At 44.4% G+C, this 72,089-nt stretch overlaps 1 protein-coding gene and 1 long non-coding RNA gene across 2 annotated transcripts; one reads left to right on the top strand and one right to left on the bottom strand.

Moving 5' to 3' along the window:
* Positions 1-24,234: 24,234 nt before the first annotated feature.
* On the bottom strand, positions 24,235-42,641 carry ATP6V0E1 (ATPase H+ transporting V0 subunit e1). The gene is made up of 4 exons (XM_083181991.1): positions 42,404-42,641; positions 37,042-37,089; positions 26,583-26,703; positions 24,235-24,781 (listed from the first exon to the last, which is right to left on the bottom strand). Exons 1-3 carry the CDS (start codon positions 42,595-42,597, stop codon positions 26,610-26,612), a joined length of 336 nt encoding a protein of 111 aa, XP_083038117.1. The 5' UTR covers positions 42,598-42,641; the 3' UTR covers positions 24,235-24,781; positions 26,583-26,609.
* LOC146074171 (uncharacterized) lies at positions 42,410-65,024 on the top strand. Its single transcript, XR_014473374.1, has 4 exons — positions 42,410-42,790; positions 58,128-58,267; positions 59,444-59,695; positions 64,784-65,024. It is a non-coding gene; the product is annotated as an uncharacterized LOC146074171 (long non-coding RNA).
* Positions 65,025-72,089: the final 7,065 nt, after the last annotated feature.

The following is a 72,089-nucleotide window of genomic DNA, read 5'->3' as shown; positions in this document are numbered from 1 at the left end:
CACAGGCTACGCGGTAGTAGATGGAGAAGGTATTGTGGAAGCTGAACCCTTGGGACCACCTCACTCAGCACAAGTAGCGGAACTGGTGGCATTGACCAGAGCATGTGAACTGGCCAAAGGAAAATCAGTTAACATATATACCGACTCCAGATATGCTTTCGGAGTAGTACATGATTTTGGAGCCCTATGGCGCCTCCAAAATTTCATGACGGCGGCTGGCACACCAGTTGCGCATGCGACATACATTAGAAGACTTCTGGGAGCTATCCAGCTTCCAGACAGAGTGGCTGTTATCAAGTGCAAAGCTCACACATCAGAGAAGGACCCGGTGTCCCTTGGTAACAGCCGCGCTGATGAGGCAGCGAAAAGGGCCGCATGCCCTGTAAATATTTCCACTCATCCTACAAACCTCTGTACACTGAACATGGTATCCACATCCAAACTGATAGACATGCAGAATTTGTGTTCCCCACAGGAAAGAGCAGTATGGAAGTCGAAGGGATGTGGCCAAGAGTCCACCGGACTTTGGAGAGATGGACACGGGAAACCAGTGTCCCCCAGGGCATACCTTCCTAGTCTAGCCGAGGCGGCCCATGGGCTGACACATCTTGGGAAGGAAGGTATGTGCAAGCTGGTAAAGGCCTACTGGTGTGCACCAGGGTTCGCTTCTCAAGCAGGTAGAGTGGCAATGTCATGCCTCACCTGTTTGAGGAAGAACATTGGAAAAGCCATCCCAACAGAGCCATCCCACATCCCTCCTACAGAAGGCCCTTTCCAGGTAATACAAATCGACTTCATACAGTTACCACCCTGTAGAAATTTGAAATATGTATTAGTATGTGTTGACATGTTTTCCAGCTGGGTGGAGGCTTTCCCCGCTGCCTCCAACACTGCTACCTTTACAGCAAAGAAAATATGTCAAGAGTTTGTCTGTAGATATGGTATCCCAAAGGTCATTGAGAGTGACAGAGGCACTCATTTCACAGGAGAGGTCTTCCAAATCATGTGTAAACTCCTGGGGATTAATAGTAAACTTCATACTCCATATCGTCCCCAGGCGAGCGCCAAAGTTGAGAGAATGAATGGTACTATTAAGAACAAATTGGGTAAAGTTATGGCTGAAACAGGGTTGTTATGGCCAGAGGCATTGCCTATTGTGCTGTATAGCATTAGGACCACTCCCAGGGCTCCGCTCAACTTGTCCCCCTTCGAGATATTGTTTGGTCGGCAGCCACACGTCATGATAGACCCACAGGATGATCTCAAATGTAACAATGAGCTAACTGTACAGTATATCCTAAAGCTAAACAAACAGCTAAGGAAACAACAAAAGGAGCTGAATTTATTGACACCTGACATGCCTATTGAGAACTGTCATAATCTGAAACCAGGAGACTTTGTTATGATCCGAAATTTTTTACGCTCAGGTTGTTTGATAGACCGTTGGGAAGGACCGTACCAAGTTTTGTTGACCAGCACTACATCAATTAAAGTCGCAGAGAGAGAGACTTGGATACATTCGTCCCACTGCAAGAAAGCCAGTAACCCAGAGTTCCAGTGTGCAGAGAGCGAAAGAGAAGAAGTGTCGCTAGAAGCATTGTTCCGGGAAGACTGAAAGGCAGCCAAGGTCAAGCAACCTGAGCGAACAAAGGTCCAAGAGCAGAGCAAATAAAAGTCCCCTGGTAGAGATGATGGAAGGACTCCAAGCAACAGGTTCACAGTTATATATCTATTTCCTTGTTTTCTTCCCGTTTCCTCTTCCTTATCCAAGGATACTCGGTGGCTGCCACATTCTAGAGCGATCGGAGCGGAGTTCTGACAGTGTAATAATGGACCCAGATATGGGTGAAGTAGAATCCCTAAACCAGCTTGATACTTTACCCATAACAGGAGAAGGTAAAAGGTATGAGGAAAACGTAGTTCAAGGACTATGTAATGAGTTATTGTCTGGTGAGTACTGTGTCTGTAGATATTGTCAACCGAAAATGGAAGAAGAATGCATCCAGCGATGTCAGTCAACAAGTAAGGCAACTACAGGCCGACATCCCTTGAGTGATTACCACTCACTAGTGGGTAAGGTCTTAAACCAAACAGAATGCTGGGTGTGTTCACAAGTGCTACATAAAAGGAGTAGTGTAGGCCTAGTCCCATACCCGCTTAATATTTCAGAGATAAGCGTATTAAATAAAGGGAGGCCACTGGATAAGAGATACCTGTATACCAGGTCCCCTAGTCTTAGATTACACCCATACCAAGTGGATAAGTCCCTGGTATGTATGAACTTCTCGAGTTCCAGAACGATTGGTACTTGGGAAGTGACATGGCACAACCAGACAATAACTTACTCCCAGCGTCCAGATGGAGAGCCTATTGATAAGGAATTATTGTTAAAGATCCGCACCAGTGGGAGACATTATAAATATGTCTACACGGTCAAATGTTTAAAGGTGGTGACCCGGGGAAAGACAAAACGTACTGAAATCATGAGTGTAAGAACGAGAGATGCAGAGGAAGACCAGGGTTTGGTATATGACCCTAGAATCGAAACCACCACCCTTTAAAGAAACCATATTTGTGAAAGTGTATATGTTGTAACCTCCCTTGTTTTTATTTTTATCCCAAAAATTGTACATTATCCTTCGTCACCCTGAGTAGATTGTTCGGTAAATGCGGCCCATCGTTTATCCATGATCCTGGATCGGCCAAAGAGCAGATGGTTTACTCCCCTTATATGTTTAATTCACGGATCCCAATTTCTCTGTTAGGATTATGAATTTCTGTATTGTTATGTAAAATGTTTGTGCTGTAACAGTTTTATATTTACTGTTAAAGGGTGGACTGTTAAAGTCTAGGTGCATACACGCCATTTTAGGATAGTATGGCCGCCATTTTGGTTCGCAGAGTTGCGCAAATAAAGTTTCCATACCCGAGTCTGCGTGACAAAGTGGACCAGAAGCGTAGCCATACTATTACACATAAATTCATAAGAACATACTGACACTAAATAAAATATAGTTAAAGGTTTAGAACGCCACACATAGCTTAGTTAGCATTGCATACATCCGTCTGTATCATGTTTAGTATCGTTACGTTCCGTTTCTTATGCGCAGTATTCCGGTCATTGCGAATATTTCGCAATACATACGGTCCGATAGTTATGGACAAAATCCATAACCCCAAGACAGTTTCTGTTTAAAAGTATATAACAAAAGAATCTAGTTGTAACCGGTTTCTACTGCTATTTACAACCCCTGACGACGATACCAACAAACAAAGGACTCCAAAGTTCACTCCCCTGCACCTATTCAAACCAGGTGCATCATTTTACCCCCAATCACAGAGAACCTGACATACGACCTCCGACCAATAGGAATGGCCTTTGACCTCCCCCTTCTGACCCTATAAGATAGGTGACCCAGGGCGGCCTTAGTCACTTCGGCACATCTTCCTTTCCCTGACCTTCGACCGGGCTATAGTTCAACCCTGAACGATAGCGAGCTCCGACCGGACTGCGCTGCGCATATTTGATGAGACGGTAAACGGTTGCATTCACTGTACTTTCTTTTATTATATTGTGGGCTGATTGTATCCTGTATCTGTTTTTCTTCCCCTAGCAGAGCCTGATTATTATACTCATTGTTAGACTACTGTATTACTTGTTATACCTGTATTTTCTATTCCTGTAAACCCCTTTTGTCCATTAGGGACTTAAATACATCTTTTTACGGAGTTTCTACCTCCTTACTTCTATACTGTGGTTGTGTCTGTTATTCGCATAGCGATAAGGTATATTACGGACACTGTCCTAAAAGGTATATTCGCAGATTAGAGTCAAAGTACTGCGAAAGGATCTCTTATTAAGGTATTGGTTCTTTGGTGTGTAATACACAATAAAGGTACGCTACGCTGCGCTACGTTTTGTTCGCACGTAGCTAGGTATAAAGGGTACGCAGGTTACGGACCTAATACGTAACCTGTGCTTTTCACTTATTGTTTCTTTGGTCATATTTAATCGCCATTAACAGGATATATTACAAGTAATATGGAAAATGATAGATTGGAATGGGTGAGTGCACAGGAAAAATGGGTGGAACACCTGCAAAATATGGTCAAACTCAGACTACTTAAAAACTCCCATCAAATGTACGTAAATATGGACAAAGCAGGGAAATACATGGCTCTATTGTCCAAAATAGATAGACCAACTAACATAATTAGTAAGATAAACACAGATACCAGAGAAACCCATACTAATACTGCAAAAATCACTGAGGTATTCGTAAAGCATTTTAAGGAGGTATATCAATTTAGATTAGAAGATAGAGGAGAGGGGGTTATACAAAGTTATGTGGGCAGGATTGGGTTATCTAAATTGACTTCTGAAGCGGCTAATATATTGGAAACCCCTTTTAACGTAGAAGAGATAGAGGTAGCAGTAGCTGCACTGTCAAATGGAAAGGCGCCAGGTATTGATGGGTTGCCGAGGGAGATGTATAAGAAATTTGCCCCTACCTTAATACCCAGATTATTATATTTGTTTCAAGAAATGGAAAAGGAAGGGGGAATAGCAGAGTCAATGACAGAGGCTGTGATTACAGTTATCCCTAAGAGCGACAAGGATCCGTTGAGTGTGGACTCATATCGGCCAATATCCTTGATTACAGCCGATGCTAAGATCTTTGCCAAAGTGCCGGCCAATAGGCTCAGTCGGGTAGTCAAGGATATTGTGCACCCAGATCAAACAGGGTTTATGAGTGGGAAATCTACCTCGGAAAATCTTAGACGGGTATATACGTACCTCCAGACATTGGAATATACAGGGACAGAAGCAGCGGTAGCCTCTTTTGATGCCAACAAGGCATTTGACTCGGTTGAATGGCCATATTTGCGTGAAGTCTTAAATGCCTTTGGCTTCGGACCACACTTTATCGGTAGGATATTCTTGTTATATGGGAAACCGATAGCTAGAGTAGCCATCAATGGATATGTGTCAGAGCCATTCTCCCTGTCAAGAGGCACACGACAGGGATGCCCCTTGTCGCCACTGCTGTTTGCAGTGGCAATCGAGCCAATAGCGTGTAAGATAAGGGCGTCACTAGGGATAGAGAGGAGCTTAAGGACAAAAAATTACAACATCGTTTCCTTATATGCAGATGATCTGCTGGTCGGGATATCAAATTTTCACAGGGATCTGCCAAAAGTGATCGCCCTACTCAGAGAGTTTGTGTCTTTTTCTGGGCTCACAGTCAACTGGAACAAATCCCATCTACTGATAGTGGAGGGGGAAGGTAGGGGAGAAACTAGGTTAGATACCCTTCTCCCAGTCTCAAGTAAATTTAAATATCTTGGGATTCTTATTTCCAGGGACCCCAAAATTTTTTATATAGATAACGTAATCCCTCTAATCGAAGAAATTAAAATGAAGTGTAAATTCTGGATGAAATTGCCGTTAACATTGATGGGGTGAATAAATCTTATAAAAATGGTAATTTTACCCAAGTTCCTTTACATTTTTCAACAATCCCCGATATATATAGGTGAAGATACATTTAGAAAGATCAATAGTATAACTACATCTTTCATTTGGAGAAACAAACGTCCGAGAATCAAAAATGAAACCCTGATTAGAGAGCGAGAACTTGGGGGGCTGGCAATGCCAAGCTTTAGGCTTTATTATCTGGCATCCCAGTTAGCCCATATTAGTAATTGGATCAGGATGGGGGAAGCTCCACCTGGACTGATGGAACTAGTTGGTATGGTCGCCCCCGGGTGCACCCCAACACAAGTAGTCTTGGCGGCGGAGTGTAGGCGGGGGACACCACCAATCCTTGTGCAGGCAATTAAGGTATGGAAACAAGTGGGTAGAGTGACTAAATATGAAGGACTCGATCCAGATACGCACCTGTTCTCTTTCAAACATTTGGAAAAATTGAAAATAGAACAAGGGAGTAGAATATGGAATACATATGGGATCAACTCGGTAGGACAGATGTATGAAAATAATGTATTAAAATCTTTTCTGCAGCTCCAGGGAGAATATGCGATACCTAAAATGATGTTTTACAGATATTTACAATTGAGAAGTGCCCTTTCCCAATATATCGGGGTTAAAAACTCACAAATTATAATGGAAACACCAGTTAAAAGTTTTATCAACAAGATCAGCGGGGGGAAGATGGTGTCTAAAATGTATAAATATCTCCTAAATTACAATCAAGAGAACGATCTCCCATAATTAAGAACTAAATGGAGGACAGACATCTCAGGAATTAGTGATGAGGATTGGAAGGTGGCCATGGAATCAATAAGGGGTGCTACTAATTCTCTTAGAGTTCAGCAGGTCCAAATAAATATACTACATAGGACCTATATAACTCCCATGAAGTTGAGTAAATTTTCAGGTAATAAAGTGGACAGTTGTCCAAAATGCAGGGAATTGGGATGCTCTTTTTTCCACCTGCTATGGCAGTGTAAAAAGGTGCAAACCTACTGGCAAAAAGTCAGGAACATATTGCTGGAATTGGGAATCCCATATCAAAGTGTGCAGCCAAGTAGTTGTATCCTGGGTATATGGCCAAAAGAGAATACCACATCCGAAATGAGACAATTTGCTCTAAACCTCTGCTCGATCGCGAAAGTCATTATAGCACGATCTTGGATGGCTAAGGAAGGACCGGATATTAGTAAATGGGTGGAATTAGTTAATAGTATAAGTCAAGAAAGACAGTAACAAAATTTTATAAGGTCTGGGGGGGTTGGTATCATAAGGGGTATGCTTAGGGGGGAGGTAAAAAGACAAAAATATATAATGGGGTATAGAGAATAAAATAAGGGATTGTTTTTTTTCCTTTTTTTTTTTCTTCTTTTTCGATTGATATGTCCCTCTGAGATTGCGTATAGTAGGAATATAGGGATAGTAATAGCATTAACAAACACAACTATTAGAAACAGCACGAACGAACACAGATGAAAGTTAATGTAAGCTTTGATATTATATATATATATGATAGGAAGATAAAGAAAAATAATCACATTTATTAATACACGTAAGAACTCACTCATTATTAAAATAGGCCAAAATAACAATATGGATGGTTCGCGAATATATAGAGTGATAATAAAACAATAGAGGACGGGAGAATGTGAGAATTAAAAAGAAAGGGAAAGGGAAGGAGTGGGAAAAAAAGAAAGGGAAGGGAAAAAAAGAGAGAAAAAGGGACATCTTAAGTAGGAGAAACTATTATGTAAGAAATGTATATTAACTTGATATGTTGTATTGGTTGCAAGCAGTGTAATGTTTGTTGTTGTAATGTTTGGATACTATTGGATGTTAAGGGGGAAATTTACTAAAGGAAATTTGTAAAAATATAGGTGTATTTGTATTTAGAAATACACTTATTTTTGACATTTACAATCCCGAAAATACGTCAATTCGTATTCGTATTGATAGCACATCAATACGAATACGAATTGCCGTATTTTCGGGATAGTAAATGTAAAAAATAAGTGTATTTCTAAATACAAATACACCTATATTTTTACAAATTTCCTTTAGTAAATTTCCCCCTAAATGTCTATGTCTTGTTTATTGTTCTTAAAAAAAAAAGTTTGAAATAAAAAGGAAGAAAAAAAAATAATTACTGTAGACAGAGGGACTGGAGGAATAGCCTGCAGCTCACAGGGCACTGGGCATTCCCACAAAGTCACGTCCCCTTTGTCAAGTCCCCACCCACTTATCAGGAGCATGAGAGTCCTGCATCCCATTTTGTAGCAGTTGGGAGGTATGGTCATTCTTGGATGAACCGCACCTAGGATAAAGCTGGTGCAAGTTTCAATGATGCGATCGGTGGTGGGACAAATCATGATTGCAGCGCCTGTACACACTGGAAGTGGTCATCTCAGCATCCTTGTAGATTTGGACATACATAGACAATAGACATCAGGAAGACAATGACCATGTAGAAACTCAGAAGCAGGCCCTAAGAGCAAAGATCCTGCTCTCCTCCTTAGACCCTGCCTACATTAGGGCTGCTTTCAGTATTTTTATGGGCTGGTTTTTCACCCCGGTTGAAGGTGATCCGGCGTTGCACCCTAAGACATACCACTGGATGTTAAGCATTATTAACACCCCCCCCCCCCCAAACATGTGATTTCATGATGCCCTGTTCCCTAAACCTGTGACATCCTTCAGCTTTAGAAACTGGAGTACTGGATGCTCCGAGCAGCTCCACAGGCTGCAGGATGCCTGCATGTTATATCTGTTGAACACTGTGTCCAGATTTACAGCAGTGCTACTGGCTGCTCCAGGTGCCCTGCAAGCCCAGAGTCCTGGTCGATGGCACCACTCATGCACCTTTAGCTACACTCCTACATATTATTACCTGAGCAATGCTCCAGCTGAACAAGACTCCAAGTGGTTCTGAAAGGGCTGATATCCATTTTTTTATTTACTAGCACTGAACTGCAGTGTCATCTCGCCATCTAGTGGTTTTGTATCTCATCACATTACTAGGGAATGTCTGACATCTACACTTGGTATGTTTTAAGCATTTTTTCCTGCTTACACCTAAAGCGACTGATATTCACTCATTTTATCAGATATCTACAGTTCTACTATGCTCTCTTGTGCGGCTATTGGTTCTTTTACATGCTTTCCCACTGTCATGATTTTTGCAGGACAGTCCCATTTTTGTGTTACTGTACCACTGGGTAGCAGTGTCCCACAGTTTAGTGTGTGTGTGTGTGTGTGTGATAGCAGTTGGGAGGTGCCAGATGCCCAGCTGCAAAAATCACTGGGAAAATGACCTACAAGCCAGATTCTTCTGCATCACGGCTACTCGGTCAGATCACTCCATTGGAACTTACAGGTACATGACACCCATAACCCTGAAGACACCATTGGAGACTAGTCACAGTAGCTGTCAGAATGTGAGACACTGCTGGGCCACCAGAGACGGTTAGTGGAGATTTTAACAGGTCAACTTTTCATTAGTGTCTACATGATGAATGTCGACATATACCTCACTCTTCTGCAGGTAGAATAATTTTACGGTCTGACTAATTACATAGATGTGTGACCCAGTGAACCTATCCAACTTTGCCTTTGTGTATTTTCCAATACACCATATCGTTTGTGTTGCCCATAGTCTTGGTATACAGTATGGTAGCATTTGCCTAATGTTTTTATGGGCCATGTGTTCCAGAGCTACATAAAATATAATTCTGTTAAGGGATACATGAAACAGGGCAATGTTATTCATATCTGTATAGGAGTGAGTTATGAATAATAAGATCTACGAATATTTGGTAGACATGTTCAGTTTATAATAAAATAAATATTGTAATGTTTGGTAGCTGTGGTGTAACTTATGTTCTACTTTTGTTTTGGTTGTTTTTTTTTGTCACTTTAAAACTTCTTGCTGTACAGCAGTGGTTCCCAACCTGGGGTACTAGTACCCCTGGGGGTACTCTGCATACCAGTTGGGGGTACTTGAAAATAATATTGGTAATGGCGGAAGATGAAAAAGTCTTTTGATGGCAGAAGAAAACTCATTGCCATGAAGAAGAACCATGTTGTGTCACTTACGGTTCTGTCTTCAGCATCATCAGTGTCTCCTTGTGCTTTTGCCCGACCAGCAATCCACTGGGAGCTTCCCATGCTGCCCTCAGACATCTGCGATCATCTGCCCAGCGCTGACATGGATGGAGGAAGCAACGGCATTAATCCTACAAGTGTTAGTGGGAACCCTGGAGACAATACACAACCAGCAGCCAGACACGGAAGTGAACGATTCCTGACCACACACTACTCCTCCTTAATATAAAGGACATGGATAAGTATACGCATACCGCTCACTTCCACTCCACTCGTAAGTATTGTCTATATTTTAAATTGAGAGGAGGGGTACTCATCGATGAAATGCCTAATCAAGGGGTACGTGAAAGAAAAAAGGTTGGGAACCACTGCTGTACAGGTAACAGGACAAGGCACCACATTTTATAAGGAGATGGCAACATCTGGAGAAAGAGGTGGAATGCCATAGAAAAGATGTTGTCCAGAATTTGTTTCTTTTTGTAACCTTTAGATGCCTAAGTAATCTGATTTATAGACACAATTGTAGCCATTGCACTAACCAGAGCTTTATTGGTTGTAGCACACAATGGCAAAAAAATCTGCTTGGGCTACATGGTGCCACAAGGGTTCCACAGCACCTGACAATACATAGATGAGCAAAAACCAAGAAAATAACGAATTACAGTACAAGGCAAATTAGGACAAGTACATGGTAAATAAATATTGCATCAGGGGACAGGACACTGATGGCCCCGTTCATGAGAGTTTACGGTATACTGTACATTTGAATACTGGAACCTGATTCAGGTGTCCTCTATGATATACAATACATGATTAAAAGTAGAAATAAACATGTCTGTTTCACTTCACTTGGCCTGCACAGGGTCTCAATATAGAGGTGTGGAACAAAAGATCAATAGTATACAGACAGTCAATAAGTAAATGCCAGATGGTCAAGTTGATCGGCAAGGTCAAAAGGTCATCATGCATAATTTAAACCTCCACCTGTGCCTACTGTAACACTTACCATACCCTACTGTATCCCAACCCTTTACCAAGTGCCTGAGTTGATATTTTATATGCTGACCATTTGCATGTAAACTTTTTGAACATGTCAACATTTTGACACTGTCGGCTTATTGACGGTCAACCTTCTGGTGTCAACCTATTAACTATCTATTTCCAGTCTATCTTCAATCCAGATACCATAATATAAGAAAACAGACTTGTTTAACTGCTTTAGTTTTTTGTTTTTCTAATACCCCTTTTACACCAAAATCCCTGGTCGGACCCTGGTCTTTGAACATGGGAGTTTCCAGGGTTGGACCCAGCTTCATAGCCCATTTACACAGCACTGTGACCCAGGTCTGTGCCGTTTACACTGAACCTGGGTCAGCACTGCTTTTCCCTATGGATGACATTAAAAATGTCCATTTAGGATAAACTGCCATCCAACTTTCCCTCAATGATTTAAAATAAAAATTAAAAGACATGACAAGTTAGCTTTGAAAAATGTTGGTTTGTTTATTTAGTAAAATATTTTTCAAAAAGTTGTATTCATTGCTCAAGCATACATAGCGGTATAAAAGTGCAGCATCACCCATGTGCTTCCCCAGCCCCTTCCCCCCTGCAGCCGCAGACCGAATCTCCCATGTGCTCCCCCCCCCCGAAATATAATAATATAAATGATACTATATCCAATTATCCAATTATGATTTCTGTGTGCACTGCCCGTATCCTTCCTGGCTGCTGTCTTTTGCCACTGTGGCAAGGCGTCCAGCACTTCTGGTATCCTTTCAGTACTACCCAGATGTCCCAACCTGGGTTGGGACCATTTACACCGCACACGACCCAGGTCCAACCAGTGTTTAACCCTGGTCAGGACCTGGGTTGGCCCCTTTTACACCAACGCTGACCTGGGTCCGACCTGGGTTCAACCTGGGTTATTCCTTGGTGTAAATGGGGTATAAGACTGCCAAGAAATTGTTGTTTTTGTATGAAGTAATTAGGTGAAGACCATGTATATAAACAAATCTAATATTTAAACATTTTTATTGAAAAAAAAAGAAAAGAAAAAGGAAGAATTGACGTTTCCTGGGTGACTGCTCCTCTCTGCCACCATTGTGTGCAGGATCCTGCTGAATGATCGATCAGTAGTGATTACTAGCATGGCAGACACTGGGGGAGGGTGCAGGGATGAAGAAGGGCCGAGAAGTCCACCTGAGAGAAGCTGCTGCAGAAATGTTATCTTCTGTCAGCTGGCCACTCTGCATATCTGATCACATAATGGTCACTAACGATGCATAATTGGGGAGGTACTGCCAGAACATCAGTTCTAGACCTGGGCAGATAGGGGGCCTGAATGGCAGTGTGAGCTAGTGCCATGTCTCAATCAGTGGACTGTCTCACTCTTCAATATAACTTTGCCACCTCCTCCCTAGCAAGTACTGCAATGCTCTAGTCCTGTCCAGCAGCTGCCATGCAAGGTGGATGGTTGTCTCAAGTGCTCTCCTTCTCTGTTCTGCTGCTGCTCTCTGTCAGCGCTAATCACAAATACCTGGACCCAAGGTAAAGGTGTTACTTTGTGTACAGTATATGAGTGAGAGGGAGTATATAACAGGCAGGGTCATAGCTAGATTAAGGCGGGGGCATGGGGCAAACTGTACCCTGGGCCCCCCTTTATCAGTGCACTGACATCACTAACTGTCCCCCTCCTATGCAGCAACAGAGCAAGGCAGTTAGAATTAGGGGTGGCCATCGACCATTCAAAATCATTGATGGTTTATGGCTGATGTTGAATACTTTTGCCATCAGTGGGGGAAAACCAGATTGTTTGCCGCCATCGATGGCACAGCAGAATAAAGGTTGTTTTTTTCCAATGTGCCGGGACACAGAGCATAGCTCCACCCCTGACCACCCTGAAGCCAATCATTTATTTCGCATGAAGTCCAGGTAGAGAGAATTTGCCTGATGGCTGCCTAGGTGCTGTGCAGCTTGGCGGGCATGTGTCCCTGCCTGATACTGTACGGTCCCTGCTTATATTGTTACTCACCTGGCTGCTGCAATGACCAGTGGTGCCGCTTATTGCTGCCTAGGTACTGCGCAGCTCGGCAGGCATGTGCCCCCCGCATGTAATGTCTTAATGTAACGTATGTAATGCCTCTCCCCCCCTCCCCCCAATCATCCCTGTTTGATGCTGCACTGTAATCCACAAAAAAATCCTAGTGTGCAATAGCACACATGCCCAATAAAGTTGATTCTATTCTATTTGTCCCTCCTGGTATAAATCAAGTTGTACAGGGCTTAAAGTGGTCCTGGAGAGGTGGCGGAACTATTTTCCCTTATTTATGTCTCATTAATGCTCAATTCATGTTATGCTACACATTAGTACCCCTTATATTTGTTATGCCACATAAATGTCCCTTATACACATCTCTGTCACTCTCCAATAGCTCGCTGCCAACTGCCTACACCTGGTGATTGTTGTCAAATAAATCCTGCAAGGTGCATGGATAATGGAAGCTGATACAGACTAAATATTATGTAGCACATTCAAGATGACTGCCTCGCTTGGTACTCTCTTGTGTACAATGAGCAGTGACTTTAGCAAGGATCTCACCTACACCCATTGTGTGTAGGAGGAATAAACAAATTTAAATATAACAAACAAATTAATCACCCCCAGCACACTGAATGATGTCGGTAACCAGATTTAAAACTATGTTAATAGATTCAGAGATCTTAGTTACATATATTTGCAAATACATGGGTAAGCCCCCCAAGCCACGTGTCAAAGCTTCTCTGAGTATTGGGGAGTTTCTATAGCTATATCTAGATGCAGGGTGTGGCACCCCAATAAATCAGCATAAGCCAGAAAGCGCAGAGTAGCACAAAATTGAAAAAACTGTTGTGTACATAAGAAGCCAGAGCTTTGTACAAAAAGTAATACAACAATGATAGATGTAAAATATTAAAGCAATAGTCTAAGTAATGAGCTTATTAGTAAAAAAATAGGTGTTAGAATGTAATATAGGGCGGTATTCAATGAGAATACCTGCGAGGTGCAGCGAATCCTTTTTAGGATTCGCTGCACATTCGCCACGTTCCGGAGCCGGTGGGCTCCGGTATTCAACGTGTCAGGGACTCGCTGCCCCTGACTGGCGAATATGAGCTCCTGCGGCGATTGCCGCAGAGAGACTGAGGACGGTGCCAGGCAGAGAGATGGTAGTCTCTCTGCCTGCCCCAGAACTTTGTGGGGGGTAGGTGGGCTCCCCGGGTGCCAGGCAGCACAGGCTGCCCCCCGGGGGTGCCAGCAGGGAAGCGTATATTCACTACACCCGATCGTAACGATTGGGTGCAGTGAATATATGAATATGTAATGAGCGGCTCGGCTCCGGCGCCCCCTGCTGGCTGCTATATATATATAGCAGCACATGAATAAAAATAGCATGCCCCTCCTCAGAATAAAATTCCTGATTTTTTGACACCAAATGTAAAAAACAAAACACTTTATTTTAAAAGTTCACATTCCACTTCACCATAAAAAGATAGCGATTGCTACTCGGTGAATCATGGTGAAAAAAAACCTTGAAATGTATTCGCCATGTGGTCATTGAATAGGGTGATTCACCGTTTGTCAGAAATTCGCCAAACAGCACAAATTCGCCATAAAAACATGGCGAATCAGGCTCATTGAATACCGCTCATAGTGTATAGAACCACACCAATCCATGAGCACCACAACCCCCAAACCTATGTTAATGCCAATCCATCATTAATTATAGTACCCAGCAGCAGATAATTGTGCATAATAACTAATTAATCAAATTGGAAACTTACAATTGCTTAATTAGTCATTAAGGGGTTGTTCAATTTTCCTTGAAACATGGTTTTGAGGAAAAAAGGGGATTTTTGTAAGAAATTACCGTTCAAATTCCTTTCTCTGAGTCCATCCTGGTTACATAGCTAACCATGTGATGTAGGAGGGTCTGCAGGAGCAAGGCACCTATGCTAACTTCTTTGAGAGGCAGGCTCCTCCCTTCTGCATCCCAGCATTCCTCAGTTCAACTTCAAAAGCACACTAGGATACATTACTCAGCACAACGCCTGAACATATTAATATGCACAATCAAACAACATGACAATACATGAACCGGTATAAACTTACTGAGCGTAAGAGAGGGATCACTGTGTCCCCAGAATGGACTCAGAAAGGGATTCGAACGGTAAGTTCTTACAAAAATCCCCATTTCTCTGTCATCCATCCTGGTGACACAGCTAACCATGAGACGTTCAAGAGCCAGTCCTTTGGGAGGGTACGCTCAGGTTTGCAGTTCTCATCACTGCTCGCCCAAATGAAGCATCCTCCGACGCAAACTCATGGAACCTGTAGAATTTGGTAAAGGTGTGAACAGAGGACCAGGTGGCAGCCGTGCATAACTGCTTCCCTGTAGCCCCATGACGCACAGCCAAAGAGGAAGCAACTGACCTGGTCATATGGGCATTAATCCTGGAGGGAATCGGTCTGCCTACCTTAGTGTAAGCAAAGTCAATCACCTACCTCAACCATCTAGCAATGGTCTGCTTAGAAGCAGGCCACCCTCTCTTATGCACGTCATATAGTACCAATAGCAAATCAGGTTTGTGAAAATCCTTTACTCTGTCCACATAAATGTCCCTATTTTTCACCTCCTCATGAGGACAAAACACCAGGACACAATCTCCTGGTTTAAATGGAAATTTTATACTACCTTAGGTAGAAACTTCGGTACTGTTCTAAAAACTGCCCTGTCATCATGAAAAAACAGAAAGGGGACTTGCAAGACAAGGCCCCCAATTCCGAAACCAGCCTAGCCGAGGCTATAGTTAACAGAAACGTACGTTTCCAAGAAAGATATTTAAGATCAGCCGACCTTAAAGACTCAAATGGAGTTTTCTGTAGAACCGACAACACCAGAGACAGGTCCCAAGGCGCCACCGGCTGCCTATATGGAGGTTTAAGTCTGATAACTCCCTGTAAGAAGGCCTGTACTTCTGGCAACAGAGCAACTCTTTTTTTAATAAAAAAAAAAAAAGAATATGGATAAAGCAGACAACTGTACCTTTAAAGACTGCAGTCTCAGCCCCGATGAAAAACCGTCCTGGAGAAACTCCAAATGTCTAGTGACCTTGACCCTAGAGGTGTGTACCTTCAGACTTTCACACCACCTGACATAGATTTTCCAAATCCTATGATAATTTGCTGCCGATACAGGCTTCCAAGCCATGAGCATGATTTGGATAACAGCATCTGAGAAACCTTTCTTCCTTACAAAAGCCTGGCTGTCAAATTGAGACCAACTAGGTCCTGGTATAAAAAAGGTCCTTGCCTGAGTAGGTCTGGCCGAAGAGGAAGGCACCATGATTCAGTCGACAACCTCAGTATGTCTGAATACCAAGACCTCCTGGGCCAATCCAGAGTCATCAAGATGATTTGCACCCCCTGTGTCCTCACTCTCTTGAGGACCTGAGCAATCATGGGAAACGGAGGGAATACATACGCGAGGCTGAAACACCATGGAACGGTCAGAGCATCCAATGCCCACGCCAAGGGATCCCTGGTCTGCCAGCATAGTGCTACTATGTCCTGAAAAACTTCCTGATGCAACACCCATTCTCCTTACAGCAGTTCTGCCCTGCTGAGGAAGTCCGCCTCCACATTCCGGATCCCCGGAATGAGCACAGCTGACAGAGCTGGAATATTCACTTCTGCCCACTTGAAACTCTGAAAGACTTCCTGCATGGCCATCCTGCTGCAAGTACCCCCTTGATGGTTGAGATAAGCCACAGCCGTGGCATTGTCCAATTGTGTGCAGATGGGCGACCCCTTCAGGAGGTCTTCCGCCTGTAGAAGTGTCTTCCACACTGCCCGGAGTTCCAAAATGTTAAAATCGGCAGTTTTGATTCTGACCTGGACCACAGACCTTGCAAATCTGAGGTGTAGGGCCACTGCCCCCCAGCCCGAGACTGGTGTCGGTCGTGACAACCAACCAATCCCACGAGCGAAGGGAATGCACCAACTGAAGAGACTCCAGATCTGTCCACCAGATCAACGACTCTTGTTTCCTGAGACAGTAACAGTGTTTCATGGATTTCGGGTTTCCGGACCAACTGGACAGAATGTTCCATTGAAAAGGCCTTGAGTGAAACCTCGCATAATGCAGGGTGTCGAATGTTGCCACCATTTTGCCCAACAGCTTCAAACTCTGCCATATTGAGGGATTTGGCGACTGGAGAACCAGTGAATGTCCACCACTTTGGACTCTGTGAGGAAAACACGATGTTGATGTGTATCCAAGATCACACCCAAAAACTAAAGTTTCTGAGTGGGCGTTAAATGAGACTTTGGAAGATTTAACATCCACCCGTCTCGAAGAAACGGTGTTGCAGTCGACAGATGTTCCAGCAATTTCTCTGCTCGCTCCGGCATGAGTCGTCCAAGTATGGAATAATCACAATCCCCTTTATCCTGAGAGCCGCTGCCATGACAGCCATCACTTTCATGAAAACGCTTGGCGCTGTGGCCAGCCCGAAAGGTAGAGGCTGAAACTGCAGATGAATTTCTACTATTGCAAAACGCAGTAAAAAGATTGGTGTTCTCTGCATATAGGCACGTGTAGATAAGCATCTTGGATGTCCACTGATGCTAGAAATTTTCCAGGTTCTATGCTTAAAAAAAAAGCACTGACCGAAGAGATTCCATCCTGAAGTGATCCTCCCACAGATGTAGGTTTAAAGACTTCAGGTTTAGAGTGGGTCTGAAGGAACTGTCCGGTTTGGGGACCAAGAAAAGAATGGAATAAAATCTCTTCTTGCTTTCCTCCTGAGGTACCGGGATCACCACTCCCTTCTCGAGAAGTGACGTTGCCACCCCCAAGAGGGCTTTTCACAAGCGAGCTTCTCGTGGCAGGGGTGTTGGGAGAAATCTCTTTGGGGGGACACCCCTTAGACTGATTCTGTAACCCTGAGAAATGATGGAGAGAACCCAAGGGTCCGTGGAGAGAGTCCACACATCCCGAAACTGCAGGAGGTGACCCCTCACTCTGATCCCAGAATGGGGATGCTCCGCCCCGTCATGCTGAGGACTCATCCTCACTTTTGGAAGGGTGTTTCTTTGCAAAGGCCCCAAAATTGGATCTGGGCACCCTTCCTTTGCCAGAGAGAAACTTTCCTCTACCTGTTGTCCTCTACTGGACGCACCCCCTCGAAAGGAGGAATGAAAGGACGGCCTAAATGCCCCAAACCTTGTGATAGGAAGGAAAGTGCTCTTTCCCCCCGCAGTTTGCTTAGTAAGGGAATCCAGTTCTGCCTCTAGAGACTTCTTGGACTCGCTGTCAGCTTCCCAAGCCTTAAGCCAGAGAGCTTAAGTGGCCAACACTTTTGATGCCTTCTTCAGCTTTTCTGCCAAAGCAAAGGCTTCTGTGTCAGGTTGAAGCTGGTTACACAATGTATCAGCCCACTTCCTCATGGCCTTGGACACCCAAGCAGATGCAATAATCGGTCGTAAGGTAAAGCCCACCCCTTCAAACACAGCCTTAAGACCGCCTTCAATCTTTTTATTCACAGGGTCTTTTAAAGCAGCACCCCCCTGTGCAGGCAATGCAGTGGGCTCAGACAACCTAGCAACAGGTGCATCCACCAGAGGGATCTTTTCCCACAATTTCACATGCTCCTCTGGCATGGGATACATGTTTGCAAATCTCTTGGGCATGAGAAGCCTTTTATCAGGCGTCTTCCATACTTCCAAGTAATGCTATCATGCCCTCACCCGAGGGGAAATTAACTGCATCCCTGCACAGTTTCTTAAATACACCTTGAATTGGCACTTTATCCTCATTTGAGAAATTCAAATGTTTGTTTAACTGCTAATATCAAACCCTCAATACCAGGGACAGAAGACTCAAATTCTTCCTTCTGGTCCCAAAACATATCCTCAGTACATTCCTTAAATTTCAGACTCTAAATTAAGAAGGTCAGGAGTGGATAAAGGTTGCCTAGGTAAAGTTACCTCAGGAGCTCCATAAAAAAAAAAATTTTTTATTGACACTGAGCTGTGTCCTTCATAGCCTGCAGTAAGGCAGGCCCCCCCTGCAAAGGGGTAATAGAGCCCACATAAGGTTAAGAGGAGGAAAAAGGCCTAGGAGACTTAACAAGCTCATCTCTCTGCCTATTCAAAGCCTGTACTAAGGCATAGAGCTCTCCAAGGCAGCCACCCACACAGGTTCAGGCTGCTCAGACCTCTGGGCTTGAGCCCCACTGGGCACAGACTCACAAGCAGGGCACAAATCCTCCTGATCCATCTGTTCAATAGTTAATTTAACTCCGCAAAACCTGCAGTTAATTAACATGGTAGACGCTCCCTCCCCCAGAGCAGCAGCACTACATCTTTCTGTCATGATAACACACAGTGCACAATGTCAGGCTTTTGCACAGAATAATATACCCCAGTACGTATCCGTCTGTGCTGCTGCAATGGACTCAGCGGTCCCCAGGGAAGGCGCTGCCCAGGAGAAACTTTCCACTCCGTTCTGCATGTGAAATCCTCCTTCAGCTCCACACAATGTGAAGAGAAAAGGCGCCAGAACGGGATGCAGTTACAATCCCGGCGGTCGGGATCCCGGCGTTCAGAATCCCGACCGCCGAAATGCCGACACTTTCTCCCTCCGTGGGTGTCCACGACACCCCTGGAGGGAGAATAAATTAGTGTGCCGAGCGTAGGGGGCACCGGGCCCGCGTGGTGAGCGCAGCGAGCCAGCAAGGGGGGGCGATCCACATCCACCCGTTGCCGGCATTTCGGCTGTCGGGATTCTGAACGCCGGGATCCCGACCGCCGGGATTCAATACTGAATCCGCCAGAACAGAGTGCAGGAAGAGACCAAGTCTCTGCTTCAGCGGGGAGGGAAGCTTTTTTGGCGCCCTCTACCTTCAGCCGCTCCTACCCAGTACTTCTCCTTACTACCAGTGTCTACCCTCAGTCTGGGACCACTTGGGATCCCCTAAGCAGGGACCCGGTTCAGGACTCACCCCAGGGCCCAGGAAACCTCCTTTCTGTGCAGAAAGGGCAGACAGCATCTCTCTGCACACAGAGTACTGACAGGACGCACTTCTGTCAGGCTCTGCTGCACTTTCAGTGTAAAGAAACTTCCTCTGGAGGTTTCACACTGTAGCCTGTGACGAACTAAGAGAATATTAATAAAAAACAAACCCCTAGCTACTCTAAAGAACAGCTGCAGTCCGCAGCCAGTCAGCACAGCACCCACTCCAGTGAGCACCTAAAACGAACTGAGGAATTCTGGGGTGCAGAAGGGAGGAGCCTGCCTCTCAAAGAAGTTAGAATAGGTGCCTTGCTCCTGCGTACCCTCCTACATCCCATGATTAGCTGTGTCACCAGTATGGACTACAGAGAAATTGGTCTATCTCTGGAGGTGGACAAAAAAAAAATTTGGAACCACATCGAAATGTAAAAAACAAAAATAAAAGTGAATATGCCCGATTATTTCACAATTCTATTGTGCATAATAATAAAAAAGCACCAAATAACACAACTTTTGTGCTATGTGGTTAAGGTGTCTGGAACAAATAGATTCTGGGGTTGGATAATTGAGCTTTGGCAAGTGATAAAGTAGACAGAGATAATGTACCAGCCAATCACCTCTTAACTTCCATGTTACAGGTTGTGTTTGTGAAATTGTAGAAACTAATTGACTTGTGCTTTATCTTTCTCTAAAAATTACTACATCTCCCCCCTCGGTTTCTTACAAAGCGCTTGTTTGTGAAATCCAAGAAGCTATTTGAGGTCCAAGATGGGGTTTATAATTGTAGACTTGAGATTCACAGATGATGTTTATGGTACAGGCAATTCTATGCGCTTACTGCATGGATCAGATTTTCTGTAATTTTCCAATTGATTGGTACTATATTTTTTCATCTTCCTCTGACTACAGTACCTTTGAGCATAGTATAAGACTAAATGTGCATTCCCCATCATGACTCATGGATGGACTATTAAATCACTGTACTAATGTCTCATCATTCTCATCTTCAAACTGCTATCAATAGCTACTGGCACTTAATTACAAATTTACACGTATTTTGTTTTCCCTATTGCTAGAACATAATGTATTGTCCACAAAGATGTGATTAAATATTTTATAAAATCATATCTCGCAAGTTTCCCTGACAACACTTAGCCAGTCTAGAATTTGTGTGTAATTCATAAAACAAAAGTCTTTCTAAAATTAAATACATTGAACTGAAACATATCCAACAACCATTTGCTTTGGGGAAATGTTTTTATGACCGGATGCCTGCCCTTACACTCTGGCTACGCCCTTCAGGTCCACAGATGGTGATTCCTGGTCTCACGTGACCTGGCCAGTAGGTGATTACCTGTTACTGACTTCACCCACTACGCAGCCACCACCAAACTCATACTACGTGGCGCCTGGATCCACAGTTACCTCCTCAGGCCCAAACGATGGCATCTGAGTACTACCTGCTGGGGTGTATGCATTGACACGCTGCTGACACCCCCCCCCCCCCCCCGACTAGCGTCAGTTGGTTCTCCACTGGTCACAGACCAGACCTCTGCTTCAGTAGCTGGCAGAGCGGAACTTGAAGGATGCTGGATCCTGTTACCCAGAACAGCCGGAGAACGGAATTAGTGCAGTAATTCTGTTGGTCGGAAGATGAAAACAGTTGTCTTGAGGCAAAAATATGTTTATTTGCTCATAGATCAATTGGAACATTTTCCTGTCATAAATAGATCCAGATTACTTGTCAAAGGGCTCAATACAATTTCCTTAGAATATTTACCAAATTGATAGGAAAGCATTGACACATCACATACACAAGTCCCTGTTACTACTGATGCTGGCCACCTTTCATCCAACTAGTTCCTTGGATGGAATAAAAATATGGTACTGGATGGGAGCAAATGTTAATCAGAAATGTGGTGACAAACCCAGGAAAAGGGACAAAAACATTCAGACAAATTGTTTAAATCAAACAGGTTCAACTACAGTACTGTGTCTGAGCGACCGTTTTTGTCCTTTTCCAGAATTTAGGAGCAAATTTCTGAAGTAAATATTACATTTACTCCCATCCAGTGCCATATTTTTACCCCATCCAAGCAACTAGTTGGATGGTTGGAGGAAAGCTGATGTGTGGCCAGCATAACACCTTTGCACAGGAACTACAGACACAAAGCCTGCTACCTACTGTGCAGTGTCATTCTGTTACCAAAAAGACAATTTAGCATCTCATTTCCTCATCACAGAGACTGCTGGGTTCCTTCCTCCAGAAATGTACAAAGTGCATTTTAAGTTTAGAATGCATTCCTCAATACAATATACAAAGTATATGGTGCAGTGCTGAACATACATTTCATAAATACATATACTTTTAGCCTAGCAGTAGGCTTCAACTCAAAGCAGCACTGCAGCAAAGGGCCTTTCCCAGCTCAGTGCTGCTCATACAGTTTAAAACATGTCAAGTGCCCTTGTCCAAAATGGCTTAACCCCTTCAGTGCAGTGGCAGTCATTACACACATGCCGGACTCTCCGGCCACAGTTTTGAATGTTGATTTTCTCTACACAAGTTATATACTCTGAATAGCATCTGTCAATGCAAAAAGTTTAATATTGTGACTTTCTTAAGTTGGCTACATACAGGATGATATATCAGACAAACAGATATATATTTCAAGTGTGTACACCAGATGTGTTTGTAAACGCAGTCGTATACCTACAGATTGCATCGGCAATGCAGCACGTCAACATATTTGAACAAGGTTGGTTTCGCCTTGTAAAGGATTGCTCTTTTAAAAATAAGGCACTCACTTTGAATGTCGCACTTTCAGCTTCTTGCACCCTATTACACTTACCCCTTTTATCTGAAAGAGGTATGTTCTGATTTATGAGTAAATCTGTGTGCATACTGGAATCATGACTCAATTTGCCATTTCCCAATGACAAATAGTCCACATTGCCAAGTGAGCACAGGTGATTTGAGCACTCCCTCAGGTCGCATGAGAGGTCATCCGATTGGCTGTGCTGCATGGCTAACTGGACAATTTGGCATACAACCTGGTATATGCCAATACAGGATGGAATGATACATCGTTCAATCATTTATAAAATCATATAGGGTGTACCAGTAATCAGGCTTAAGCAGAATCTTCCCTTAAACATGCCCAATTGCTTTGTCACTCCAGTGTGTTCCCGGCTTAAGAGAAAGGAACACCCGATTACCTAATATTATTTAGTCTCTTGCAATACTGTAACATGTCTCCAAAGAAGGATCTGCACCTGCTAAACAAGCAAGAACAAAAATAGATAGTCTAGATAGATTTGCCTGCACAGTCTATTATTCATTCAATACTGACTGACCGATGGGGGTCCGGCGTCAGCATCGAGTGTGGCTGAACACTGTGCGATTCAGACTAATATATAGACTACATAGTCAAAATAGATAGCCAGAAGTGCACAGTGTGTCTACAGTTTAAGATAGTAAAGCAATTTAAACATGCTTGGGTTAGAAAGAAGGATAGCATTCCATCAGTGTCGGAACTTATGAGTGGTTGGCCCAGGTGCAAAACTACATTTTTGGGCCCTCCTCTTCAACTCCAACTGAAGTTCACAATATGCCACACAGCAGTGGGCAGCAGCAGCGGGCCCCTTAGTCCTCAGGGGCCCTGGTGCAATGCACCTGCTGCACCAATGGTAGTTCCGCCTCTGCATTCCATAGAACCAAGGACCAAACATGTCTGGAGATTATTAAAAGATGAACAGTGGCAGACTAAATGGGTCACATGGTTCTTATCTACCAAATTCTAGGTTTTAGTTTCTGCCTTGGGTATGGAACCCACTTCTAAACATTAAATGCATTTATATTTCATATAAATATAGCCTGAATGTAATATTATACAATATTGTTAGACATGAAACAAAGTTTGTGTACAATAAATCAAAAAGCAAAAGGATTCCCTATCTAAACATGCGTACACACGGGCATTTGCTCAGCAATATATCGCCCCCGTGTGTAAACAGCTTAAGGGGGAATTCAATTATGCGTGGCAATTTAACATGGGATCCTATGGGACTAGTTATACCCCGTTCTCACTGCAGGCAAATATCTGGGTCTAGCATGTCGACCCGGAAATTTGCCTTTTAACACTGTTTTTTTGCAGCGTGAACGGGTCGCATACCTGGATCTTATACACGGTTAAAACCCTTCTTTTTATCAGTGTTTGAGATACGGGTATGCAGACACGGGTTGACCCGTTCTCACTGCATAAAAACCAGTGTTAAAAGGCAAATTACTGGGTAGAACTTCTTCACCCAGGAATTTGCCTTGCAGTGAGAACGGGGGTCCGTCCCTGCAGTCTCCGGCATTTTAATGCCGTGTAAAAAACTTGTATTTCTCACTCGCAGTGAGAACACGGTATAAAATTACAATTGCAGTGCACAGGCTGCAGTTACCAAGGAATTTTTTCAAGTCTGAACAGACCTGAAAACAAATCCCAGATAAATAGGCTGTTTTCAGTGTAATTTACTGGGTGAGAAAAAAAGTGCCTCTAATTGAATAGCTTCAGCAGGAAATAAAATTTGTACAAAATAAAGTTAAAGTTTCTAATTATTTTAATAGAATCATCTTTTAGTCTCATAAAAATATACATACAGATGATGTGGCAGCGAAAAGGCACACATTGAATTGTTGCATTGGGAGATAAGGCAGGAACGGAATGTACTTTGTTAAAAATAAAGATGAGGAAAAAATAAAAATAAAAAAACACCAATACAAATAAATAAGACATTCTTGTTATTTTATCATTTAAATTTTTTAAGTGAAATAGAGTTCACAATGATTAGGACACCGAAATAAAGAGAAATTAAAAATACAAAATGAATCCCTTAGTCCACCGAGTACAATAGTATATTGTGGGATTAGTAGATTTAAAATTAATTAACCTGAAAGAGTATTGGAACTGAAATAGTAAAAAAATAAAAAATAAAAAAAAGGAGGACATGAAATGTTACTCCCAAGAAGTAATACAGAGCAGAAACACTGTTGTGTGTGAGGACTGTAGAACAGACTGAAGAAGGCACAGAATACAGTTAAGGCATTTTTGGTGTTTGATCAAGACCATTAAGGCAAGTTTTCATTCCCCTGAAAAAATAGAGAAGGCAGGTTGTTAAAGAACACATATCAAAGCAGCAGAATATTTCAAAGCCGTTGCAAAACATGTACTCCAATGCTGACCGATCCAATTTTCAGTAAGCGCATACACATTTACAGATTGTTGGCCCGATGTGTTGTGCTAGATGTCACAATTTACATGTGCCCACCCAGTTGTGATGTCAGTCACCAGCAGCCTCTGAATTTGTGGAATGAACCTGCTTGGTCTGATAATGCAGCCTTTCCCAGCATTTGAATGTCGGGTCATTTGCCAGTTAAGGCTTATCCCTTTTCACACTCCAAAGCAAATTACCGGGTCAAGCCTTTCCATCCAGTAATTTGCCTTTGAACACAGGACCTATTCTTGTATGAAAGGGTCAACATTCCCGGGGTCTTCAACACTGCTTTATTCCAGGGTCAAAGACCCGGGAATGTCAACCGGGGTTGACACTTTTACACAAGAAATGGTCCGTGTGGAAAGGCAAATTACCAGCTGGAAAGGCTTGACGTGATAATTTACTTTGAAATGTGAATGGGGTATAAGAGACTGTAACATCCCAACAAATTGATATACATCTACTACCACAAAGTTGAAAAAAAAATAAGGTACTTGTGTATTTTGGCGGCGCCCATCGCATCGCATACCATAACGCATACGATGGTATGCGATGCAACGCGATATCGTACGATAGCATACAATTTTGAAATTGTATGCCATTGTACATGGCATACAATGCCATACGATGCGATATTGTATAAGCACCCTAATGGGTGCTTATACAATGTTTAGCACCCAAATGGGTGCTTACAATGTTAAATGCACCCCCACGCCACCCCCCCACTATAAACGTGAAACCGAAGCGTGGCGAGCGCAGCGAGCCCGCGAGGGGCGGCGGTACGCGTCCTACGACCTTTTCATACCCCCACTATCCATGTCGGCGTGGAGTTGAGAATAGAATAGCCCGAAGCATGGCGAGCGCAGCGAGCCCCGCGAGGGGACGCGGATACCTGTGAAGCCCGCGAAGGGACGCGTTTACCTGTGAAGGTATCCGCGTGCGCTCGCCACGCTTCGGGCTCGGTGGCTCGCCACACTATTCTATTCTCAACTCCACGCCGACGTGGATAGTGGGGGTATGAAAAGGTCGTAGAACCGCCGCCACGCTTCGGGTTCACGTTTATAGTGGGGGAGTGGCGTGGGGGTGCATTTAACATTGTAAGCACCCATTTGAGTGCTCAAAAGCACCCTTTAGGGTGCTTATACGATTTTTGGTCGTATAGGGGGTCAAAATCGCATCGCATCGTATGCCATGGGGTGCAGGGCATGCGATCTGTTCATCGTACGACAAAAATACACAAGTACCAAAAAAAAAAAAAATATATATATATATATATATATTATAGTTTAATACTAAACTGATAGTTTATTCATATTTTCGCTTACAGTTTGTTAGAATTGTTGTTATTAATGTGTTGTGATTTGCAACATTTTGTACTTGTTTATTACACCTATTTAATTATTCAGTGCTAGCACAGCACAGTTATAAATATTTAATTGTGTACATATATATATTGAATGATGTGTAGGCTGATACACTCCATATTTGGGCTGTTTATTGCAATTTTTTTAAAAGGTATTTAATTATTTAGTTGTAAAAGGACCACAGGGAGGAAGTAGTCATATGTGCCAGTATTAGGATGGCTGACAATGTCAAAATGGGTGAAAAACTCATGATGGCCTTTTCCTGCATCATTCTTTTTCGATAGATAGAATATATACATTTCATTTTCTTACCTTTAAAAATAAATCAGGTGAACTGGTTTAAGGCCAATGGTTTTTCAGATAATAGATTACATCATGACTGAGTTGAGGTCCAAACAGAGGATTTAATTGAGCCAGTATAGCAATGAGCCAGCTGTATACAAAAACAATGTGAAAGAAAGACCATAAGATACAAGAACACACCAAACACAAAAAGGGGACATACCCACTATCGGACACCCTGTATTTGTACGAAATGTATTACAAAGTCTGCCTGAAGAGAGCAAGGTGCTGGGAACAGATAGGTTAATAAAACGATTTAAAATGTATGCATTTCATTTGGTTAGGAGTTGATTAGAATGCATTATGGTCACACTGTTCTTACACAAATAGGTTCCAAGTAACCAATAGATTCTCTAATATGGCAAATAAAACACTACCTAAAGGGGCACTGAGTTGTCCACAGTCACTAGGAGACATTGGGCGGTATTCAATGACGTGAATCGTTGGTCACGGCGATTCTGATTTCAGATTCGCCAGCCATTCGCCAGTTTTTTTACGGCGATTCGCCACGCGTAGGGATTCGTCGGGAGTCGCCGGGACTAGCTGTGTCACCCTATTCAACGTGGCTGAGAATCGCCGCCCCCAACGGCGATTCTCAGCCAATCCGGCGTTTCCCTAAACAGCTTCAGTACTGTAAGAAATTGCAGTGAAATGCAAGAAAAATGCAAATTACCCTGAAAAAACGATTCCAATACAGCAGACTGCAAAAGCTGTGTAATCTCCTCAAAGGCCAAACGAAGGAGTGAGGTGGGGAGGAGAATCATGGGTAAGTGAGGTGCACCATGGGTAAGAACAGTGCATTGTGGGAGAAAAAAAAAAATACCAGAAAAAATTAAATATATATTTGTATAGCACTTCTACAACCATCAAATCACACAAGGGCAGCAAATAATATTAGATTACACTTGCAGAGTGAAATTAAACACTTAAAACCAATTATTTCACAGGTTCATAACAAAGTTCACCATAAAAAGATGACGAGGGACACTCGGTGAGGAACGGCGATATGAAACAAGAAATAAGAATCGCCAACTTCTCATTGAATACACTTTTGGCGATTCATGGCGAATCCCGTCGACTACCGGCGAATCCCCATGAAAATTCCTATATACAAAAACCGGCGATTTGTAGAGAATAACATTAGGCGATTGGTGCTTCATTCGCCGGTCGTCATCGGCGAATAGAGGTCGTTGAATAGGGTGATTCGCTTTTTCAGCTCCAAAAATCGCCGGCACACACGAAAAAAACACAGAATCGCCATAAAACTTGGCGAATCTGCCTCATTGAATACCGCCCATTGTGATAGAGGAGACAGTTACATTTGTGCATCAGTCTCCCTAGAGAACACTACTAATGGGTAGCTGGAAGAAGATGGACCTAAGGTGGACCTGCTGCAGTGCACCATAAAGTGGGACTCTCAATCATAGGTACACAACCAAACAGGAAATGGTATCTAAATGCAGATGAAGCCACAGCACCATGGGAGAAAATAGTTGGAAAGGGACATTTACTCAGCAGTGTTTGCTTCTGTTCCAAACACCAATAATAGGAGACATGTCGCCTATTGGGCTCATCCAGAATTATGCAAGCGATTGGATCTCTTAAGCCCCATACACACAGGGCGATGGAGCCTCTGTGCTGATCCAGGTGCTTAAGCACAGATCGCTCAGCACACATTGTGGCACACAAGCAATGCACCTGTGATGCGTGCTGAGCAGTGTGTGCACTGCCTATCTCTGCGGGCGAAGGCGATGCAAGGCATACACACAAAGCGATGAGTGCTTCATTTCTAAGCATTCTAGTCAGATCGCTTACAAAGGGGGCTTAAATCGCCCCGTGTTTGCCCCATAAGGGTTAAATATGCATGTTATATTAAAGATGGCATGTTGCCCATAGCAACAAACCAGAATCTACTTCATATTTATTAAGCACTTTCTAGAACATAATAATATATAGCAACCAATCACATTCTATCTATTACGTCATAGAAGGTGCTATTCTACTTCATATTTATTTAGCACAATCTAGAATGTAATAGATAGCAACCAATAAATATGAAGTAGAAACTGTTTCATTGCTATGGAATTCATCCCATCTTAGTAAATTTACCCCAAGTCTCCTGACAAGGACACTGTGGAAAAAGTGTGGCTCAGGACCAGGAGGACATCTCTCAAATGGAATTTGATCCTATAGCCATTATAGAGCCAGACACAGAGACTTTGCCATACACACATACACAGAAAAACCACCGGAATTCAAATTGTAGCCCAAAATACAGACACAGAGATTGTCGTAATGCATAAAAACGAAAAATTAACAATGGCAGTTAAAAAAAGCGATTTGCCATTTCAAAGTACAGGAAGACAGTAAGGTATGGATCATCAGTTCCAGTGTATTAGGTCAACAGGTTGACATGTGAGTCGTTGACAGGTTTAAAGCGTCAACATGGAAATGATTGACATAAAGGTTGACACCAGTCTTTCTTGTTTTTTTCACTCATTTGCAACATTAAACCACATGCAACCCCAACTAGAGTATCACTCTGCTTGCCACGCTTGGGACACGGTGCCGCACTCCACTACGGCTGTACCTGGCAACTATTGCCAGTCCTTTTGGGCTTTTCGAACCTTTATTGAACAGGCTGACCTACCAAACTGGAACCAGACGGTACACCTCACGTGCCAGTCTATTGAATGTGATAAAATACTGACGTGGTGACTGCAAGAACCCAGAAAGAATGTTCCATCCTCAGGAGGTTTATCTGCAGCACTTTCAGTCTGATTTGTTGCATTGCAGTTTAGGAGAAAAAAAAAAATACAAAAAGCTAGCTAAATGGAGGAGACTACAGATCTGCTAAATACAACACACTTCTATAACGCTGCCCCAGTTATTCCAGCAGCTACTTATGATTCTGTTTCAAGAAAAGATAAGAGTTTTTTTTGTTGTTGTAAATCTATCTAGAAATAGTTATATTTCAGATGCCTTTAATGGCAGAATGACGAAAATAATCTAAGGTATGAAACAAAGGACTAGTGATGTGCCAGAGTGTATAACAACCACTAGAAATGAGTCACACTCCGATTTTTTGAGAACACTGTTTCAGTGATTGATTGACGTTAAATAAACTGTATACGGTGCATACATTGTATTCCGGATACAAATAATGGGATATAGAAATAAGTGTAACTGCAAAGCCAATATACTTCACAGCATAAATGTAACACACTCACTAATTAAGTTATCTATATATATTGACCCCCCAACAAGACCTCTGAAGGTGTCCTGTGGTATATGGCAAAAAGACAGTAGCAGCAGGTCCTTTAATTTGGGAGGAGGTAAGTCCATGGCTGATGCTGGTTTTTCCAGCACATATCACAGATGCTCGATTGGATAAGATCTGGGAATATTGGAGGCCAAGTCAACACCTTGACCTCCATCATATCCCTCGCACCATAACTGTGTAGCAAGGTGCCATCTTGGAATAATGTTGCCATGATGGGGTGCAACAATGTCTGGGTAGGCAACATCCACATGTATGCCAGGACCCAAGGTTTCTCAACAGAACATTGGGGGTAATTCAGACCTGATCTCTGGTCTGTGAGATTTCAGAGTTCAGCGATAAGGTGAACACCATGCCTCTGCATTCGCATTTGTCCAGCCCATATGCAGGGTTGTGAATGGGATCGCAGCTGTGCACAAGGGGAAAACCATTAAAATTCACTCATTATCAAAATGGTTTTCCCCTCTTGTCGCAGTGCTGAGTAAGTCTTGGCATACGCAGGGCTGCGATCGGTGTGGGTAGAAGGCCGCTGATAACGTCCGCGGCACTCCCTCCTAATGGCCAGGGAACGCCTGTGTTTTCCTGTGACACTCCCAGAAAATGCTACTTCCAGCCCCCAAACACCCTACGGGCAGCCTGCGATGGCTACCAATTGCAGGCTACCTTGTGTGAACAATAAAAAGATATGGAGGTGACCCAGACCACACTAGGTAGGTCAGGGTTCAGGTGCGCCTGGCTCGAGTGGCGTTTCCCTAGCTGCTGCTCGATGACAGGATAGTTAGTCCTGTACTATGTATACAAAAGAAAAGAAGGGGGGTTTTGAGCAGTGCTTGGGGGGGGGGGGGGGGAGTAATAATATAGTTATGAAATTTCTGTGGGAAAAAAAGGGGGGTTATGGAATAAAAGATTGGTTGATCTAGTACAAAAGATTTATTAATCTAAAAAGGAATACATGTAGCCAGAATACATAATACTTTTAAAAACAATTCATAAAAAGTTTGTATCTCACCAAACCAAACTGGGGGGTGTGCACGGCCCGGAAAGTCCCATGTGGAACTGTGATGGTAAACCCAATAGGGCAATGAGGAGGGAGGACCAGATGTGCTGTTGGGGAGCGGCCCAGGTTGGCACGAATAACCGACTCCCTCCGCTGGATGTGATAAAGCGGGATAGGGTCCCTCAACCTCTACCTTACTGCAAAAATTTGTAATCCAAATTGGACAGGTAATTTAGATAGTGATGGCACCAGACTGCAGGGTATGTACAGCCGGGAGAGTCCCACAGGTCCTGGTAGGACTGGATTTGTGTCCCCAGTGGGGCAGAAGGTGGGGAGGACCAGTGGTGTTGATCAGGAGCGGCCCAAGTTGGCAAAAATTACCGTCTCCCTCCGCTGGATGTAATGGAGCGGGATATAGTCCTCAACCTTGGCCTTGCTGCCGGAACTTGATGGTCCAATTGGACGGGGGTAGTAAGTAAGTGCGCAAATCTGCACTTCCGGGATCTTTAGTAGTAACCAGTTTTTCCGGGCCGTGCACACCCCCCAGTTTGGTTTGGTGAGATACGAACTTTTTATGAATTGTTTTTAAAAGTATTATGTATTCTGGCTACATGTATTCCTTTTTAGATTAATAAATCTTTTGTACTAGATCAACCAATCTTTTATTCCATAACCCCCCTTTTTTCCCACAGAAATTTCATAACTATATTATTACTTCCCCCCAAGCGCTGCTCAAAACCCCCCTTCTTTTCTTTTGTATACCTTGTGTGAACGCCTTGCGCACAAAGTAGGCATGCACGGTCATTTGATAATCGGCAACCCTGAATGTGGCCCAATGTCCACAGAATCACACTGCCTCTACAGTCTCCATAGCTCTTCCATGTGCCATCTCTTCAACAAGTGGCTCCATATATATCAGGGACAGAGGTAGCAAGTACAGATGTCCCTGCAAGTGAGAACGTGGCTGTATCGCAGGAGTCTTTCACACAGTGTCTGATGCTGGGGGTATCAGACACTGCTCAGTGTCAGTTTCTGGAGCCAGTGGGGAAGGGACCACATAGGTCTCCATAAGCATAAAGGGCTTTATGCCCTCCGTGGATCGTGTTTATTTACGGGACCAAACTCAGTGCTCAGACTGATAATAAGGGGGACTGCTACCTGCCGTACTAATTAGCCGGCTGCAGGAGATTTCTATTAAATCTCTAGCGTTAGGCTAATAGTCACAGTAACAAGTCATAGAATTATGCAGAAGATTTTGTTTCTACATAATTTATGGGGGGAAAAAAAAAGGATCTGCCCATTGTAAACTAGCCCCACCTGTAGTGTTATATGTCATTCTTAGGTGCCCAGTTACTTCCCCTTCTTTGCTTTACTCTCAACCCAGAACCAGGTTCCTTATGCAGATTTTACTTCCAGATGCAATTTAGAAATCAGTTGAGAATGTTACAGAGAACATACTGTACAATGGCCACAGAACAACACTGAGCTAAATTGTTTGTGCCATTATATTTATAGTTTTTATATAGCGCACACATATTCCGCAGCGCTTAACAGAGAATATTTGAACATTCACATCAGTCCCTGCCCCAGTGGAGCTTACAATCTATATTCCCTACCACATATACACACACACACAGACATTCTAGGGTAAATTTGGTTGGGAGCCAATTAGCCTACCAGTATATTTTTGGATTGTGGGAGGAAACCGGAGTAAATCCACACAAGTACGGGGAGAATATACAAACTCTGCACAGTTAGAGCCATGGTGGGAATTGAACCCAGGCAGTAATGCTAACCATCACACCATCCGTACTGCCCAGAACTATATATGAATAAACGCATTTGGTGAAGAGTAACCTGGTCTTTCATTTTGTTCATAAATATTAGTCACCAACAATTGTGGGAAAAAGGCAGCATTCTTTCCATTAATGCCTTCCTTTCTGACTATTTATATATAAATGAGATGAAGTGTCACACCCCAAACCATGAGGCATGTGGTATGACATGGTCTGTGTACACTATAAATAAGAACATTGGGTCATGCAACAGGTTGAAACCAGCTGTTTTGAATGAAGGTCATGATTTTATAGTCTCTAACGGGAACAGGTCAGAAAAAGCCAGAAATAAGCAAGGAGATATGCGGTCACTGATGGTGCAGGTTACTGAATGGAAGTTGGACACAATTAATCTCAAAGTAAATTGTTGACTTTCTACTTGTTATTGGCTAAAAACAATATCATGGCATAGTATACAGGAGGAATAAGGAATAAGCATGTGCCTTGTTGTAGAAACACTATTCTATTTCACAGCCTCATGCCCTAGGGGCAATGGAACATTATATCACAGTGCTGTAAAATATTAAAGTGACTATATTTACTTTTTCCTAAAGCAATATATGTAGAGCTCATAGGGATCAATAAAAAAATTATTTGGGAGTTTCTCACACTCCAGAGTCATCGCAGCAGCTACACTTTATGGCAGTCCAAACTCAGAGAAAAGTGCTCCCAGTCCTATAGGCTTTGAGCAATTCTGAGAACATTTGGGCAAAAATCTGGCCACAAAGGGTTAGAGTTTGGGGTGCAATTGCCAGTAAAGAAACCATTGCCATCTACGGCAACTTGCATTATTGTCAGATAATTGTATTGACCACTAATACCCCTTTCACATTGCTAAGCTGGGTTGGACCCAATACTAAACCTGGGTCACCCATTTTACAACAAGGGTTTAAATTATAACTCGGGTCAAATAGCTAGGTTGGAGGACCCGGGTTATAAGCTTTGGTGCTTTCACATCACAACTCAGGTCCTTACATCACCAACCTGTCAATAACAAGAGTCCGAGTTGCGATGAAAAAGGGGTATTAGTCTCCAAAGAGGGGTAAAAAACTAGGTCTAGCACAGGGTTACACAAACTTGGTCTTCAAAGCATCTCTGCAGTTTAGGGTTTATGGATATCTATGCTTGAGCACATATGACCTATCAAAATAACAGATGTGCTAAATATGACACAGTTGCTCAAGCAAGGATATCCTGAAAACCAGAACTGCAAGGGGTCTTTGAGGTTTGAGTTTAGGAAACACCGGTCTGACCAGGGCTGTGGAGTCGGAGTCGAGGAGTCAGAGGAAATTTCAAGTACCTGGAGTCGGAGTCGGCAAACAATACACCGACTCCGACAATTATAATTAATGACTTTTCTACTGTAAGAATAAAGACCAATGCATGCAGTGCCTCACGTAACCGCAAAACGAACACGTTAAGTGACCATGAAAAAGCATGCTTTTCATGTGCTTCACTATATGGCACACAACGCACAACTCGGAGCACCAATACTTATAAATGTATTCTACCTTGTAGTTTAGAAGTTATTTCCAACGTTCAATAAGGTTTTCAATACCTCGTTGGTAGAAATCACCTGGTGTAGACTCGAAAAATTCATTCAACCAAGCTCTCCCACCATACGCACAACATCTTTTTACGCGGATGAAGATCTTGTTTCATGCGCGGGGTCGTTTGTTTACCTTGGCTAAGCCATTCCTTACGCTGGTTCATATTGATGTACAGGCACCATTTTTCGTCGCCAGTAACGATTCGGTAAAGAAATTGTTCCTTGTGTCCATGAATTGAACGGTGACGAGAAAGCAAACCAGCGGATATTGTGGCTCGTTGATTTTTGTTGTTGTCACAAAGCATGCGGAACTCATGCTCCACACTGCTGAACCTTTCCTATTGAGTGAAGATTCTTCTCTATAGCTAGAAGAGCTTAGAACGACTTGATGGAACAGCTTCTTGGTATAGAATGTATTGTGGTTTTTATCTTTGAACTGGTAAAGTTCCTGTTCCTGATGTTTATGCCTACTGCTACTACTCAGCCATTTAATTAATTAATAAAAAAAATAATAAAACTTTCTTTTCATTGTGTTTGTCCTTTGCTTAAACTGTTCAATACAGTAGACTGTTGGCTTCCCAGCATCTAGTTTCTGTAGTAATAATATGTATGTTGCCTTTCTTTCCTTCAAGGAATGTATCAAATACATTCGCATATTAATACAGAGGAGTCGGAGTCAGAACATTTATCTACCGACTCCACAGCCCTGGGTCTGACATATACATTTCGTCTGTTAGGCAATGAGCAATATTTGCAGTTCATGCCCATTTAGGCTTCGTGCTGGATGTGACTGCACACACAATGTGGTCACTGGAACCGAGATTATCTGGCTGAGTTTCTTTGTGCAAATTACTACATCATAAAATCCTACAACCCTCCTTAGAAAATGTATTTAGAATATTGTAGTGTGAATTTTTTCAAAATACAACATCAGCTATGAGTTTTGTAAATCAGGCAGATATTGACCATGACAACAATCATGAAGTATCGATATGGTCAATATAACATTTCTAATGCCCCGTACACACGGGGGAGATATATTGCTGAGTGTCACTCCTGTTCATCAGCGACCATAGATGGTCGCTGATAATCACGAGACTCTGCCGGGGGAAGAGGCAGGCAAGCTCCTGCGACCAGCGACCATCAGGGGCTGCACACGGGAGCGCGCACCCAGCGATTCATCGCCGACAGCACACACAAATCACTGGCATACTCCCAGCGATATGTGCTGAAATTGCACCCGTGTGTACGCACCATAAGTTATTCCTAAACGTAACGCTAATGCCCAAATCTAACCCTTACCTTAATAGTAAATTTTGAGAATTTTATCATGTCGATAGGTCAACATTTTGTTGATATGGTAAGCAGCAACATATTTACCATGTCAACATAACTATCAACACTGATTTTGACAATGTGACTGCTGACCAGCCTGTACACCGCAAATGTATTATTTTTTATACAACAAATGGACTCAATCAGACTCTTCTGCTGATATGTTAATGCACTTTTGTTAATGTAAGTTGTTTTCACACTGCTTAGTACAAGTTTACTTGAGAGGATAACATTTTTTCTATTTAAAAACATACAAAACAAGCATCAAAAACCAAAATAAACATAAAAAAAAGGAGAGAACAGAAGCCGTGCAGTAAAAACAAGGTGAAAGGACTAAACAAAGGTGTTTTTTTTACGGATCCGTAATGAGGGGTGAAACCCCGTACACAAAAAGGTGGCGAGAGTCCCATGCTGAGAGACGTGCTTAAGCACTGATCGCTCAGCACACATGGCTGGCACACACATGCAATGCACCAGCGATGTGTGCTGATCAGTGTTCCTTAGTGAGAACACAGTCGATTTTACTAGGTTTTTGACTGCATGCATCCAAATCGGATAGCCCCAAATTTTTTGGGGGCCATTTTTTGCACACAATATTTCATTGCGGCTAATTAAATAATGGCCCTAAATACTATTAGCTCATAATTAGGGGGGGCATGGCCTCAGAGGAAATGCCATACCTGCATGCAAAGAGCAGCAGGAGACCGCAGCTATCCAGCTTCCCCTCACGAGTGGGAAAAAGCCCTGAAAAATGCCACTGTTCTGCTTAAGTAGGAACAGTCAGGAGGTATGCTGATATGTTAACTGTCCTGAAATTTTTAGTAAAATTAACCTTTATTGTGTGATCCAAATCTAAATCGCAGTGTAAGAATAAAGAAGCCAATATTTTTCCTGAACAGAAACAAAATTAACTCTCTCTGCACATAGGGGGTTATTCTGATTCACTCGCAAAGGCACAATCACTCTCTAATGGACAAGAAGTCCATGTGCACTGCAGGTGGGGCTGATGTAACATGTGCAGAGAGTCAGATTTGGTTGGGGGTTGTATTTCAAGCGGATATCTGTATTGCAGTGCAAAAATAAAACAGCCATTATTTACCCTGCACAGAAACAATAAAACACCCAAATCTAACATCAGCCCCACCTGCAGTGCATATGGTTTTGTCCATTTGAGAGTGATTGTGCCTTTCCAGGTGAATCAGAATAACCCCCATAGTACGTGTGCCCTATATGCAGTGTGCATGGTGTTGTCTATCTGCAGAAACCGCAGCCTTGCTAACCGGTGTGAACCAGGCCCATGATACAGACAAATCACATGTTTATCCTTAGAATGATGGCCGGTAAGAACATTTGTCATGCAGATCAAAGGACTAGAGGAGAGGGAGCGGGATGGTGAGTGTATACTAGCTCAGAGCGGGGCTGTTTATACTCACAACAAATAGCAGCAGACGGCACACGTCACCAACATGGTATTAACAACCCTGCAACAGAAACAAGACTGTAAGACAGAACACTGTATTTGGTGTAATCACAGGACATAGGGCTGTTCTTAACCATGTCCTCACAACCGAATAAAAACTATCACATTTGGACAGAAAATAGAATATATCTCTATATTTTATATTACAACTTTGAAAATTAAAGGGCGTTATTCAGAGATGGACGATGATCGAAAAATGCAACAGTGCCTGCAGGAGGCATCAGAAGGAAAAAAAAAACAAGATACCTTCGGCCAGCATTTTACATCTGCGTGCTGCATTAGATCACTATGGCAACGATTGATCGCGATGTCTGTAGCACTGTATATCTATCTTGCTAAGACGTTAAAACTGTATCAGATGCCATGCCACACGCAACAATTTTTGCATATTTTTTAAGCAATCTGACTATATAGTATGCTTGAAATATCTAGTCATCGCCCATGTTCTCTCTATTGAGAACATGTGCTGTGACAGATCACTTCGTATACATCTGTGCGCTGTGTACTGACCAATGCTAAACCGTAAAGCACAAAGCTCTCATCGCTATGTGTAGGTCCCATTAGTGTTAGATTAAAAAAAAAAGTACATTGCAAATTCACTTTTTTCAATGTTGACTTCAGATACCACACCCATGGATTTGACCCAACTTATTTTCCTTGTTATGTAGATATATTTAATATTTAGTGACTTATTAATTACCTAGGGGCTATTCAATAAGCACCAAGACATGGGGAGCAAAAAACTGATGTTTTCATGATTTTTCCCAGATTCCCCCTCTCCACCTAAAAAATGGAAATCCCATAAAGCCTGTGTTTTCCCATTTTAGGCTTGAGGCAGGTGATACAAAATCCAAAATAAGACGCAGCTCACAGGGCTAATTGAATGGTCTCCACCAACACAATTACTACCAGGGGGAATTGAATCCCCCCTAAGTTTTAGACCAGATAATAGGAAATTAGCCTGAATGTCATAAAAATCACATGCATTAGTGTTCATTGTAGCACTCGCCATCTTTGAAGACCCATGTGTGCAGTGTGGTCTGTATATCAGCACTGATATGTAAACCAAACTAGAAACACCACAGAAGACAGCAACACCCCAGGCAGGGAAGAGGAACTGCATGGGTTCTCAAAGATAGCGGGTGCTAGAATGAACACTAACATTGCAGAGATAGGGAATCCGAAAGGAGCCAGTACCGGCAATGTATAAGGAAGTCAGCTGAGCACAGAAGCCATTATTCCGGTCTACTCCAGCAGCTGGGGCTGTTCTGCAGGGGTGTGGATCATTTTGTCAACAGTAATAAGTGCAACAGTCAATAGGTGGACACATGAAAAAGGTCAAAATGCACTAGGTCAAAAGTGAAAGGTTGACATGAGTTTTTGCATTTTTTTGGGTGTCTACGTCGAAAATCTTTGCATGGACAACGTATTAGTGCACTGGTACAATATTATATTCTCCCACTATGCCCACTGGGATGGTAAAATATAAATGTCACATTTTGGAAGAAATAAAAATGAACTGGTGAACTTCTTCCATGTCGTCCGTTTTCATGCGTTGGCCTGATAACCAATAGTGGTTGACCTATTGACTGTCAAACTTTATACCATCGAACTACCGACTGCATACCGTTCTGTGCACGTGTGGTCTTCCGTGCATGTGCAGCAGACATTGTTGAGGCAGCTTGCAAAGGGACTCTCTCCCAGTAAAAAAGGGGCAGACTAGATGGGTCAAGTGGTTCTTATCTGCCATGTTTCAGGAATTTCAGCAATCTGTAGCCCATAGACTACAACAGCTAAAGCTGTTGTTAGAAGGATCGTGGCAGATGTCAGCTGCGAGCCCTTAAGGCCCCCATACACTATGCGATTTTCGGACGATTTCATCCGATTTCAGGCCGATAAATCGGATGAAATCGGCCGAAAATCGCATGTGTTTGACATCAGATCGGATCTGGGCGTCGGACCTGCTGAACATCAGATATATCGGAATCTGACCCATCATGGGCACATCGTGGGTGCTTTTTAGCACCCACAATGTTTCAGATCCGATATATCTGTGTGTACCTGTTCTGGTACTTCCACAGTAGCTACATCCGGAACACACGTCACCGGAGGGGGCAGGCGCAATGGGGGAGAAAAGCCAGTGAGAGGGGAAGAGACAGCAGCAGCGTCCGTCCCACATTCAAGAGCCAGCGACAGAGGATACCAGGAGGGACCCAAATATGGTTGTGGGCAGAACTGTCGGCGCGAGCATCACTGCCCGACTCCCCCTCTCCCCTGCTCCTGGGTGTCATGGTCAACACTGAGCCAGCTTCACCCCGTCCTGCTGCAGTTTTTCAGCCTGTGCAGCAGAAGCCCGACTCCCCTACCTCTCCCCTTCTGCTGGGTGTCATGGTCAGCTCCGGCAGCAGCCCGACCCCCATCTGCTAAAAATCAGCTAAGCCAGCACCCCCCTCCCTCCCCGTCCTGCTGCAGTTTATTTTCAGCCTGTGCAGCAGAGACCTAGTCCCCGTACATCTCCCCTGCTGCTGGAGGTCAGTGGTGGTGTGGGCAGCAGGGCCCCCCTCCTCTTCTAAAAGGCAGCTGAGCCAGCTTCCCTTCCTCGTGCTGCAGGAGTTTGTCAGTCCCGGCAGAAGCCCGACTCCCCTGCTGCTGGAGTTCTGCCGTGGTCTGTGTGCATACTGTTTACTGGGGAGGGGGAGTGTTCTGTGTACTTCCTATGCTGGCATCGCAGTATAGATCATGGAAAATGTAGTCCCTACTGCAGCCTTGTATAGTGGTGTTGCATTCATCACATGGTGTGACACTTTACTAGTTTCCTAATGTGTCAGCCATGTTCTTGAAGACCAGTCTGCAGCAACGCCCCCACCTCCCCCCTTAGGAGATATGGGGGGGGGGGATAGAGATATATATATATTTTTTTTTTCTATCCATAGTGCGCACTCACCAGACTTTATATAGTTAAAATCCAAATTTTTATTCTCTCCAATTAAAATCAGACATGACGGTCGACGTTTCGGGTCCTCATGCGACCCTTTCTCAAGACATCCAACTTGCTGTGAAACTGACAGATTGGATGTCTTGAAAAAGGGTCGCATGAGGACCCGAAACGTCGACCGTCATGTCTGATTTTAATTGGAGAGAATAAAGATTTGGATTTTTACTATATAAAGTCTGGTGAGTGCGCTCTATGGATATAAATTGGCATATTGTAGACAACACCTGTGTGACCTGGGCTTGTAGCACCCCAGCACGAATGTTCCTGTAGACAACACCTGTGTGACCTGGGCTTGTAGCACCCCAGCACGAATGTTCCTGAATATTGCATTTTTTTATTGCATTCTCCCTATATCACCCGGGGGGGGGGGGGGGGGGGTTCTGCTATTACCCCTAGGTAATAGGGCCATCCCATCAGATAAATCTCATGTCACATCCAATTTGCTTCAGATAAATCACAAGTGATTTATCACGTGATAAATCACATGTGATTTATCTGACGCAAATTGGATGTAAAAAATGGCACATCAAGTGTCAAATTTTATGTAGGCCTCCTGGAAAGCTGCCAGGAAAGTTCAAGGGAAATCAGATGCAATTTCACAGGTCAGATAAATCTCATAGTGTATGGGAGCCCTTATTCATACAGTCGGGTGATCCTAGTATTTGCTGTGACCACCTCAAAATTAGGTGTCTAAAGGGGCCTACACACAGGGAGATGTGCTGATGAGCGGTCTGAGCGATGGTAGATCTCTCACTGAGTGATCTGTCAGGGCCAGTGTTCTACGGTGAGAACACTGGCCCTGACACCGGCTATAATAGATTTATCCCGCATGCTGGATATTAATCAATGAGTGATAGCACCACACATCACTACGGCCCCTACACATAAAGCGATGTAGGGGCATTTTCTAAGTGATCACTGTGCGTAGGCCCCATTAAGGATAACCCACAAATATTACTTGATAAATTGCCACCTTTGAAACAGGGACTTGCAATATGTATGTATGTATGTATATATATATATATATATATATATATATATATATATATATATATATATATATAATGTTCTGAGGTCGGCACTCCACAAATGGTGGCAGTATAATTACCCCTCCAAGGGATGTAGACAGTGAATCGGTGCCCTCCGTGCTGGCTGCGGATGCAGGCAGAATATATCAGGATGTGTGGGCGGCGGCACTCGAATAAACAGACACAGCAGGCAGGTTTCCCAACGTTTCAAGACCACTAGGTCCCTTTATCAAGGTGCATCAGGCAGGTTTCCCAAGGTTTCAAGACCACTAGGTCCCTTTATCAAGGTGCATGTGAAGACTTCACATGCACCTTGATAAAGGGACCTAGTGGTCTTGAAACGTTGGGAAACCTGCCTGCTGTGTCTGTTTATTCGAGTGCCGCCGCCCACACATCCTGTTATATTCTGCCTGCATCCGCAGCCAGCACGGAGGGCACCGATTCACTGTCTACATCCCTTGGAGGGGTAATTATACTGCCACCATTTGTGGAGTGCCGACCTCAGAACATTATATATATATATATATATATATAACAGAGAGGGATACACAGTTTTAGTGTTTACCAAACACACTTCGCTGCAATTTAGCACTTATCTGTAAAAACAACTCCGACTGCAAACAAAAGCTGCAAATTGTCAGTTTATTCAATAAAATCACAGGGGATCTGGCCAGTCTGTGGCAGTGAGGAAAAAAGTGTGTGTACCAATGTCACTGGATGATGTGCTAGATGAGACTTCAGGCAGAAAAGCAGAAGTTACTGCTGTCACTGGAAACTCCGCAGCGTGAAGATCAAATAACAGCTCCCAACCACCGACAGGTTCATTAATAAATAAATAGTCAGACGACATGGGCTAATGGGAGTGTGCGCGCTATATAAATAACTGTTAATAAATAATGACCTATTAAACATGACATGGTTCCAGAACAAAAATAAATGGAAACTTATCACAACATGGGTAAAATAATGTCATATAGCAGAAATATTATTGTATACACTTCTCCAGCGCAACAGAGCCTTCAGATCTATGTCATAATACAATACATATCAGTTTACAGTATAACATAATAGATCATTAAAAAGAAAAAAAAAACTCATATTTACTAATTTTACTCTAAGGCACCAAAATCTTTGTTTTAATTATAAACCCTCTATAGAGAAAAAAAAAATACTGGAGCAGATTACAATTGCACTTGGCATGGCGCAGGAGGCTGGCAGGGCACTGGGCTGCAGCCGCTCTCACTGATCACCGGGCTCCCACATGACGGTAACACCTTTCACATCATACTCACCCTCGGTTGGGTCCCTTGGGGATGAACCACGGCAGCACAGCGCCCACAACACCCCAGAATACGGTCATGACGATGATCGGGATGAGCAGGCCGGGGTAGGCCATGGTGCTGCCGCTGTACAGGGAACTCCAACTATCCCGTGATAAACTCAGCAGCTCTGACACACATACACACAGGCCAACTACCAAAGTCATGTGACTACACCGGCCCCATCACATGACTGCCACCACTGCCCCGCCCCTGGAGGGTAGGACGAGGCCAAAAGGAAGAAAGAGGCGAAGAAAAGCCCCACCCAACACCCACTGCTTGCCCCGGATAATAGGAGGTGTCCCTGCGCTAACCACGCCCCCACCGTATGATTACTTCCTCGGAATTACGGCCTGTCAGGTACGTGCGCCACGCCCCATACTGGCACAGGCCCCGCCCATCAGTGACACAAACCAAAAACCACATTTTCCGTCCTGACTGAGACCTGGGTAGTGGTACTGTAGCCGCAGCACTGCAGCTAGTGTGTGATGATGCGCCAGCTCAAGAGAGCCGGAGATTGACCCAGATGAGAAGCCAGGACCAGGCACTGTCATACTTGCCTACCTGCCCCTCTCCATGAGGGAGAAAATGCTCTGCTCCGCCTCCTGGACTTCTCTGGTAATGTATGATTGCCGGCACCTGTGGTGAAACGCCTTTCGTATACGTTAACTAGCTCACCACAGGTGATGGCAATCATACATTACAAGGGAAGTCCAGAAACAGAGCATTTTCTCCATCATGGAAAGGGTCAGGTAGGCAAGTATGGGCACTCTCTGTCCGGCATATGGACGGTTGTCGACAGTCATTAGGTTGACACCACTTGGTCAACATACTGAAAGATTGACAGGTGTCTAGGTCGACATGTAACAAGGTCGACATGGTCTATGTTGACAGTCAAAAGGTCGACGTGGGGTTTTTCACTATTTTTTGAGCCGACATGCAGTATTTCATGCCCTACCATCCACTAGGGCGTGGTGGGAGAATAACATAGTGTGCCTGAAGCATGGCGAGCATAGCAAGCCATGTGAGGGGACGCGGTGCACTTAAAACTGTGTCCATGACGACTGTGTCAACATTCGGATAAAAAACAATGAAAACCCCCATGTCAACCTTTTGACTGTCGACCTAATGCTTGTGTTGACCTAGACACCTGTCAACCTTGTTCCATGTCGACCTAGACACCTGTCGACCTTTTGCCATGTCAACCTAGACACCTGTTGACCTTTCAGTATGTTGACCCAGTGGTGTTGACCTAATGACTGTCGACCATCTTTAGGTCGACCCAATGATCCCAACCCCTCTGTCCATCCCTCCCTCAATAGTGTAACTGGCCATCATTAGTTCTAAACTATGCAATGGATGACCATCGATATTTTTACCTTTCGATGGTCATCCATTTTGTTTGACTGATTGGCCTGTGGGTCTCGGGCTTGGGCTTTGGAAAAAGAAAAAAGAAAACATCTGGTTCTCCCCATTGATGGCAAAAGTATATGACATTGGCCATAAACCATGGATGATTTCAAATTATGCGTCCTCCAACCTTTTCATTTCCCCACTATCCACATCGGCGTGGAGTTGATTTTATATAGTGTGGTGAGCCCAAAGTGTAGCGAGCCCTGCCAGGGGTCGCGGAATACATGTAAAGTAATCAGCGTCCGCTCACCACGCTTCGGGCTCGGTGGCTTGCTACGCTCACCACACTTCGGGGTGGCGTGGATAGTGAAGGGGGGGGGGGGGTGCGTTAAACCTATTTTGGGGACATACAATCATATTATTGTATAGCTAATATAACGTCATCGTACACCCTATAAAATCGCATGCGATTTTGCGGGCATGCAATGCAATGGCCTGGGGCTGACAGTGCAGTGAATAAATCGATGCGATTTCCCTATGGTGCCATACGTAGCAAAACTGGGCGCCGTGATAATACACAAGTACCGCAGATTGCACTTTATACTTGTAGACAGTGATAGAACGGTCTATCACTGCTATAAAGAGTAATAATTCCACTTCTCTATAAATCTCTAACCCAGTGGTTCCTAAACTGTGTGCCTAGGCTCCCTGAGGTGCCTCAGAACACTTGCAGGGGTGCCTTCGGTTGGTGGACCAGGATCAATTCATAATATTAAGTGTCAATGTAAGAGGCAAAACTAGTGCTGGTGGCTGCCAATCATAATATATGTGGACAAACAGGAGCAAATCCTGTCCCTCACCACATAACTGTGACATATACACACAATGGGCCAGATGTACTAAGCTTCAAAAGTGATAAAAAGGAGAGTGATAAACCACCAGCCAATCAGCTCGTAATTGCCATGTTACAGGCTGTGTTTGAAAAATGACAGGTTGGAACTGATTGGTTGGTGGTTTATCACTCTCCATGATATCACTTTTCAAGGCTTGGTACATCTCGCCCAAATTACTTAATTTATTTATTTTTTCTAAATTTCTCAATAAGAAACATTTGGCCTAGGGGTGCCTTGAAAACATTTTGATGCTCTAGGGTGCTCTAGGGTGCAAAAAAGTTTGGGAACCACTGCTCTAACCTAATCTCCATTCATACTCCCTTCTGCCCTCTACAATCAGCCGACGACTATCGTCTCTCCTCCACCCTGATCACTGCTTACCATGCTGAAGTTCAGGACTTTGCACGTGCTGCACCCCTTCAGTGGAACACACTCCATGGCTCCATTAGACTCTCCTTGACTTTGCAAAGCTTCAAACAGGCACTGAAACTCATCTATTTTTCAAAGCATACCCTTCTGCTGCATAACTTAGGGCCTTATTCTAGTTCACTCTTTCCGACAAAATACTTCTTAGATGGACAAAACCATGTGTACTGCAGGTGGGGCAGATGTAACTTGTGCAGAGAGAAATAGATTTGGGTGGGGTTTTACTTCAAAGTGAGATCTATATTGCAGTGTAAAAATAAAGCAGCCAGTATTCACCCTGCACAGAAACAAAATAACTCGCCCAAATCTAATTCTCTCTGAACATTTGACATCTGCCCCCATGCAGTGCACATGGTTTTGTCCATCTAAGAAGGATTTTGTCACAAAGAGTAAATTAGAATAAGGCCCTTAGTCCAGGGTTGCCGACCCTCCCAGAATTCCCGGGAGTCTACCGAAAATCGGGTCCTCCTCCCGGCCCCCCGGAAGGGTGGGCAACCCTCCCGGAATCTGGGGGACCCCCCTGAGCCCCCCGAATCGCGGCATTTAAATGCCGCAATCCGCGGGTCTCAGAGGAGGGGGCGGGGCTAAAATGACACAATCGCGTCATTTTAGCCCCGCCCCCTCCATAGAGATCAGTCATTTTTCCTGTTTCCCGTAACGGGGGCGGGGCTTAATGACGTCACAGTCAAGCCCCGCCCCCCGATCGGGTAAGGAAAGTCTCCTCTCCGGGCTTCTCCCGGAGAGGAGCATTTATAAGTCGGCAACCCTGCCTTAGTCCTGAGGCTGGTTCTCTGACCCCTGCCACACGCTTTGACCATCTCTGTCTGCTTACATCCTGCTATCAAGCCACCTCCAACCTGCTTGCGCCTCATGTAATCTGTCTCCTCTTCCTACTACTTGTAAGCTCTTCAGAGCAGGGCCCTCTTCCCTTCTGTTGTCAAAGCCCTCTTCTCATTACAGCTTTCCCATACTCAAACACAGAGGGGCAGATTAATTAAGCTTGGTGAAGTGATAATGTGGCTGGTACTTAATCACCGGCTAATCAGCTCCTAACTGTGAAGTTACAGGCTTGGTTTAAAAAATTACAGGTAGGAGCTGATTGGCTGGTGATCAAAACCAGACACTTTATCACTTCACTGAGCTTAATAAATCTGCCCCTCAGTGACCATCTACTCATCTCCATTTTTGGCCACCAGCCCCTAGTAGTACATTAATCAAGTCCTCACTACTTAATGTGTATTGAACTGTGGCGCTCTTTTTACCTGTACTCTATTTTTGTTATTTATTTACTGTAATATTACATTTTGTCTCCCTGTATTGTTCCTTTGTATGGCGCTGCAAAACACTAATAATAGAACAAACTGTGTAACAACAGATGATACAGTGCCACAAAGGTTCCACAGTGCCTGACAATACATAGATAAGCGAAAAACAAGAAAATACGGAATAACAGTATAAGGCAATTTAGGACAAGTACATGGTAAATAAAGACAGTTGCATCAGGGGACAGGACACTGATGCCATTATCAGGGTGGTATATTCTAAAAAAAGCACATGAAGGGAGAGGGCCCTGCTCATGAGAGCTTACATGGGGGGGTTGTTATGTGAGCTGATACCATCTCCCCCATGTATTAATTTGGCAGTATTCTCTGCATGACCCCTGTTTATATTGGCACTGCTGTCTTTAAGATAGGCGGGGCAATGAGTATATGCGGTCATTAGGTAATAGTGTCCATGTCGACAGTCAAAATGTCAACCACTATTGGTCGACAGGCAGAAGATTAACACATGAAAAAGGTGGTTAATTGCACACTGTTGTCGTCCAATGTGTTAATAGAATGGAAAATGCTTGTAAACGCACACAGGTAAACGCATGGCTGGCGCAGCGAGTCTAATTGAAAGGATTGCTCCCACAGTGTACAGTACCCTGCTGTCTACAGGGGAAGCGGTCATCTATTAGAATGAACTTAGGTCTACAGTCATTAGGTCTACAGTCATTAGGTCGACCCCACTAGGTCGACCGGCAGAAAGGTCGACCTGACTTAAGGTCGACATGGGCCAAGGTCGACATGACTTTAGGTCGAATTTGCATAAAGGTCGACATGAGGAAGGTCGACTGGTCATAAGGTCGACATGGGGTTTTTCACTGTTTTTTGAGCCGACATGTGCCGACAGGCGGTATTTCATGCCCTACCATCCACTAGGGCGTGGAGGAGGTTATTAAAGCTGTGGCGAGCGAAGCGAGCCACCGTGCCGGAAGCATTGCGAGCGAAGCGAGCAATGCGAGGGTCCGATTCTCATTGCCAACTGTGTCAATGTCGACTGTGTCGACATTCGGATAAAAAAACAGCGAAAAACCCATGTCGACCTTATGACCAGTCGACCTTCCTCATGTCGACCTTTATGCAAATTCGACCTTAACTCATGTCGACCTTGGCCCATGACGACCTTAAATCCGGTCGACCTTCCTGCCAGTCGACCTAGTGGGGTCGACCTAATGACTGTAGACCTAAGTTCATTCTGACAGATGTACCGATTCTGTCTACAGACCACAGTGTCCGTTCTGCGGCAGCCGCTTGAGGTGTTCTCAGCATTGGGGCAACCATATGCGCGGCTCTCCGTTTTAGCCGACATTCGTCAACCTCCATGGATAGGACACACAGCCCTGATGTCTGCCAGAGATGGTCTTGCTGACAGCCCGGTTTGAGTTCAACAGTATATGGTAGCCACTAGTAGAAACCTCCATCGGTGAATTCCATACCTCCCAACTTTGGACTAGTGGGTAGAGGGACGCAACTGCTGCGCGCTGTAGGTGCGTCGAAAATTTCGGGGGGCGTGACCTAACTTGGGGGAGTGGCCTATACTCGCGGCTCTCCTGCGAGGCCACGCCCCCATTTTGCCGCTATGGGGGCATGACCCAGAGGCTCTGTGAGCCTCTAGCCATGCCCCCAGCCCCCTGGCTGCGGGAATAGATGCTGTGCGCATGCGCACAGCGTTTATTCCCCGCTGCTTAGCAGCCGACAGGGGGGACTCCCAACAGCCCCCCCTCACCGCGGGACACTGCCGGCCGTGGGAGGGACAGCGGGACAGGCCCTGATAATCGGGACTGTCCCGCTGTAATCGGGACTGTTGGGAGGTATGGAATTCAGGGGCACTGTACAAAGGCAGTTGTCTTTGATAACACACCCGTTTCCTTAATTGATGCATTTACCTGCTCTCAGGGTGGCTTTTTCAAAAAAAGCAGGTGTGTCCAATGGACGGAGGTTGTCACCGGAGACATTATATTGTATCCAAAGAAGTTGTACCTGTGTGCAACAGTGTACAATTAACCACAGCCACTAAAAGTGAACACCATTGTTTGGACACCTACAGTACTATCCATCTAAGGAGGGATATTACATCTTTACCTACAAGTATTCCTAAATCCTCTTCTGCCTTTATTCCACAATCAGAGTACATGAGGATATTTATGTGTGGTGAGCCCCAAGTATATAGAGAATTGCATATAGTTTTCATGCCATTATTGTGGATATTGTTGTACTGTATTATCTTACACTTCTATGTATTTATGTTTATTTAACTAATCCCCGGGCGGTTTAATAGCTATTTTATACTTTAATTTGTGTAAAAATGGTCTATATTTTTTATGAATATTGATTTTTTTTGTGTGTTACTGACGGGATACATACAGATGACCGGTGGGACACCGGCATCCCGAAGGAAGGAATCTCGACAGGATTCGGGTTAGTGTAATTACCTTCCCCTGTCCCACCCTATCTCGTCCTCTTCACAGCCTAACCCCGCAGCTTGATGTTAACACTCCCCACTAGTACCTAACCCAGTGGTCAGGGAACTCGGTCCTCATTAACCCACACAGTGCATGTTATCTGGTAACCCAGCAGGTGCACAGGTGTACTAATTACTCACAGACACATTTTATAAGGTCCGCAGGTGGAGTTAATTATTTCACTTGTGATTCAGGGGTAGATTTATTACTAGGTGATCATGGGAATCTGCGCTATCCCCGTGCGTTATAGCAGGGGATAGCGCTTCCCCTGATCTATCACACCCGCCGAGCGTTTACTCTAACGCCGGCGGTGTGGGGCAGGAGGCATAGCGCAGGGGCAATATTTTGCACTGCACCCCTGCCTCCTGCCAGATTTATGAATGGTCATTGCTGACCGTTCCGCCGCCTGCAGCTGTCGACTTCGCCAGCTGCAGGCGGCGATGCCCTATACCTAACAGCAGTGACAGCGCTGTCCCTGCTGCTGGCGCTGAGCTGCGCTGGGATCTCGCGAGACTAGCGAGATCCCGCGCATGCGCAGTGAGCCAGCCGGGGGGGAAGGAGACGGCGCATCAGTATTAACTGATGCGCTGTCTCCAGGAGGGACATCGCCGGAGGGGGGAGTTAGCGCTCCCCCACTCCGGCGGCAAGATCTTAATAGATCTTGTCGGTGTCCCCTCCTGCTTCGCCTCGCTAATAAGGTGAAGCAGGAACTGCTATAGCGGCGCGATAGGCGCCGCTATAAGAAATCTACCCCTGAGTCTCAGAATCAGTACATAACACTGCAGGAACCATGCCCTCTTGATACTTCCTTTTGATGCCCCAGAATGCCTTACTTCTGGACCGTAAAGATGGAACTTCTGTTCAGATGGGGCCTGGTGTATGACCATTTCTACTGTTGTATATACATTATATTGCAAAGCATCCACAAAGTATCATATGGATGGTTAATGAGTATGACAATGAGTTGCTTATTTAGAATTACTGACAGGGACAGAGTTGCGATAAGTATGCTATTATAATTAGTGTGTCAGATATGACAGGGTTAATAGATAATAGGTATGGTAATCATCTTGAGTAAAAGGTGGTTATTTCATTGTAAAAGGTTTATGATTTAGTTTTCCTTTTGATTTTCCTCTGAGAGATTGACCTGGTTCCCAACTTTTCTTCTATCTAGCGTCAGTGTCTAAATAATTTCACACTAATGGGGCCTACACACGGAGCGATTTTGTCCTATTTTCTAAGCAATCTAATTACATTTGAGAAGATTGCTTAGAAATTAAGCACAAATCGCTGTGTGTGTGTGTGTGTAGGGCGTGTGTGTATAAAATAGATAAAATAGAGGGATTGTGCAAGAACTAAGCGCCTGATTCAGACCCTGAGCAGGCTAGGGTGGCGACCGACCGTTTTGTTGAAGCAGTCTGGACAACGCAGGCGTGTCTGTATTGTTCAAGGGGAGGGTGTTGTGGCTGCATGACGTCCCATACAGCCACTGCGACATAAAGCATGGACGGCCTGCGTCTTGCTTTGCAACCAGTAGTGTGCAAGTGCTTCGCTATGCAGCAGGCCCATCATGGGGGGAGGGTGCGAGTGGAGTGGCCTTGCACCGGTAACTGTCATTTTGCATGTTTTGCAAAGTTCCTAAAAGTACTCTCACCAAGAATTACCCGATAAAGAAAAGGCTACCAGGCAATTATTTACTGAGTGGCCACTATGCCTTTTTCTTGTCGGGTGATTTTTTGGAGGGAAAAACGCAGTTTGGGGATCACGCTGTAATGTGACACATCGGCAGCCTGCTCAGCATGGAAGTAGAAGTCTGTCCAAAAAAATGCAGAGCCTTCCATAAGGAAAGAAATGGTTCTATGCCAGATACAATGGAGCTCTTCCCATACGCCTGTGCCTGGTTGGTGATTTTATAATAAGGTCCTAAAAGATAGAAAAGGATTTCTATATATGGCACTAGTGTTGCCGGCAGGGCCGGCGCCACCACTAGGCAGCTCTAGGCATTTGCCTAGGGCGCCGGCACCTGGAGGGCGGCAGTTCGCCCCTCACCCCCAGCATGGAGGGTTAGCGAACTGTGGTACCTGTGTAAAAAACTTGCGTCCCCGGACGTCCCTGCAGTGCTGGAGCGTGCAGGGGTGTCCGTGCCGCCGGGGGAACCTGCGGCGCTGTCATTGTGTATAAGCTGGCTGCGGCCGGCGGGGTCCCTACAGTGAATAGAAAATAACTAGCGCTATGCGCGCGGCGGCGCGGTAAGCGCTAGTTATTTTCTATTCACTGTAGGGACTCCGCCGGCCGCAGCCAGCTTATACACAATGACAGCGCCGCAGGGGACGCAAGTTTTTTACACAGGTAGCACCCAACCACCCCCATCCCCCGGCACCGGGGCGCCCCCACCCCGACCCCCCTGCCTTGCACCGGCCCTGGTTGCCGGCTCACCCTGGCATGTAAAAACTGCTTGGGTCTGTTTGAGTCTGCAAATCATCCTTATTTATGAGCAGTTATTTATATATCACAAACCAGACTCATAACCAGAACCCTTCTACAGACAGAGAATATTCAGGGTGACAACAGGGGAGAGTGGGGGTACAGGGTAAGACACAGATACAGTAGAGGTACAAGGTCTCACAAGCACACACATAGGGGTAGGGGGAAGAGTGTGTCACACACAGACGTAGTGGGATACAGGGTGTTACACACACAGGTACGGGGCATACACTGTCATAGAGGGGCACAGGATGTCACACACACAGGTATAGCTGTACATTGTGTCAAACATGAGTGTCAAAGACAGATGTAGGAGGTACAGGATGTCATGCAAACACACACAGGTGTATGGAGGTATTAGGTGTCACACACAGGGGTAGGGGGGTACAGAGGTCACACATGCATGCAGAGGTACAGTAGGGAGTAAAGGGGTCACATGGGGTTATTTGGGTACAGGACTCCCCGCTCTGTGCTGTAATGTACCTCAGAGAGAGCCTGTGTCTGTGAGGGAGGCCAATGAACTCAGGTACAGGCCAAAGGGGACGGATCGTGGCGGAAGTTTCATGATGGACACGGAGCTCAGTGCCGTCTGGGCAGTAATGTCCAGTGTGAGAAAGGCATGGGCAATACATCTCTGTTCTCCTAAGGGAACTGTGAAGTCGAGCTCTGCTTCCTCCTCCTGATTGTTTAAGGGCTGCTAGGGGATATAGGGAGGCTCAGATTCCTGAATAGGGGGCTCCTGTCATACCTTGCAGGTTGCGGTGTGAGCCTTTCTCTAGATACAGTGCAATGTGACATGGGGGAGTGGCAGGCCTTATAAACATTCCATGGCCCACATCAGTCGCATCCTCTGCACCCACGGTAAGTATGCCACTGGCACACATTCTTAAGCCATTTACATTAGTTGCTGACCCAGGAAAGTTTACAATGTATATACCCGACCACATCTATTAGGGCTAGCTTTCAGTAAGAATCCTATTAACCTACCAGTATGATTGTAAAGGGAAACCCATGCAATGATTAGCACTACTGCCTCAACGCAATGGGGTCATGGGTTAAAATCCCACCATGACCTGTGTGGAGTTTGTATATTCTCCACATTCCTGCATTTCCCCTGGGTACTCCCCTGGGCACAGATAGGATCTTGGTGGGAATTGACCCATAGCCCTAATTGATGTGATGCAGTAAATATGATGTCCATTATCCTAAATCCATGGTGATCCTTTTCTTTCTTCAGGCTTTTACTCCATTGGTAAAAAGAATAAAGCCTACACTGATGATGATGATGACTTATTCATTGCAGAGTCACAATGCACCTGGGGGGCCTGGAAGACAAATTCTGGGCCTAATTCAGACCTGATTGCAGGGAAAATTTGTTCTCACAATACGCAAAACCAATGTACAGTACACTGCAGGTGGAGCAGATGTAACATGTGCAGAGTTAGATTTGGGTGGGTTGTGTTGAAACTGAAATCTAATTTGCAGTGTTAAAATAAAGTAGCCAGTATTTACCCTGCACAGAAACAAAATAACATCTGTAAAGGGGCATACCCCATTTCTAAGCTATGTAACTAGATTGCTTAGAAATAAAGCACAGATCGCTCTGTGTGTATTGCCCTGGTCAACAGCGGTGTGTGATCCCATGCATATCTATCACCTGCAGAGGTAGACAATGCTTGTACGGTCTATCCTGCTAGACAGCAAGTTTTTGCCTATAAACAAAAGGCAAAATCCTGCTCAGCACAGATCACTCAGTACACATCACAGGGGTTGAGCAGCAGGGATGCAGTCAATTTACATACAATCAACATCCCAACGGTCAAAATACCGAATTGTACATACTTTACCATCCCAGTGGACATGGAGGGGGAATATAATAGTGTGCCGAGCCAGAGGCGTAACTAGACATATCTGGGCCCCATAGCAAAATCTAGAAAGGGCTATAGTCACTACAATACAAAAGAGAGGGAGGAGAATTAGCGGGAGTTAGTGTCAGAGGGAGAAAGAAAGAGGGGCGCAAGAGAGTGTTAGGGAGAGAAAGAGGAACCGACAGATTGAAAGTGTGGGTGTCAAGGGGATATAATGTGTACCAGGGAGAGAGAGGGAGACAGTCAGTGTCAGAGGGAGATCAAGAACATCTCAGCGAGGTTGTGCGAGCAGGAGAGGCGCTACCTGGCTACATTACAGGATGGGGTGGCAACAACTCCTGTGCTTCTCTCTGCTTATGGCCACCCTTCACCCCCTACTGAAGTCTTCTTCTCTATCCCAAAGTCCTGTGGTGGTTTATCACCCACTGCTGACTGCAGCTCTTTCTCTTGAATTGGGGTGCAGTGCCAGGACAGACACACACTGCGCTATACAATGTACAAACACCCAGTGTCACACACACACAGCATGCACCCATTGTCAGTCACACACACTCACTGTTTCACATATAAATTACTAATTGTCACACACAGAAAATGCATCCACTGTCACACACACACACACAAAGCACTCACTGCGGGTCCAGGTGTCAGACATCTACTGCTGAAGCTCTCCCCGTCCATTCCCAGTGTGACCTGCTGCAGCTATCAAGCGGTGGGGGTCTCAGAGTGCGGCTCCGCTCCTTGTGTACAGCTCCTTGTGCGGCTTCCGTTGAGCCGTCACTACAGCAGCTGGAAGGAGGGTGAATATCGCGGCCGGGTCTCCGTGCACTGCTGCTGCTGTTTGAAGTGGAGAGCGGGCGGGAAGTGTCAATATGCCTTGCCCCACTTCTGCTTCCGTCCGGGTCAGACCGTCAGAGGTCTCACTCTCTGTGCAGTGCAGAGGAGCCGGCCCAGAGACACCGCGCTGGTTTTTTTTTTTCAAAATGGAACAAACATTTAAGAGGGTGCAGGGTATGACCTGCTGGCCCCGGGCCCCCCCAAGATGCCGGGACCGCGGGCCCCATAGCAGTTGCACCCCCTGCACCCTCTGTAGTTACGCCACTGTGCCGAGCGCAGAAAGGCACCATGCCCAAAGCAAGGGGTTCATGTCAACATATGTCAACATACAGACCAAAAAAAAAATGAAAAACATTTGTCTAATTTTTGACTTGTCTATATTTTAAATGTAGGTATTTTGACCATGTCGGTATTTTGACCGACAATTGCTGCCGGTATTTTGACCATCGGGATTTTGATTGTAGGTAAATCATACCGAACCCGAGCAGCGTGTGCACTCAGCACGGCCTGCAGTTGCCTGCTGTAGTGGTGTTTACACGTAATGCCACTAGTGCTATGTGCACACATAATTCCACCTGGAATGCCACAAACACACATTTTTGATGCCTGTAGTGCTGCTTACACGCATAGTGCAACCTGTAGTGCCACTTGCATGCATCTTGCCACTACTAGTGCCGTTATATGCATAATTCACCCACTAGTGCCACTTACACATATAATGCCCCCAATAGTGCTGCTTACACACATAATGCCACTCTGGGCCCGGGCTGGCCTCAGTGACCAGTGTTGCTGGCCTTCCTTCGGGTTGGCGTTGATCCTGGGGGTGGCGTTGACTATGGGGGGCCATTTAACATTGTAAGGACCCATCAGGGTGCTTGTACAATCAAAAATCATATACGAACGCATCGTATGCCATACAATGGCATACGATGCGATGTGATATTTTATTGTACAATATCGCTTCGCAACGCATACCATCATATACCTTATTTAGTGTAATGGTATACGATGCGATGGGAGCCGTGCTAGGAAACGAGTACCCAGTCTTCTGCTTTCATTGAAATTTGAAGTAAAATAAATGATATATCATCTATATATGTCTAGTGTTCATTTGCGTGTCTCTGAAACACTGCCATATGTTGGTAGGGAGTGAAACTACATCTCTTTCTCTCTCACACATGCACAAACACAGAGGCAATCACAAGGTAGCAGACTATCTTTTGCAGTATTTGCTTTAAGCAGGCTTACTAGTGCGTATGTGTGTATATATATATATGTATATAGCTTGGGGAAAGTGGTCCGGCACACCGCTCAGTTCGGTATGTGCTCCGGTGCCAGCAGCCAGACTAGGATAGTGGCTGTGTGTGTAGGTTTGCTGCAGCACAAACGGAGACGAATCAACTTTGCCAAATAAAGTTTTCCTGTGTGACAACACAAATCTCTGTACCGACGTTTCGGGGTCCCGTGTGCCCCGTTTTCAAGGAGAGATTTACTTAGTCTGGTGAGGAAACAAGCGACCCACGTGAAGGTCCATCCTATCTGAATAAGCCCCCTTTAGGGGTGAGAACCCGCGGACACCGCGACACTTCAAAAAAAGACCAACCCGCAGGGGAGGCAAAAGCTGGAAAGAAAAGCACCGCCAGAGGACGCAAGACAGAGAAGTAGTATACAATCTCTCAGAAAGAACTCTGTCCCCATTGGAACTACAAGTACTTAACAAAGGTTTAGGCTACGTGCCCACAACCAACTTTAACACCTTGGACTGGAAGATTGATTGCCAATTCCTGCAGAGACAACTCCACCTTCGAGAATTCTTTGATGGTAAACCGGTTACCCCAGTGAACAATAAAAAGCATACTTTCAAACGCAAATCCAAATTCGATCCCTACTCCACAAATACTGCCACATCTGCCTTTATGCGTGTTCTGGATGTCCAAGTGAATAAAGATGCGGCATCCATGAAAAAATTTCGTAACAACTTGAATAAAGAACAGTGGACTGCACTTAGAAATTTAAATGAGTATAAGGACATTTGCATAAGACCGGCAGATAAAGGCGGGGCAGTTGTAGTGATGGACATTGATAAGTACTGTAAAGAAATCTACAGACAATTAAGTGATTCTAATGTATATTCTGTGTTAGAGAGTAATCCTTCTGATGCCTTTAAAAAGGAAATTGATTTGGTATTAACTAAAGCTTTTACAGATAACATTATTGACCAGAAGATCCTGGACTTTCTTAAAGTAGATAACCCCAGAGTGCCTCTTTTATACACACTCCCCAAGGTCCACAAGGATATGGTCAACCCGCCTGGGCGCCCTATAGTTTCTGCAAGAGACTCATTATACAGTAACATATCGAAATATCTTGATTATTTCTTGCAGCCATGCGTCCAGGCGGGTTACACATATCTACGTGACACCACAGACCTTTTATTAATGCTACGGGAGCTGGGTGATATTCCAAGTAATATTTGGCTGATTACATTGGATATCACCAGCCTTTACACAAATATACCACATACTGAGGGCTTACTAGCCATTAAAAACCTGATATCAGATAACCCCACTTATGAAGGCCCAGACCCGATATTTTTTATACAATTGTTGGAATTAGTTCTGAAGCGTAATTTCTTCTATTTTAACAACAAATATTACCTCCAACTCACTGGGGTCTCAATGGGGTCGAACGTGTCACCCACGTATGCCAATGGCTTTATGGCACAAATTGATAAAAAGTTTTTTCTGAACAGAGATGTTAGAGACAAGGTGTTGTACTACAAACGCTACATAGACGACGTGATACTTTTCTGGACAGGTCAACATGATGAATTCATTGATTTACTGGAGCATATCAACTCACTAGACTGTCCAATTAAGTTCACGTCGTCTATGAGCCTAGAATCCATTAATTACTTAGATGTAACGATCAGTGTGCAGGATAATCAAATTGTAACCAGTTTATATACACAAAAAAAACTGATAAAAATACTCTTTTGCGAGCCGACAGCTTTCATCCTATGTCGACTATTCGCAGCCTTCCCTTCTCGCAATTTTTGAGAGCCAAAAGGATTACGAGCAATCCTGACACTTTAGTGTCGACACTAGATGATATGTCGATAAAATTCCAAGACAGAGGCTATAATAAGAACTTAATTTGTGCAGCGAGAGAGAGAGCTGAGGCCAAGAGAGGATACACTTAAACCTAAACTGCAACCAACTATTAAAGATTCCATGAACTGGGTTCAACAATACAACACTGTGTCAACATCCATCAACAGTACTGCCAAGCATAACTGGCCAGTAGTACAGTCAGAATTCAAAAGCCTTAAACATTCTACTATCAGAAATTGCTATAAGAGAGGGAGGAACATTCGGGACTGGTTGGTCCATACCGATGTTACCCGGCAATTAAATGTAACAACTAAGGAGTTTCTTGGGTGCCACAAATGTACGGGCTGTGTAACCTGCAGCCATATGATCGTAGGCAAAACCTTTTGCCACCCTCTTACAGGTCAAAAATTTAATATCAAACACAATGTAACTTGCTCAACTTCATACGTGGTCTATTTAATTAAATGCCCGTGCGGGCTAAGTTATGTAGGCAAGACCATGCGCACATTTAAAAAGCGCATGGGGACGCATCGATATTCGATCAGAGCAGCGATCAATGGCAAATCGGTTGACCAACCGATTGCCAAACACTTTGCAGAAGCCAAATATAACTTAGCCAACTTAAGACACATGATCATCGATCACATACCAGATGACAATCGTGGTGGGGACAGACACTTGAAGCTGCTAAAGTGTGAGACGAAATGGATTCACACCTTAGGTACTCTGAAACCTAAGGGGTTAAATGACCATTTAAGTTTTAGTATCTTTCTATGATCGGTAGTTTGTTGACGAGTCAGTATACCCAGATTTAAAATTATATAATGAATGATAACTTGGATTCTCAAAACATAGATCTTTTCTTGCTTTTTATTATATGTACACATTTGTTATAATGTATTTTTTCACGTTTTTTTTCTTATTCTTTTGTAACAGTATGTCTTGTTTGTAACACAATTGGGTGTTGCTGCTGACCTAACCTGACGTCACCGTATCCAGCTGAGGGAGTGAGTGAGAGACGCTCCCGGAAGTTGCAGGTGCACAGAGGGCGTGGGACGAATGGTGAAGGTATATAGGTAAGCTGTACACTTTATTTCTTTTGTAACAAGCCTGAGGACGGGAATAAACCCCCGAAACGTTGCTTAAAGCCTATGGCGTCTGAGTAATTATTTGATTCTGAAGAAATCCGATGGGTGCGGGTTAATCGTTGCCTATATATATATATATATATATATATATATATATATATATATATATATATATATATATATATATATATATATATATATATATATATATATTGCAGGAGGAATCCGCACTCACGGCCAGCCCAAGTCAGCGTGTGGGGTGCTCAGCTACAGAATATTGCTAGGATATTCCAACTATAGTACTGGAGTAGAATCAAATGATCCACGAAGAGCACTCACCAATCAAATGTAACAATTTTAATGGTACTTTTTTTGCAGGGTATAATAAACTAAGGTTTATTATACCCTGCAAAAAAAGTACCATTAAAATTGTTACATTTGATTGGTGAGTGCTCTTCGTGGATCATTTGATTCTACCCCAGTACTATATATATAATATATATATATATATATATATATATATATATATATATATATATATATATATATATAATGGTTTGGAGAGACCGAACTCGCACTATACAGCGGCAACAGTGGGGTGCCCAACAAAGGGAATGTGTACCCACAAATATATCTGTGTTCCCTAATAGGCAGAATGGGGATGTGGGGCACTCGCCACAACACAGCTTGGTGAAAGGTGTGTTGTTGTTACACAATGTCAATAAATGTCCACAAGTTGAAGTCAAATTGTAAAAAAGTTTGAAGACAATTTATTATAGTCCAATCACATGCCCCAATAATAAATTGTCTTCAAACTTTTTTACAATTTGACTTCAACTTGTGGACATTTATTGACATTGTGTAACAACAACACACCTTTCACCAAGCTGTGTTGTGGCGAGTGCCCCACATCCCCATTCTGCCGATTGGGGAACACAGATATATATATATATATATATATATATATACTGTATATATATATATATATATATATATATATAATTTCTAGAAGTTGACTTTTCATGACAATCATTTTTAAAGATTCCATTCTCTGCTTCTTACAAATTTTTAATTTGTAATTTCACATTTTATTGTTAACAAATCGAAATTAAGAATTTACTTTGGTGCATTAAGCTCCGTCTCTCTCCCTTCTCACTGCCCCAGATCCACTCAGTGTATGGAAAACATGGGGCCTCAGTATATGAAAAACATTCCATGTGCTATAAGACTAGCAGCACTGGGCATACCTAGGCAGCAGGAAGAAAGGCTGCTTACCTTCCGGACCTCATATGCAGCCAGCAGTGGAGAATGCAGCAGAGGCCTCTGTACACAGGCCCTGATACGTCCTTCCCTGTCTCTGCAGACAGGTTGCCCAGAACCCTCTTCTATAATAAGAGGAGAAGAGCTCCGCCTGAGGTATGTCTAAAATTGAAAGAGAAATAAATAAAACCTACTAGGTGGCCCGTGCCAAAATTACGATCCATTTTCTCCCTTCATTCCTGACCAAAATCGATAAAAGAGGTATAATTTTAAAGATTAAGTTCTCCGCTTTTGATGAATTGTTCATTTACAATTGCACATTATACTGCTTGTTTAAAAATCAAGGTTAAAAAAGTACTTTTAGCCCTAGAGTTATTTCTTTGGAAGCGTAGATACGGATAATTTTTGCTCAGCTGCTGAAAATGGCTACAAACGTACCGGTTCTTCATTCATCCTACTACAAACCACCAACCTCGCTATAAAAATTATTGTATTTTATTTGCATGTGAAATTTCTGCATGGCCATCTAGTATAATATACATAGACATATAGACAGATAGATGAATCGATTCCAGAAAGGGGGAAGCAGCACTTCAGAGTACCTGGTATTAGCAGTAAAGCCAAGAGACCAGCAAGTAGTCTAAAAGGATTCGGTATGAAATCCCGACGGTCAAAATCCCGACAGGGTCAAAATCCCGAATGGGTTATAATACTGACAAGGACAAAATCTCGACATGGACAAAATCCCGACATTTAAAATACCGACAAGGACAAAATCCCGACATTTAAAATACCGACAAGGACAAAATCCTGACATTTAAAATCCCGACATGGTCAAAATACCGACATATAGAATGTGCAGGTGAAACTGTCAACATGACTCTGGGTTGACAGGTTGCGAGGTCGACATGGGTTTTTTCACTGTTTTTTTACCTGAATGTCGACACAGTCGACATGGACACAGTTGGAGGTGAACCGCAGCTGCTCGCGATGCTTCGGGCACGGTGCCTTGCTGCGCTCTGTACACTATTTTATTCTCCCACCACGCCCTAGTGGATGGTAGAGCATGAAATACCGCCTGTCGGCACATGTCGGGTCAAAAAACAGTAAAAACCCATGTCGGCCTGTCGACCCAAAGTCATGTTGACAGTTTCACCTGCACATTCTATATGTCGGTATTTTGACCAAGTCGGGATTTTGTTCTTGTCGTTATTTTAAATGTCGGGTTTTTGTCCCTGTCGGTATTATGACCCATTCGGGATTTTGACTGCATACGTCTAAAATGACATTTCAGTTTATTAATGCTTGTCAGGATTCTTGCCAAAGGTTTATAAACCAAAGTGTATATTTAGACTACTTGCTGGTTACATTTTGGGGGTTACATTTTATTTGCTATTAAGAATTGCAGGTATCAGGATGTGGCAATATGTGCAAATTAAGGGTATCCTCTCCCACTTGTGAAGGTGGGGGCGGGAACCCTTTGGGGCGCGGAAACCGGGATGTGGCAATTTAGACAGTTTGTACAATTTATATATGATTTAATTTAAAATTTGCTAAATATTTAAATAAATAGATCTATGGTAGATTACCCTCTTTCTAGACCTTTCTAGCAAGAGTTGAAGCGAGAGCTGTAATACACTATTAGACCAATAGGGGGTATCCTTGCTCCATTAAAAAAAACAATACATAAAGAACATCAGTTAATCTTTATAGTTGTTTGCAGTCAATCATTACACTTGAAGAGAGGTCAGGACATAATAAGAGTTCATTAGCTGATGCACGTACTAAAATCTAACCCAAATTGCCAGTTTAGGTGGTCATTGACATACCTCCCAACATGACCCATGCCAGGAGGGACACAATGCTCTGCTCCTGGACTTCCATCTTAATGTATGATTACCATCACCTGTGTTTAAACACCTTTCATATTAAATAACCTGTCACAGGTGATGGCAATCATACATTTAGAGGAAAGTCCAGGAACAGAGCAATGTGTTCCTCCTGGAGAAGGTCCTGTTGAGGGGTATGCTTTAAGGCAGTGGTAGCCAACCCTAGCCCTCGAGAGCTATCAACAGTTCACATTTTCCAGACAACCTAGCTGCTGCACAGCTGCACTCATTAATCACTGAAAATTTTAAAAGATACACAGATGGAGCTAATTAGCTCACTTGTGATTCTGTGAGGAGACCTGCAAAACATGCACTGTTGGTAGCTCTCGAGGACTAGGGTGGGATTCCCCAGCTTTAAGGTGTAGAATATGCTTTTTCTTCAGTGCATGTAAATGTATTTATTACCAATTTCTTATATAGCGCAGAAAGTTTTCTTGCGCTTTATATTTGGAAATAGGGCTAAAACAATCTGAGTAGTTTGACAGTCAAAATGTTAGGAGGGTCCTGCTGGCTTATAGGCAACACACCACCATTACTAGAGAAAGACTGCATTACAACCACAAAACTCAGGATCCTTATGTGGCCTCTCCTCACCTTTGCCATGAGAACACTTGGACCAGGCCCACCACCCCTATGTCTGAGACCAGGACATTTATGGCTTTATCAAAATAATACAGGGTTGCCTACCCTCTCGGAATGGCCGGGAGAGTCCCGAAAATCGTGTCACCCTCCCGCCCCCCCCGGAAAGGTGGACAACCCTCCCGGATTCTGGGGGACCCCCGCTCCCCCCCCCCTGATTGCGGCTTCCCCCACCCTGGCCGCGGCGTTTAAATGACCTTTTCTGATGATCTCCGGAGAGGGGGTGGGGACAAAGTGTCATCATCGCGTCATTTAGCCCCGCCCCCTCCACAGAGATTGTCAAATTGAGGCACTTTCCTTCATGGGGCGGGGCTTGATGATGATGTCCTGCTGAAAGTATCCTCTCCGGGGTTCTCCCGGAGAGGAGCTTTCTAAAGTGAAATAATAAAACCCTGAAATAATAAATTATCCCCCCTTTATGGTCACCTGAAATGATGTTTATATCATGTCCTTTTATTTATTCTACCCCCCCCCCCCCCCTTCCCCTTTACAGTGTACTTACATCTAACAGTGGGTGAGATGTATTAATGTACTAAGCCTTGAAAAGCAATAAAATGAAGAGTGATAAACTTACAAAGTATATATAAATAACCCACATTTTCATGCTTGTTGACCTAATACTTGTAGACCTAGTGACCGTATCCCGAGATATAAAAGCTAGGACTAGGGTGGCGAGGACCAGCTCACTTTTCACTCAGCACGTATAAGATTAGAGGTTATACATATTCACCGCCAGGTTGCACAAAGTCACCGGTACTTATGTAGTATCTGGGCACCCGATTTAGAAATCGGGTCGGATCGGGCACATCGCATTGCATGCGACCAAATCGGATGCGATGCGATGCGATGGACCCGACTGAGTCCATTTTAACATGGAATTCAATGGGAAAAGGGGTCCTTTTCATACCCCTACTATCCAAGTGGGCATGGAGTTGGATATAAACCTGTGGCGAGCGTAGCGAGCCACCAAGCCCGAAGCGTGGCGAGCGTAGCGAGCCCCGCGAGGGGACACAGAATACCGTTCGCTCGCCACGCTTCGGGCTCGGTGGCTCGCTACACTCGCCACAGGTTTATATCCAACTCCATGCCCACTTGGATAGTAGGGGTATGAAAAGGACCCCTTTTTCCCATTGCATTCCATGTTAAAATGGACTCAGTCCATTTTAACATTGAATCCTATGGAAAAATCGGGTCATCGCATCGCATGCGATATGGTCGTATGCGATGCGATATCGCATCGCATCTGATTGTATGCCTTAAGTTAAGGCATACAATCAAAAAATCGGGCGCCCAGATAATACATAAGTACCAAGTCACCTACCTTTTATTGTTAAATAGTAATTGTGTCAGAGAAAGCCTTTTCTATATACTATGGAAGTTCCCAGATGTGGTCCTAAGGGCACCCTAGTGGTCCAGGATTTAAGTACATCTATGCGACAGGAAGAGCCAGCCCTAGACATAGACAAATGCCTAGGAGCATGCCTGCCAAGTGGTTTTGGTATAGCAGGTCAACCGGGTGTAGATCAACCACCTTTAGTCGATCCCGCTGAGTTAGATGGTCCACTTGGACCGTAATAACAGTGCCGCTGTGAGCGGCGCTGCTTTTGTGGGCTCTATGTGTGTAAGATGTTCTGCTACTTTGGCCATTAAGTTGTATATGCAGCACTGCTACTGCGGGCATTATATGTGCTTGCTGTGCTGCTACTAAGGGCATTATGAGTATAAATAGCACTGCTAATCAGGGCCATATCTTGTGTGCCAGTAATGCCTTGCCCACAGTGTATTTGCGCTGTGGGTGCACCATCACCCACAGGACCACATACCACCCCTCATCGACGCCCTGTATGTGGTGTGCTCAGCTTCTATGCCCTCAGTTGTGCCCCTTACACAGTGTCCGCAGTAATGCCCCAAGTTTTGCACATCGCTGCCACTGCTGCTGCTGAAGATGGAAGGGGGAGAAGTGCAGAGCGCTCACTGCCGCCTGTCCTGTATCACTGTATGTGAGGTGCGCTTATATTGCTAAGCTGTTAATACCAGGGCCACAGACATTTCAAATATGGTGCCAGTCCACCAGCCTATCAGAGCTCGTGATTGGCTCCCAATGTGTCATTACAGGGAGAGGCATAATGTGTAATGGGCATTATGGTGTGTGGCATACTGTGTAATAAGCATTACGGTGTGGCATAATGTGTAATGGGCATTGTGATACGGTATGCAGCATAATGTAATGCACATTATGGTGTGCATAATCCTGGTGCAGTGTGTTGAAGGGGCTCTACCTGGCACTACTGTGTGGTGTAATGTAAATAACAGACACTACTGTGTTGTTTTTCCACAACTCTGGAACTCTTTGTTCTGATTCTTCCTGAAAAGTTTCTAGAACATTGTTGTAGTAGAGGGAGATAGAGGTGGTTGAAGGTAGATGCGTAGCCACGACCACAGCACAGGCTATACCCCCACACCATTGGCCAAACCCTTACCCTTATATCAGTGGACCCCCCCCCCCCCACCAACATCATGCTGATCCTATCACCTGTATCGGAATACAATAGGCCCTTCATAAATTTCAGCTCCAGGCCCATGATGACTCTAATCTGGCACTGCTCTTTGCATGATTGGGCCTCTACCTTTGTTTTGTGCATCTTGGTTGGTAGGTTGACTGGTAGCATCATGTTTCTCAATGACCTTACCTGTTTATCCATTTATCAATTTACAGAGCTCTCAGGAGATCTACATTTTCCCTCATAAGTTTCACTAATGCTTGCAGAATTTGAACTCTCCCCAAAAGAGCATAGTATGTACCCTCACTACTTTTGAACCCCTTTGCAAAAAGAAAACGCACTTGTGCTTTTGTTCCCATCTTGTAAACTGAGCTCTCAACCCTTGGTATGCAGACTGAATCAGCGAGAGATACATGTTGGTGAACCTTCTGACAGAACTGATTGGATATTTGGGATCACTGGGCTTACAGCTCCATATGCATTAAAATGAGAAAAAAAAAAAAAAAAAAAAGTTACCTGCTTTTTTATCCAGGGCCTGATTAAAGGTTCCAGGTGCCCTGCCTATGTGAATACACATGTACAGCTCCCCTTGTAATGCTACTTAACACATGTATAGGTGCTCAGGGACTCACCAGTCATTCTGCCCATATGCATGTAACGATGGTTATACAACTGGCATATAGGATCTAATGCTTGTGGTGTGTGGTGGAGACTTTGGCTTTAGGCTGTCTGGCTGGCACTGAGAAACAATGTACATAAAGTAACGGTTCCATCACTAAGTTACATTAGCACAGTCATCTGGCAGTCACTTTAAGAACGTAACCCCTCACAATACATTGGAAAAGGCTGATAGGTGACAAGCATGGCAGAGGCGGAACTACCAGTCCTGCAGCCTAATCAGCCTATTGGTTAATCAGACATTGCTTTTTCAGTGGAATTAGGTTTAAATTACACTTTGTAAAACATTTTCCGATGTCTCAGACAGACGTTAAGGCTATCCAACCTCTGACACTACCTTACTTATGTGGTGAGCATGGTCACTTCAGGGGTGGCCAAACCTGTCCTCAAGATCTACCAACAGTTCAGGTGCCCATACACGGAGCGATGTGCTCCATACATTTTGTATTAGATCGCATCAAATCTAGTACAAAAAGCATGAAATGTGCTACAGCAAGGTGCGATCTAATACAAAAAGTAAGGGTTGCATATACTTTTTGTGCTGTGCAATGTGCGCATCGCACAGGGAAAATGCTCTGTGTATGGGCACCATTCATGTTTTTCAAGCAACCTGTGAATCTACAGTATAGTAGTAATGAATGCAGCAAGTTTGAAAATGTGACAGTTAGTAATGACTACAGCTGTGCACCAGCCAGGTGATTTGGAACATGTGGACCATTGGTAGATCTCGAGGACCAGTTTGGCCACCCGTGATACTATCCTTTCAATTAATATCCTATTATTTACCAAATACCATTTGCAACCTATGACCCACCTGTTGCGCCGTCTGGGGAGCGGGCAGGGGCATCCATGTCAGCTTCTGACAGGAGCCTGCAGTGGTGTCCTTGCCATGCGGGTACCTGTGGCGCTGCTTATAAAGCTGGCGGCGGCGGGGGGTCCCTGCAGTGAATAAGAAATAACTAGCGCTATGCGGTGGCGCAGGAAGCACTTCTGTTTTGAAAACACTGGCCGCACGCTGATTGGCTGAATCTCAGCCAATCAGTGTGCGGCCAGTGTTTTCAAACCTGGCAGCGCTTCTCGTGCCGCCGCATAGCCCGGCGGATAGCGCTAGTTATTTCTTATTCACTGCAGGGATCCCCCACCGCCGCCAGCTTTATACACAGCGCCGCAGGTACCCACGCGGCAAAGATACCACTGCAGGCTCCTGTCAGATGCCAGCATGGACCCCCCTGCCCGCTCCCCAGATGGCGCAGCAGGTACTCCCTTTGCATAGGGGGGGCGAACTGCCGCCCTCCAATGGCCGGCGCCCTAGGCAAATGCCTAGACCTGCCTAGTGGTGCCGCTGGCCCTGCTCATACTTTAAAGCTAGAAGCTGTGGGCAATTTAATTGAACAAGGTATGACAGGGGCAGGTGACCCATGATGCTGCAGAACCAAACATTTCATCATGTCCTAAAACAGTTTTGCTTTTAGAACATACACAAACTGTAGGCTATTCAAAACAGAATTTAATGTAGAAAACTTCTGACAGCCAATAGGTCGACAAAATATGATCAAAATGGTCAAAAGGTTAACACAAGCAATATGTCCACACATGAATTGGTCCACATTACTTTTTGTAGGAATTCTTTCAGTCCCGTGCTGAGGGCAGTAGTGATACAGGGGGTGATTCTCTAAGCTAAAAATGTGGTAAAAACCCAGTTATCGGGGTTTTTACCGCATTTTGGGATGCACTAAGCATCCCCCGCCGGGTTACCGCGGCGGGGGGGCATCGCCAGAAAACTCTGGTGATGCCCCATAGAAGCCTATGGACTTCTACCGCATCCCACCGCCGCCCCGCACGGACCCCCACCGCCCCGCATCGCCCCCTCACCTGTGTCCGGGCAGCACAGAGCTGTGCTGCCCGGACCTGTGACCTCCTCCCTGCACTGATCCTCTTCCGGGTGCAGGGAGGAGGAGAGCCCGACGCAGCAGCACCGGGTGTGGGAGGGAGGGGGGAGCCGCCGGGACCTGCTGGGACCCGGCGACTCTCACCGCAAAGGATAGCTCTTAACGCAAGAGCTGTCCTTTGCCATAATTATCGCATATGTTAGAACATATGCGATAATTATGATTGCGATGGGGGACGGAGAGTTTTAGAGAATCTTCCCCACAGAATTTAAAGTAAAAATGGCCGCTGCAACATGTATCAGGAAAAATGCGCATTAGAGTCTGCGCCCTCTAGTGCTCAGACTTTGGCCCTACCCCAAGTCTTTTCCTCAGTTCAGCACATGGTCAGACAGGCTTTGGCATCACTAGTTCCACCAGCCATGACCTCATACAGTTCACAGACGGCAAAAGTGTTCATTGGTGCTGATCAGTGTCAAGAATTCCCTATCAGCCAAGCTCAGATTGCAGATGAACACATACAAGGTTAGTCCTGTCTCCCTATGAAAAGGTTCAGGTCCCTGATGTGGTGGAGCCTACCCAGAACTTGTACAGTCATTAGACATTGATCAAAACAATAAGGGGGAAAACTTAGTGCTGTCTTAGCAATGCAGAATTTTATACCCCTTTCAGACATATGTGAAAATTCCGGGACTAGTGTATATGTTTGAAAGGGTCTATCCATCACCTGCAATTGACCTGGGTCTCTAAAATCCCAGGAGTGAAATCCCAGGTAGTAGGTCTGAAAAGTGTATTACTAACTGATTTTGGTACTTATGTAATATCTCTGCTCCCGTTTTTCTTATGAGACCGCGTCTGCTCGCCATGCTTCGGGCACGGTGGCTCGCTGCACTCGCCACACTATATAAAATCAACTCCATGCGTAGTTGGATAGTAGGGGTATGAAAAAATGGGGTGCATTTAACATGGGAGCCCAGATAATACATAAGTACCCTGATTTTCATGTACCTGCAATTGACCAGAGTCCTGAGTGTACAATCCTCGACTCTGAACTGTCCTTTTTTTTCCCCCACATTCAATCGGTCTCCAAATCATGTTACATGCATCTAAAAAACATATCCAAAATACGACCCTATCTTACACAAGACACTACGAAATCTCTTATCCATGCACTCATTATATCCCGCATTTATTATTGCAATAGTCTCCTAACTGGTCTTCCCAAGAACAGACTCTTGCCACTGCAATCCATTTTAAATGCTGCTGCTAGGCTATCTTCCTAGCAAGATGCTCATCGTCTGTTCATCCGCTCTGCCAGTCCCTCCATTGGTTGCCGCTTGGCTCAGGTGCTACCTAGAAAACATACTGTGCAGCTGCACAGTGATGTTAGAGGTTACGCTGCCCAGGCATGCACCAGCCGCCCCCATCACCTCGTCTGCAGGTCCCTGCCTGCACGGTCTTATAGTCGCCACCTTCTCAATGTCTGCCCGCCCACTCATTCTGCCATAAAAGGACTGCTTCTAAGCAGTTTCCAGTGTCAGGAGGCCAATCCCGGTATTGACAGTTTATCAAATCCAAATCCCGGGATTGAAAAAAAAATGCCCGTATTGGCCACTCTAGTAACAGCAGAAGTATGCAGTTACTGTGTTTAATAAAGCACTGATATGTTACACAGCCCTTAACATTAAATAGACATTTTCAGTTTAAGTATAGGAGCACTGCAAAGGTTATATCAGCATAATGGGCCTGATTCAGCTTGGCTCAGTCCCCTGCAAATTTGCAGCAGGAACCAGTGTTTCGGAATGCGCATGTGTATCAGCAAAATATCCCGACAGACCCGCTGTCCAAACACCTTCAGCAAGGATTACACTTGCTGGCGTGTTTGTACGGGCAGGGGAGGGGGCTGAGAGCAGGCTGGAGCAGGGGAACACCCTGCATTTTATGGATGTTCCCCTGGGAACACAGACACGCCGATGCCTACATGGGGCAGGCAGCTGATGTCACATGAGTGGGCGACTGTAACAAGCTTACATTTACCATGATGTGACCCACACAATAGTTAAATGAATACATACTATCAATGAATGTACAGAAGATTTAGTTACTAAATGGTCAGTGATGTTACTCAGTTTTGGGTGTGTTGTCAGATCATTAGGATCCAAGCTCATCGTAGATATAGCCATAAGCCGTACTCTAGCTGTTCCAGATGCGTTACGTCACTAGTACATGCCAGAAAGTGACAACTATTCACTGTTTAGTCTTGCACATTCTTCCGTTCTGAGCCAGAAGTGAAGGGGATTGGTTTGACAGCTATTTGCACATTTATCAGAATGTGTACTACAGGAGTTGAGCAGCAAAAAGAGCAAAGTTGGCAACACCGAAATGCACTGGACTGTAAACTCGTTTGTCTCCAGGAAGTGGGAAACATACCATTAATTTAAATATTTCCATTTCAATCCAGCACATTGGAGAACTAAGTCTCGGATATTAAAGTGGACTAGAAGCAAAATGCCCTCTTCTGGGGCAAGATGCATCAACTGTATTTGGTCAAACATCAATAAAATGGTATTTTCTGATGTTTTTTGCATTCCCTAAACACATAAAAGTGGTTCTTAGCAATATATCGGAGATATCCATGGCAGACCGCTGGTACTCCAGCCCCATAGAATGCTATGGGGCTGCAGTGTGCTATTGAACTTGATAGGCAATGGTGGTGTATCCCCAAAGAGGGGGCCCTCCTCACACACACACACGTGCCGATGGCAGCATAAGTGCAGTAAGACTACCGAGTCATAAGCCCAAAAGTCCTCACGTTGTAAAGGACAGCAAGAACTGGAACCAGAAAAGAGATACACTATGCTAGCATCAAAGTAGATTTACCAGACTGGAATCGGAACATGCTTAAACTGGAGTGGACCGAATTTTAGACCAGACTGTAAGCAGAATGGAGTTTCCCAGAGTAGCCCTAAATACCAGGATGGATCAGGAAGGATGGGAGCACTTGGAATCTGGAATGACTGTATTCTTGTCATTCTGCTGTGTGATCCAAAGTCCAGGGGAGCAGAGCATTGTGTGTGTACTTCAGCAGAAGTGACGTATTGGCGACTTGTCTCAAACAGGAATCAGGATTTATAGGTTCATGTCTGACATTATTGGCTACTGTTCTCAATAGCACTGTGACTGGTGTGAGTCATGTGATATAGTCCAACATGGTTGCGACCATGTAGGAGTATAGGAGGGAAATCTGTGAAACCGTTAATTACTAAAATGCTCAAATGAGGTGTTGCGGTTAAATGCTTCCCTGCACACAGAGTGCTGAGCAGACAGATTCCCCAGATGACATTAACAATTCCCTCAGACTTGCAGGAAAGGAAACCAGTTGCAAGGCAACCAGACCTCATGTTCTAGTGAATTAAAGACTCACTTACCATAAAAATGCTCTTCTCAGCTGGGGCGGACAAAGCCCACCCAGCAGTGCTCCGCTGCAGAGGGTAACACCTTCTGTAGCTGGCATTACCCCATAGAAGCCTATGGGTTTCTCCCTGGAATGCTGTGTGAAGGATCCAAAGCAGATCCCTCCCATTATGCCTCGTGGCCACATGCATCACTGTGACCATGTGCAGAGGGACTCCTGGGTCACAAACACAGAATCCAAGCACCGAAGCGCATTGCAAAGGCCAGTTCTTCAGAGCACTTTGCATTGCTCATCGCATATGCTAGTACATATGTGGGTACTTGTGTATTATCACAGCGCCCCCAATATTTTTATCGCATGCCATACGATTTTAGACTGCTATTTGATTAAAAATTGTATAAGCATGGGTGCTTACAATGTTAAATGCACCCCCACTATAAACATGAACCCGAAGCGTGGCGAGCACGCGAGGGGCAGCGGTACGCGTCCTACGACCTTTTCATACCCCCACTATCCACGTCGGCGTGGAGTTGATTTTATATAGTGTGGCGAGCGCAGCGAGCCCCGCGAGGGGACGCATATACCTGTGAAGTTATGCGCTGCGCTCGCCACACTATATAAAATCAACTCCACACAGACGTGGATAGTGGGGGTATGAAAAGGTCGTAGGACGCGTACCGCTGCACTCGCCACGCTTCGGGTTCACATTTATAGTGGGGGGTGGCGTGGGAGTGCATTTAACATTGTAAGCACCCATTAGGTTGCATTTAACATTGTAAGCACCCATTAGGGTGCTTATACAATTTTTAATCGCATCCCATCGCATTGTATGACATATACAATGTCATACAATTTTAAAATTGTATGACATTGTGCGATATCGCATACCATCGTATGCCTTATGGTATGGGATGCGATGGGAGCCGTGATAATACACAAGTACCCATATGTGACAAGCATGGTCACAGCGGGATGTACCGCCAGAGCTGGATACATCTTGGCCAGAGGTGCCATGAGCACTTTCCGGCTTACAGCCCAGGCATCAGGTATGTGTGTGCAATGCATGCTGGCAGCCCTAATTGCAGAGAGATGTACAGGCCTGAGGGGGCAGATGGCACCCTGCTCCCCCTACCCCACCCCCCCTCTCCCCTTTGAAAAGCAATTGCTTGCTATCCTGGCAGCACTATCCAACTTCTAGGGGCTGCAACTGATGCATGAGTGGGCTCACGATCAAGTACATGGTTACATGATTCCAGACCAGCATGTTGGCAAAGGCCAGGGATCGTGGCTGACTCACAATCCTGACAAAATTTACTAGCAATTTACATTTTAACATCATTACAACTATAATTTAAGGTTTTTATTAAATGTAACTTAAGTAAAAATATCTGCCAATTCAGTTTACAATTTAATACATGAATACCATGGGTTAAAAAAATAATATGCTTATACCTTTGGAAAGTCAGTGTTACATCACAAATATGCAAGCGTGTATCATTTGTTTAAGGAGAATCAAACATTGACTCAGTCTCGCTGCAATTT

Source organism: Crinia signifera, chromosome 4 (genome assembly GCF_055691185.1).
Source record: "Crinia signifera chromosome 4, ASM5569118v1, whole genome shotgun sequence".
NCBI classification, from domain to species: domain Eukaryota; kingdom Metazoa; phylum Chordata; class Amphibia; order Anura; family Myobatrachidae; genus Crinia; species Crinia signifera.
This window is presented reverse-complemented; position numbering and strand designations above follow the sequence as displayed.

What these genes read in the sequence shown, in the direction of transcription:
- ATP6V0E1 (XM_083181991.1), bottom strand. Translation starts at nt 42,597, where the DNA reads ATGACTTTGGTAGTTGGCCTGTGTGTATGTGTGTCAGAGCTGCTGAGT. An exon ending in CCCAAGGGACCCAACCGAGG is followed by an intron (nt 37,090 to 42,403) that starts GTGAGTATGATG and finishes TTTCTGTTGCAG; the next exon opens with GGTTGTTAATACCATGTTGG. An exon ending in GCCGTCTGCTGCTATTTGTT is followed by an intron (nt 26,704 to 37,041) that starts GTGAGTATAAAC and finishes TTTTGTATACAG; the next exon opens with CTGGCTCATTGCTATACTGG.